The sequence below is a fragment of the Panicum virgatum genome, chromosome 8N, assembly GCF_016808335.1.
Source record: "Panicum virgatum strain AP13 chromosome 8N, P.virgatum_v5, whole genome shotgun sequence".
NCBI classification, from domain to species: domain Eukaryota; kingdom Viridiplantae; phylum Streptophyta; class Magnoliopsida; order Poales; family Poaceae; genus Panicum; species Panicum virgatum.
In genome coordinates this window covers 133,991-196,587 of record NC_053152.1, presented here as the reverse complement: position 1 = coordinate 196,587, position 62,597 = coordinate 133,991, and the positions used below count along the sequence as shown (strand labels likewise).

Here is a 62,597-nt window from a genome sequence, read left to right as displayed (position 1 = left end):
CCTTGCGATTTGGGGAAGCGATGAAGGCCTCGTCGGAGTCCTCCTTTTGCCCCTGACCGCGCTGGTTCTGCGGGGCCTGCTTCTTTCCTTTCTTCCCCCACTTCTGCTTGTTAGCGGGGGGTCTTGGTTTTGCTGCAGCTGGCCTCCGCGGGCGCATCTTCCTTGCGCTTGCTCGTCTTGCCGTCGAAGATGGCACCGACCGCTTCCTCGCCGAAGGCAAAGTTGGTGGCGACATCGAACAGCATGTTGGCACTGGTGGGACGGCTTCGCGCAAGCTCGTGCACCAGATTCCTGCACGTCGTGCCTTGGAGGAAGGCATTGATGACCTCAACATCGGTGACGCTGGGGAGCTCGGTGCACTGCTTGGAGAAGCGTTGGATGTAGTCATGCAGGGATTCGTTGGGCTTCTTTTGGCACCCTCGAAGATCCCAGGAATTCCCAGGGTGCACATAAGTGCCCTGGAAGTTGCCCACGAAGATCTTGACTAGGTCATCCCAGTCGTTGATCTGGTTCGCGGTGAGGTGCTCGAGCCATGTTTGCGTAGAGTCTGTGAGGTGCAGAGGAAGGTTGCGGATGATCACGGCGTCGTCCATCGCATCACCTAGCTGGCATGTCAGGCGGTAGTCATTGAGCCAGAGCGCGGGATCGGTCTCTCCCATGTACTTGACGAGGGTGGTAGGCTGACGAAAGCGCTGGGGAAAGGGAGCAGTGTGGATCTCCCGGCTGAACACACGAGTGCCGGGAGGCTCCAGTGATACGCCCCTGTCGTGCTCGGGGTCGACATGTCCACCACGTTGAGGGTTGTACTTCTTCCCGTTGATGATGTTGCGGGCGTCGCCATCGTCGGCGCGTCCGCGCGTGTCTTGGAGGCGCTCCTTCGCGGAGGGCGTCTTGATGCGTTCATGCACCGAGGGTGCTTTCATGCCATTCTCCGCGGCCGCCTTGCCCCGTCCTCCTGGTGGAGTGTGCACCGAGGCCTCGTGGTTTTGCTGTACAGTACCACCAGCCTTTGCCGAGGCTACCGAACACATACGAGACGCAGAGCTCTCAGCTTGCTGCACTGCAGCCTGCTCGATGAGCACCCGCGCTTCGTCGCGCAGGTTGTGACCCTCGAGCGTAGAGGACTCGGGCATGGCTTGAAGTAAGTAAACCGTGGTGACGAGTTTCTGGCTAGCCCTTTTCAGGTCTGGCCGATTGTCGACGTCGTCGTCGGCCAGGATCCGCTCCTGGGCGACACGCCCTGCCGCCCGAGCTCGCGCACCGCGCGCGGTGTGCTCCTGCTCGAGCGCGGTATGCATCTTCCGTGTCTGCCGACGCTCCTCATCGAGCTTGGTCTCAAGCTCTTTGAGTTGCGCCAGCTGCGCCTGCCGCACTGTCGAACTTGTCGAAGTGGCTTGGTTTGCGGGGGGAACCACCACTTGGTTTGCCGGTGGGTTTTCCTCGCCGTTGTTGCCGTCGCTAGGCATGTCGTCAATCTGCCCATCCGCCAACTCGACCATGAAGCACTCCCGAGTAGGATTGTAATCAACCTCGCTGGAGTCATCGGAGCAGGTGAGGTAGTAGTCCGCTGCGGCTTGGAACGACTGGAAGGCGTCGAGGTTGCGGACCCCAAAGTAGTCCCACTCCGGGGCCTCGACATTCTCCATGAAGAAGTACGCATCGTCCGTAGACTCAGGGTACGAATCGTCGGGAGTTGACGCGACGAGGCTACGAATCAAGATGAGGTGAAGTACGCATCATCCGTAGACTCGGGGTACGAATTGTCGGGAGTTGACGCGATGTGGCTGCGGATCGAGATGAGGTGATGACCCGGTAGGTCCACGTACGCGCTCATGTTGGTGTTAACTGACGAAGCGTAGGTTGCAGCAGCGGAGCACATCCTGAAGGGAAAGGGCGACGGCGTGGTCGCACCCTCCTTGGGAGGCACCGGGGTTGCACTTGGTGGTGTGGCGACGTCCTCCGCCACGGCGCCAGGATGCGACACGCCAGCCTCGACCCACACGGGGGAGCCGAGGCAAGCCGCTCTGCGCCGCTCCATGCGTGCTTGTCGTGCACGGTGGCCCGAGCGCCTCCTGTGCTGGGGCGGCGGAGTCGGAGTCTCGGGGTTGACTCCGGCCGGGAGACGCTCCATGTCGTAACCGTTGCCAGTCGCAACGAAGTGAAGACTCCCGAACCGGAGCACCGTGCCTGCCGGGAGCAGGCGTGGCCCGTCTGCCATCCAGGGAACAAGAGGGAACGAAGACAAAAGTCACGCAGCGCCCCCCTACCTGGTGCGCCAACTATCGGTGTCCAGACCTCACGGCCTGGGGCCAACTAGTAATCGATACTGCGTGTCCCTAACCCTAGATGGTTGATGCAAGAGATAACACAGTAACACAAGGGTTTATCCTGGTTCCGGCCACGGGGCCGTCCGTCCAGCAGGGGTGTGCGAGGGCACTATATTATCTTGCACCGAAGTGCCTGTAGTAGGGGGTTACATGCGAGACGAGAGAGGGAGGGAAGCTCCCAAGTCTCTGCTAAGTGATTGATGCAAGTGCCCATATCGGGAGAGTGAGCAAGTGCTCTGTGAGTGGTGTGCGAGTGAAGCTAGAGGAGTTGGTCGTCTGGGAGGAGAAGCCTGCCTCCTCCTTTTATAGACACAATGAGGGGCGGGGTACATGTACGAGGAGATTTCCAAAGTTGTCGTCTTCTCCCCGAATTGGGGGTGTGCAGTGAATGGTCACTGTTGGAAGTACACTGTTGAGTATTGGGGAGCATGGCGCCGGGCGTGGTGGTCGTCCTGGGGAGCTCTTTAGCCCTGCGGGGATCGCGCCGGCGTCCCAATAACTCCTGTGCGCGCCATAGTGCCTTCTATTGAGGGTATCATCCTTAGGCCCAAGTGGGCAGAGCGCCGAGGGTCCTGCTGGCGGGGGTCTTGCTCTGGTCAAGGTCTGTACCGCGTTCGAGGGTCGCACCCATGCCGGTCGAGGGTCCGGCAGAGGAGAAAGTACGAGGATTAGGCAGTATAGTGGCGGAAACGGTGTCAGGCACCTCCGCACAGGGTCGCAACAGCGCCGGAGATGGCGGCACAGTGACCGGAGTTGGCGGACGGGACTCCGGTCACGCCCGCTGTGCGGCATGGCGGCCTGACATCGTCTAACCCGTGCTCTGCGGAGGAGTGGTTGGCATTTAATGTCTCTGCCAGACGGGCGGGTGAGCAGAGGGGTTGCTAGTTCCATTTGCCAAGGGGTGGCCTCGAGCGAGGCGGAGTTAGCCTGTCCTCCAAGGGTAGGGCTCCTACCCTCGAGCGAGGCGGAGATGTGGTGCGCTGTCGAGGGCCTCGGCTAGGAGGCCTAGAGCGAAGCGGAGATTGCTCTACGGGTTCGATGGGGGCCTCGGATGGGCCATACTGCAGAGCTGGGCCGTATGTTGAGTGAGGGCTGGGCCTCTTTGGGACCTAGAGAGGATCTGAGTGCTGTGGAAGAGTTGGACGGACTCCATGGTATCCGGGTGCAGAGTGACGACGAAGTTGTCATCATTGGTGGCTTCTTCCTCTCCAGGATCGCCGTCGAGTAGTCCTTCTTCCCCTTCGGATCGGAGGAAGACTGTTAGCCTTGGTTCGGTGTGGCTGTAGAGTCCGACAAGGTGGTAGGAACTATGGGCCCGATTGCTTAATTGTGTTTTGCGTTTCTGAGGGCGGTTTAGTCCCTGGATTAGGGTGCCCCAAATTATGGTACCCGACAAATAGTAGCCTTATTATCGAAACTTCTGGTTTATCTAGACGAAACTAATAGCCCAAAGTAAACAACAAATTAGCTCAACTTTACCCTTTATTCTGAGCCTTAGAAATCCTCTCTGTCCCTTAACTCTTCGGTAGTGTGGTGTCCTTAGGAGAATTCGAGCCTTAGATAATATATTCACGTTCCTCGGTGGATAAGATACACCCAGAAATACTGCTGGGTGAAAGCTCCGATGATATTCGTGTGCTCGCAGATTTTATACGTGACGCTCCGAAACGTCAACATTGGTTCCGAGGCGAGGTGGGATGGAATCGTCATGTTCCAGTTTTTTGGGATTGAACAGTTTCGTATAGTTAAGCTTGGATAGACCCGCTCCAATTTTATGTTTGGGAGGGATAGAATCGATGATGATTTCAACACCATTAGAAAACGTGCTCATAAGTTGACCTAGCTTTTATCCAAGACCCCCGTCTATCATCCAATATTTTCCCCCGCAATTCTTTTTATCTCTTTCTTTTTCTCTCCTCTATATCTCCACAGCTGCCAGTCACTCGGTCATGGAGCGGCTTGTGCAGCCGGTTGGGGCCACCCGCCCACGCTCACCCAGCCGCTTAGGACCCCCACCGCGCTCGCCAGGCTCAGCTGCTCGCCAGTTGGAGCTACTGGTCTAGTGCGGCTGATCGGTCGGCCGCTGGTCCGTAGGGGCTTCTACACGGTCGCCCGGCTGGTGGCCAACCGGAGCGGCTCGCCAGTCAAAGCAGCACGCGGCTCGCTGCTTGCCGCAACAGCGGCAATCGTAATCCTTAATTTTAGTGAGAGAGTTGTTTCACGAAACTACTTTTTTTGTTTCTCTTTCTTCTCTCTCTTCCATATCATTAAAAATTCTATATGGATCTGTATGGGACAATCTACAAGACCAGTGACGTGTAGCAATGTACCTACCTTTAAGGGATAGAGAATGTATTCTTAGACTATCCGCACTCGTCATACTCTAAATTCATCATCTAAAAGAATATTTCATCCTAGTCATCAAAATTCTCTCCTCTATACTTCTTTCCTCCGTATTTATCCATCCTCTATATCTTTACTCTATACCATCCATCAAAACGGGATCTATATGTCAGAATTATTTTTTCCTTTTTTACACCCCGCCGCGCCCTCTCTCTCTCTCTTTCTCCCTCCCTCCCTCCCTCCGGCACCACCCCCTTGCTTCCTCCGGCGCTCCCCTCGGGCGGTGGCACACACGCCCCCTCCCGCCTCTCCACCGCTTTGCCACGCGGTGCACCAAACTGCAACGGGGAGCCGCGTGTGGCGACGCGCGGGACTAGAGCCCTCCCTACCTCACGGCGCACGGGCCTTCCCCTCCCGCCTCTTCGCCGCTCTCCGGCGGTGTCCTCCGACGCAGGACCGCATGGGTCGAAGCGCGGAGGCGATGGACCGCACGGGGCAGAGTGTGGAGCGGACGACCCTCTCCACCGCACCCTCCCCTCCCTTCCTCTCCCTCTCCGGCAGTGCGGTCGTCAAGACCGAGCCCTCCCCTCCATTCCTCTCCCTGTCCGGCGGCGCGGCCGTCGACACCGGGCCCACCCCTCCCTTCCTCTCCCTCTTGGTCGGCGGATCCGCCCTCTGCCTCTCCGACGAAGGCTCGTGCGGCCGGATCCGCCCTCTGCCTCTCTGGCGGAGGCTCGAGCGGCCGGATTCGCTCGAGCTGCTGCACCGGCAAAGCGGGCCACGCATGGGTCCATGGCGGCGACCCTCGCCTCGGCACTGCACAGGGGTGTCGGCTGCAGAGGCCCGCACTGAGGCTTGCACCCGACAGCGGAGCTCCGCGTGCGTGGGCAGCACGCGCAGCCGGGCGGAGGTGGCCACCGGCGGCTCCCCTACTCGTGGCCCTGCTCCCTCCACCCCCTGCTCTCCCTGGATCGACGGCAGCGGCTGCGGAGCCTCGGGTCCCTGGCTTAGCTCGAGTGCGCGCGCGCCATGGACTCCGCGGTGGCGGCGGCAATGGTGCCAAGGGGAACCGGCAGCGAGAGTAGGGAGAATTTTTTTTTATTTTTAACCTTTTTTTAATAATATTTTAAGTTTAACCCGTATTGGTTTTTATTTGCAGCGGGTAGCCCTTTTGGTCGCGCCAGGCCGCATGGCGCGACAGATAGCCTCTGTCACGCCAGTGCATGTGGCTCGACAGTGTGGCCACGCTGGCGGCCCGAGCCAGCGCAGCGCCGCGACGGCGATGACGTGGCCCTCCTTGTCGCTCCACATGCACTGGCGCGACAAGCCTGTCGCGCCATGCGGGCTGGCGCGACAAGGCCAATGTCCTGTGCCCGCGCGGGCCTCCTCCCCCCCACCCTCCCTTTCTTTCCCTCACGCCTCCCCGCCCAGAGCTCCTCCAGGGGTCGCCGCCGGCCGCCCCCCCCTCAAGATCCCCCCAAATCCGGCCTTTTGTGGGGGGGGGGGGAGTTGGGGGAAACGTTCCCCACCCTTCCCCGAAGGTATTGCTCCCATTTTTTCCTCCTTTATCCATGCACATTTGTAGATATTAGGGATTCTTGGTGATTAGGGTTGGGTTTTGGATTTGAAAAATCATGTCGTAGTTGATAGTTTTCTCATGATTAGGGCTTTAGATGATGCGTAGATGGTACTCTGCTCTCGATTTGGACGTGAGGTAGTACGTGCATGCATCGATTAATATGATTTCTAGGATTGAGTAGTGGGGATGTTAATATGGCTTTCACTAATGGATACTAGGCACCGTGAAGAATTGTTTGTGTAGTTCATCTAGATTGGTGTTACCATAGCCATCTATTAGCATTGCTACCTGGTCCAAATCCTAGTATGAGGACAAGTAGAGTTTTGAGAGAGAAACAATTACTTGGAGTTGAGCTTATTAAATTTGCGGTAAGGTTCGTAAAAATCGGATCATCTTGTCATGGTTGGTTAAAGATCCATCTAGTTGTTCTTAGGATAAGGTGCAAGCTCATGTGATGTAATACTCGTAATATTGTTTCAAAATCCAAGGGTTGTATAAGTGATGAAGGTACTCTGATTTTTTATTTTTTGTAGATGGACGAATTAGTTCGGGTTTTTCATGGTGGTATGGTTAAGGAAACTGGAGAGTTTGAGAATATGGTAGAGGATATCGAATTGTTCGATAGTCCTCCATTGTTAAAGGATTTGGTAGACCGGGTGGTTTCCAAACATTCATGTGGAATTGATGAAATATCTCTGAGGGGTAGATTTGATTGTGGTAAAGCTAGAGCACATTATGTTTTGATGACATTGGAATCTGAGATGCATTGGAGAAAGTACAAGGATATAGTAGCTCGTGCAAATGTGGTTTGTTTAGAGGTGATTGTTGAAATAACCCGTAGAACAAGATTAGAAGAACCAGTTGGGATAGTAGATGAAGTTCAATTTCGTATTGAGAATATGACTCAAGAGTCAACTCTTGTAGAAGATGTCCCAAATCTCACTTGTGCTAGTGAATTTGTTGCGGACTATGATATGGCCGTTGCTTGCGATCATTTCGACAGTGGTACCTTCGAGGAGGAGGATGAGAGGGGTGCTGGAGAGGATGATGATGTTTCTTTAGGTTCAGAGGACAATGAATACGATAGTAGTGATGATGAGGACGATGATGAAGGCACTGGGGAAGAAGAACCGGAGGGTAATGCTAGGGCGCCCCAAGCAGTGCAGGAAAATGATGATGGCGACGGATCCAGCCCTAGTCATGAGGACATAAGTGGTGATGAAGAGTGTAGGGATGGGGTAATGGGTCGAGCTGTTAATAATGCTGAGGCATGATTTAGTTATACCGCTGAAGAGTTGTGCATGATGAAGCTAGCCCACGTTGAAGTCCCAGCGGTTTCAAATGATAAAGATCTTAGTAGGATCCATAGAGCAATTTGTGACTCATATGTCTTTGAAAGCGAGTCTGTAATTGATAGTGACAGTCCAGAGATTCGCAAGGGCATGAAGTTCAATTCACTTCCAGAGTTGCTGTTTTTCTTAGCTGATTATGCAGTGCGTCATCATCGTCCATTTAATGTGGTTCATTCGGACAAGAGCGTACGGTACGATGTGCTATGCAAGCAGGGGTGCCTATGGGGTGTATGGGAACGAATTGTTAGGGGCACGGGTCAGTGGAAAATCACCAAAGTCAGACAACCTCACACATGTGCATCGTCCAGACCGAAGCAAGTTCACGCACAGTGCACGGCACGTTACCTAGCACATCGCATTCTTGGTATTATTCGGAAGGACAGCGACACATCCGTTCCTTCGCTTATGGAGTCAATTTTCGGCATGTGTTCTTACCGGGTGAAGTACTCGAAAGCTTGGCATGCAAAACAGCATGCTATAGCTCTTTGCTGGGGAGATTGGCTTGAGTCATATGCAAGGGTGCCCAGAGTCTTGACGGGCATGTCCCTATACAATCCAGGGATTACATGGTTCGTACACACGGGAAACATGATGCTTCCTCACAATGGAGTGTACAAACATGTTTTACAAAGGGTGTTCTGGTGCTTTCCCCAATATGCTGAATCATTCAAGCATTGTCGACCTGTGATCCTCGTGGATGCCACATTCTTGACGGGTAAATACAAGGGGACACTAATGATGGCAGTTGCCGTGGATCCAGAGAGGCAACTAGTTCCGTTAGCATTTGCTTTGACCGAAGGAGAAAACAACGACAGCTGGTCCTGGTACATGAAGCTGGTGCGGCAGTATGTCTTGGGTCCCTCCAGACAAGTTTGTATGATTTCTGACCGGCACCATGGCCTCTTAAACTGTGTTAAAGAGCACATGGATGGATTTCCCCCTCTTGTGCATAGGTGGTGCATGCGACATTTTGCAGCAAACATGTGGAGGCGTCAGAAAAATAAGGAACTAATTGGGAAACTAAAGTTATGGTGTTCAGTGCGCACGGAGAAAGCTTTTTAAGAAAAACTTGCTGATTTAGAAAAGGAAATGAATGACACGGCCAAGGAGTGGCTGAAAGGCGAGATGGTGGACAAGGATAAATGGGCTCTTGCTTATGATGAAGGGGGGAAGCGATACGGTATCATGACCACGAACAATGCTGAGTCATTAAATAATATTTTTAGGGGTATTCGGTCAAGACCTGTTGCAGGCATTGTAGAGTACTCCTTCGAGAAGTTGAATGAGTACTTCGTCAATAGATGGGGTAAAGGCAGGAGTTTGTTGGATAAGGGTGGACAATGGGGACTAATAGCGGAGGAACACCTGAAGGATGCTGAGGATAGATCGGTGAACCAGCTTGCAGCGCCTTACGGCCCTGAAAGAATGATTTATAGTGTTAGAGGTGCAGGTGGTACAAATATAGGAGGAGAGAGTCATGGAGGACGCCATTACAAAGTGGACCTCAGATCTGGCGAGTGCACTTGCATGACACCACAGCTGTTGCACCTTCCATGCTCGCACCTAATAACAGCATGTAGAGATCGAGGACTTTGTTTCAAAAGCCCCACCTATTTGAGCTCGTACTATGCTCGGTCGAACACAATCAACATATGGGAGTCCAGTTTTGAGCCTTATCTCGATCCGTCCCAATGGCCCGAGTACAAGGGACTAGAGTACGTGCCGGATGCGTCGCTATTGAAACCTTAAAAAGGAAGGAGGTGGAAGAAAAGGCTCAAAGGTGACATGGATGAGTCGCAAGGTTGGGCTAGTGCGGACTATGGCACCGGTGATTTCGATGAGGACAGGAGCCAGAACCGTTGCTCCAAGTGCCATATATTTTGTTCCCAGTGCAAGTGTAAGAAGAAAAAAATCTAAACAAAAAAGAACGTCCACAACAAGCGTCAGAAAGAGGACTAGGCAAATCACACCGGGAGAGGTACAGTAGTTTGTGCTTAGCACAAATATTAATATATACATACAGTGTTTTGCTAATCATTATTAGTTGGGTTTGTCTTGGCCTTTATTTTTGTCTTATACTCATCGAGTTTTGATTCATCATTGCAGGATGCCGCACCCCACGTTCCCCCTACTGGAGACGTTCTACGACTCCAAGCACCGAGCACACGTCCTAGTTGACCGTGCCGAGGTTAGTGTTACTGTTTCTCAATAGTTCAATTTAACTTTTTAGCTGCCTGTAACGACTCATTTGTTCCCATATTAGGTGTTGGCGCCCCTCCGCGCACGTACCCACTCCCCCCTTCGGTGGGATGAGCGGTATGTGCCGTTCCTTCGCCGGGCTGGGATGCTTCCTCTTGCTCGAGTGGTGTGTGCGGGCCTCCCAGCGATGGATGCGCCTCTGCTAACTACTTTTGTGGACCGTTGGAGGCCAGAGACACATTGTTTTCATTTACCTTGCGGGGAGGTCACCATCACCTTGCAAGATGTGGCGATGATTCTTGGGCTGCCTTTAGAGGGAATAGCAGTGACCGGCATTATACAGAATGATGGCTGGAGAGATATGGTAGAAGCACTGATTGGGATTCGGCCTCCAGAACCACCTGAGGGGGTCAAGGACAGGAAGACCTCAGGGGTTAGCTCGGCTTGGTTGAGGCAGAATTTTAACCATTGTCCTCAAGGAGCACCGCAGGGGGTTGTAGAGCGGTGTGCACGCGTATGGTTGTGGCACTTGTTTGGAGGTTTTCTGTTTCCTGATGGTTCGGGAAACACGATTTCATGGATGATACTTCCAATTGTGGGCCAGCAGTGGGAGAACATTGCTCAGTATAGTTGGGGGTCGGCAACTTTAGCTTGGATGTACCGGCAGCTTTGTGATGCATGTCGGTGGATTACTCATGATTCAAACCTAGGAGGTTGTGCATACCTCCTACAAATCTGGATTTGGGAGAGCTTTCTAGTAGGCCAGCCGTACCGAGGCGAACTTGAGGTATTAATTAGCGTTGCAATCTCACTTTTTGTTTGCGGGACATTAAATGATTTTTGCATAACCATAATTTTCCTCCTTTTGCAGCCGTGGCCACACCATGATGAGGAGTCCAGGCCCACCATTGTTTACTGCTGGAAGAACGTGGGAGCTGTAAGAGGGGATCCTGCACGCCACTACATGCGTTACATGGACGACCTTGACTGCCTCACTCAAAATCAGGTTATAACCTTCATACCGTTCGGAAAATAAATGCTTATGTCTACATGATTTCTAATGCGTTTGTGGTATGTAGATCTTCTGGACACCATACAGTAGAGCCGAGCTGGACGAGTTGGAACTGAGTGATATTTGCACACGCGATGCCGAACTGTGGAGGACTTGCGTGCCTTTGATTTTTTTCTTTGTAGTCGAGATGCACTTGCCGCACCGTGTCAAGAGACAGTTCGGCAGATTGCAAGACTTCCCTCCGGAAGGAATTTCGACCTCTCAAGCTTTGCATAGGTACTTTTTATGCCTTCATATTCATTTCTCTTTACCAATATTATTTCACTAATACACCGCTCTTATGTCAGTATTGACAGGAAGAAACGGTACACTAAGAATGATTGGCGTGTCAAACACGCACAGCCACTGGCACAGTGGGAACAAAGGCAAAGGATGCATCCGGAAAGTGGACCGACACATAGGCACAACCATTTCAAGGAGTACCTTCGGTGGCTTCATTCAGTGGCTAGAGTTTCAGTCAAGCCACCACAATCCACTGAACCTATAGAAGACCACGCGGACACCGACGATGATGATGACATCATCGATGCGTACGATGATATCACTCGTGGAGGAGTTCAGCCCGAACGGGGCCCTTTGCAGAACTACATGGTACATCACGCTCTTTGTTTCACATTTCCTTACATTTGCACATTTTCAATTATTTTTGGACTAACTGAATTGAAATAGGCACAACAACTCGGACGCCTCGCTAACGAGGCTGGCGTGGCAATGGCTCATGCAAACGAAGGAGACAATGCCGGGGGGCACTTTAGGGCATTTGTCGAGGTTACTATCTTTCCTTGAATCCGAATGTAACTGGTTATCTGAAATATAGTTGAACGGGTAATGACTCACATATTGCTCTTTGATACAGAGAGTCCGTAGGAGCTGCAGGCGGATGGCCGCTAGGGTCAATTGCATGGCTCGGCCAGACGAGGCATTTGGTCCACATGCCTCTGGTGCGCAAAGTTCAAGTGCACATGGCCCCACTTCCAGCATACGGACACCGATTCACTACGGTGCCGCAACCGCTACAACTCCTGGGCATTCCGGTTCGAGAAGCCGTTCAAGGACCACTTCCAGGACTGGTTCCCAAGCCTTGTCAAGGGGCAAAGCTATCCAGGCATCCGAAGGCAGTGAAGAGTCCGACCGCCAAGGTGACTCAGAAGATGAGGACCCAAGCTTTCAGGTGCTTAGGATGTCGCAGATGTTTGATGCTCCCCTAGGAACGCAGACTCAGGGTGAATCGAGTCAGGTAAGCATGTGTAATTGAAATGTTCTAACTTAGAGGTGATACTGCATCATTATAAAGAAAACATGATATTGTACACATTTTTGGTCTTCAACATGCCTCCATGTTATATATTTTTGTGCAGGCACCTCAGGATGCACCCGCTTCTCCTCCGCGTCGCCGACAAAGGCGTTCTCGTGACCACACCGACGTTGGTAGCGCGAACGTGCTCGCAACAGTTCCTGGAAGGCAACGGCGGCCCACCGACCCTTTCAGCCCTGCCGAGCGTGGACGGCGCCGTAGATGAAGGAGCAACGACACTTTGTTCCTAGATGTTTGTACAAGCCCCTTTTGCAACAACAAGTTTTATTTTCATGATTGAACCATTAGCAGCTACAACCAGAGCAGCAGCAAGATAGTTGGTTTACTGTATTCTGAATGTTGTTCATCATTCTTTATGTTTGCTATCGGATGGAGAATGAAACCACTTTTTCTGAATTTTTCTACTCGCCACTGCAACCAACAGATAGTTGGTTTACTTATATATTATGATAAGCATGTCTCAACATATAGCTGGTCTGGTGTACTTGAAGCTGAAATGGATGGTTGGAACTATTTTAGAAACATTACTGTTCCAGTTCTGTCCGACAAGCAAGAGCAGCAGCAACCACCAGTAGCAGAAGGCAGAGTAGCAAGGTAGCTATCTGGCGAATTCTGCTTGTCGCGCCACTGGGAGTTGCGCGACCAAAGGGAGCTGCCACGCCACGAAGTGAAAAAAGCAGCCCTTACTGGGCTTGGCCACACAATGGCGCGGCAGAGTAGGCTTGTCGCGCCACTCCGGGTGGCGCGACAAAGCTACCTTGTCGTGCCATTGGGAGTGGCGCGACCAAAGGGAGCTGCCACGCCACCAAGTGAAAAAAGCAGCCCTTTACTGGGCTTCTCTCTGTCGCGCCGCTGCATGTGGCGCGACAAGCTTGTCGCGCCAGGCGGGCTGGCGCGACAAGGCCAATATCCTGGCCACGCGCCGGCCTCTTCTCTCCCACCCTCCCTTTCTTTCCCTCACTCCTCCCCGACCAGAGCAACAGTAGGTCATCGCCGCCGGCCGCCCCACCCCCCAGATCCCGCGAAATCCGGCCTTTTGGTTGGTTTGAAGTTGGGGGAAACGTTCCCCACCCTTCCCCGAAGGTATTGCTCCCATTTTTTCCTCCTTTAACCAAATCCTATGACAATACGGAAGAAATTATCCAAGATGATTAGCTGGTTAGGTGGGTGTCTGCCCTGTAGCAACTGTGCAACCCATGTCAGTTGCTTCTCCAGCACCAACCACGACAACAACTCCGTCGTCACCATCAACTACTATGCCAATACTCCAAGGGAAGGAGAAAGTAGTGGTCACAGTACCCAGCTGGAAGGAGGAAGCCAAGGTCGTGGTAGCAAGCAAGATGCTTTGCCAGATCTTATATCGATGTAATTGCTGGAAAGGTCTTGTGAGATAGATTTCTGTTGCCTTATCTGTATGCATGTACATCTAGAGTATCGGTTTTCATGCTACTGAGTACGTGATTTGTTATGGACTTGTTTGGTGATACTTGTGAGCTTCGTGTTGGACTTGGTTTGATTTGTGTCATATATGTGACATTTGAGCAATTTGTGTGACATGTGAGGTGTTTGATTTGCATGAGCTGAAACTAAAAACAAAAATAAAATTGAATATATGAAAGCTTTGCCGAGTGTTTTGGCTATAACACTCGGCAAAGCGGCCCTTTGCCGAGTGTTTTGGCCAAAACACTCGGCATATATGGGTGCCGAGTGCCATCACTTTGACCTGTTGCCGAGTGCCATCACTTCTACGGTACGGTGTGCCTTCTCCTTAGGCGGTGTTACCACCTCCTCCTCATACGAGGTGCTCTGGTCAGACGACAAACCACCATCATCAATTTTAACCGGACTCGAGTTGCGCCATTCTTCAGTAGGCTTGGCCGCCATTGGAAGCTATGAACAACAGACTATATGAAAAGTACAAAAGAGTATAAGGAAATTGTAGAATCAAAGAGATCAATTATATATTCATGGTATAAAATATTTCTAACTCTAAAAAAATAGAGTATAATATTTCATACTACAAAGTCGACATTATCACTCACTCTTTTCTCTGTCGCGCCATTCGGAGTGGCGCGACAAAAGGGATCTGCCGCGCCAACAAGTCAAAAAAGCAGTCCTTACTGGGCTTGGGCACACAATGGCGCGGCAGAAGGGCTTTGTTGTGCCAACACCACTGGCGCGACAAGCCTACTTTGTCGCGCCATTGTGTGCCCAAGCCCAGTAAGGACTGCGTTTTTTACTTGGTGGCGTGGCAGCTCCATTTGGTCGCGCCACTACTAATGGCGCGACAAGAATAGAATTCGGCCTTGCTGTTGGCTCTCGCTCCTTCTTGCTTCTGGTGCTGCGGCATTCCGAGTGAGTTAGAGGTTTAGAGCCGCCCTTCATTTGAACATGATCTAAATAAGCAAAAGTTGGAACATAACCTGAAAATGAATGTGCTTGGATAAAACCTCCAAAATAACCTTGAAAAGATGACAAGTCAAAAAAGCATAGTTCCAACATATGAGAACTAAGAAGCTAGCGCTTGAAATCAATTATAGCCTTCCAGGATCTTTGACGATAGCATCAATTATAACCTGAAAAGATGACAACCAAACTAGTTTTCAAACTAAAGGCAGATACACGTGTGAAAAAGAAAGGCAAGATATTGCAATGTGTACTAATGGAATCTTGGTCACCAAAGTTCGAACCATAAAGAGATTGTGTAAGATAAAAATATCTGCACCAATGCAAAAATATAGCTTTAAACTTTGGCGTTCGAACATGCATGGAAGGTTTAACTGGCGGCAGGACAGCTGCCAAGATGCATTAGAATAAATTTTTTAGATAATGGAATTTTCCGGCCTCTATGATTTAACATACACATCCTTCAATTATTACAATTTTTCCAGCTTCAAAAGCTACAATAGCAGGAGAACCAAAAAAATTATTGCAATGATACTTAACTCATATATAATACCATCGGTTGAAAACAAAAAAACTTGGGCACGCTTCATGCCATAATTTATGCATCTGTAGTTGCGACTGTAATCTAAAATAGTTGTTCAATAATGGATATGACCCATCATTAAATTGCACACGATACAAACTAAATAAATTCCTAATTTCATAACCATACAATGTTCGAAACTACAAATAAAGTCTCATACACAAACGACAACCACATGAATAGGTAAAGCACATAAATAGTCCAGCAATAAAAAAAGTCCGTCACACACATAGTTCAATCATATATAGAGTCCATACAAGTATAAATAAAACTAGCTAATCAGAGTCGCCTTCAATCAAAAGCTCTCCCCAACCGTCATCATCATCATCTCCATCATCTTTGACTACAGCTTTCCCCTTTCTCACCTCAATTTGGGACACTATGACCTCTACTTCCGCTGCATTCATTGCCCACCACTCGTCATCATCTCCATCATCAAGAACATGGTCATGCTCAGAAACACTCTTCCCTTTGTCCTGGGCAGGTAAGTCTCCTACAATTGACTTCATTGCCTCCATTTCAGTAGCTCTAACAACCAAAACCTCCGTGCTCGCGGATGACACATCCTTCTCAATGTTGGGCACCTTGTGTGGTAGATCGGCAACTAGGGCCTGCATTGCCTCCATCTGAGCCTCCTGAGCTAAATCCTCCATCTGTTCCATTTCTTCAATCCGCTTGTTAGCCTCCAATTTCTGAAAATATTCTTCCCAAGAACCCTTTGGGTATTTAGCTTCCGTATCAACAGTGAAACCTTTCTTTGCTCTTTCCTCCCTTAACCTCTGCCTCTCCATCTCCTCCTCCTCCTTCTTCTTCTCATAATTTGCCAAAAGCTCCCTATCTGTGAGGGGCCGTGGGTACTTGCTTCGGTTCCTCCTCCAATAAACAATGCAATCCTCAAGAGTTGCCTTTTCTGCTGCCTTCTTTCCATACTCACGCCGTAGGTCTTGGAGTACAGTCCCTGACAGAAATGACTCAAGGGGCAAAATAACTTCGTAATCCTTCCTTATCTTCAGTTTTCTATTTATAGTGTCTCTAGATTTCCAAGGCTCTTTTGTTCTGCCCAATTGCAACATTAGCTCATACCGGCCTTGGAACCACTCCCAATCACATGTCCTTCCCTCCTGAAAATTTATTTAGAGCCAAACATTCAGAAATGTTAATATACCAAGTACTAGCACAATGACATAATCATAAGGAGTTTCAACTTTGTCGTAAATATACGAACCCAATACTCTCCGTAGCTATTGCCACAGTAATATCCGTAGCCAAGCTCAGAAGGAATTACGCCTTTTGTGGCCAGAATACCACACTTGCATCGAAGACTAGGAGTAGTTGTACATGGCCATGGCTTCTTCCCACTCTCAAATTCTCGCACTTCCTCTTCTGTCGGCCAATGAGATATAGGACCATAAATATACTCATTGAAGTCACATGCCGGCCATCCGTCCTGCATGACACATAACATTAGCGAGCATCTACTCCTGCAAAATTAAAGAATCAATGCTACGCTACATGACACTTACTCTAGTCTTTAGCGAGCATCTAAAAAAGGGAGTGAACTTTGGAGGGACACCAATATTAGGCCTTTGAAGTTTGGCACGAACACCGCAATCACATTTGGGAGGATTGTTCACACGATATATAGCAACTTCTTGCTTCTCTTTCTCTGTCATAGGTGGTGGATTTGGTGGGGGAGGGCCCACGACTCTGACCGATAATAAGGGAACAGCCGAATTCTAGGATCAAACTTATCCGGACCATCGATCCACTGAAAGAAAAAGCAGTGGCAAGGATTCAATGAATCATTCCACTTGCATATATAGAATGCTCTACCGGCCGTCTTGGGATGCCTCGATTGCTTCACCTCTGCCAGCTGATTGCCCGGTTCACAACGACAGAATGGAACTGGAAGGGCATGAGGGACTGGGGCATCCTCATCACACTCGGATGGGTACTGTCCACCACCAAGCAGTTTGTACCGGGCATCGCTCATTGCCATGTGCACTGCAGATACATAAATTCAATTGCCATGTGAAATTAAAAAAAACTTATGGAAACAAAAACAAAATAATTATGAAAACAAAGTATATACTAATTAAGCACAATATACCAGCGCTCAAAATATAATATGTACATTCCTAAAACTATGGAATAAAATTACATGTAACTCATATTAACATCCCCACTACTCAATCCTAGAAATCATATTAATCGATGCATGCACGTAATACCTCACGTCCAAATCGAGAGCAGAGTACCATCTAAGTATCATCTAAAATCCTAATCATGATAAAACTATCAACAACACCACCATTTCTCATATCAAGGACCTAACCCTAATAAAAAAACCCACAAATAACTACTAATGCACACGGTTAAACGATGAGATATTGGAGGCAATACCTTCGGGGAAGGGTGGGGAACGATTCCCCGTACTTTTTCCCCTAAAATTTTCTGATTTTGGGTGGGATCTGGGGGTGGCGGCGACCCTGGCCGCGCTCTGGTCGGGGTGGAGCGACGGAAGGAAAGGGAGAGTGAGGGAGAAGGGGCCGGCGTGACAGTACATTGGCCTTGTCGCGCCAGCCCGCATGGCGCGACATGCTTGTCGCGCCAGTGCATGTGGCGTGACAGGGAGGGCCACGTTATCGCCGTCGCGGCGCTGCACTGGCTCGGGCCGCCAGCGTGGCCACATTGTCGCGCCACATGCACTGGCGCGACAGTGGCTATCTGTCGCGCCATGCGGCCTGGCGCGACCAAACGGGCTACGCGCTGCAAATAAAAACCAATACGGGTTAAAATTAAAATATTATTAAAAAAAGGTTAAAAATAAAAAAAATCAAGCAGGGAGCGGCGCACAGTGGTTGGGATGGCGCGCGCGGCATCGAGCGGCGAGCGAAGATGGGGCCGGCGCGAGCATAGCAGACTTCCCTTGCTACGCTTGATTTGGCGTAAGCGGCTTCGTCCACTTGGATAGCGGATCTCGTAGAGGAGACCGCTGCAAGGGGGAAAAACGGTATCCGCGTCCATAGCGTTTCCTAGTGCGGATAGCCTTAGCTATTGAAAAGAAAGATGAGTAATCTATTAGAGATGCTCTTATCCCCAATTCTAACACTATAAAAATTAGGATAACCTCTCCCTATATCATTTGATCCCGGAATCAAACACAGGCTACATACCTAGGATAAAAATTAGTAGAGCAGCCATTTTAGTACCGGTCGGTGTTACTGACCGGTACTAAACTGCACCTTTAGTACCGGGCTGCCTGACCAGTACTAAGTGGCGGCCCACTTAGTACCGGCATTGATTGCTGTATCTCACTAATGCTGGAAACCAGTTCTTCTGGCACGTACAGAAAATTTGCATTCCCTTATCAATTTTAAAATTACCAACAAATATACATGTGTGATTATAGTTAACTCAATCCTATCTCCTTGCTAGCAAGTTCAATGTAACAGTGTGATTCCATTTCTTTCAAGATTTTGAAATTTGGCTGGAAATCAAAATACATCCCAACAAAAGTTTCATCAAGAAGACAGAATTGAGGTAACAGCGTGCTTCATTTGGTGTTCATTATAGTCAACTCTATGCTCTACATACGAAGATTCAAGGTGGTGAGTAACAAATATGATCGTTTTTTTCATAAAAAGTTGATATAATAACCTTAGTATTATTTTTTATTTATATAATAATATACCTTTTGTGAATTTAAATGTATTTCTACCGATTATTAGTATTACTTCACGTCTGAACTACTTGTATTGCAAAAAAAGATATTTAAATTGTAGGCAAATGCATATGCAAGTAAATTCATACATTTCAAATGTCCATGCAAATTTGGAACGAAAAATTACCCAAATATTTTTAGAAAATTCTAAAATTTGTTCGAGCACCCAAATACATCCTTTTAACATCTCTAAAAATTTTTGCTAGAGAAATAAATTGACGTAATGGTTTGCTTCATTGGTATTCATTTGTTATACTTTATTTATAATTGAAATGTATTATGCTTATATATTGGAAGTACTTGACTGACATTGGTCCACTATGCAAAAACAGCCCAAACTGCCCACCAGATGTTTAAATAGGAAAATATTTTTGATAACTTCTAGCTAGTTAAATAAAGAAAATAAGTTGGGTTTCATTGAAATTTGAAAAGGCTCAAATTTTAGAGAACTTAAAATATTGATAAAAAGTTGGATGTGACACTGGGCATGAGCGCTAGGACATGGGAGATGGCCAAGAGTATCCCGGAGAGGTAAAAGATCGGGGGAAAATATTAGATAAATACTCTCCCCTAGAGTTACAATGAAAACCTCGAGTAGAAAGTAGAAAATGCAAGTAATGGACCATAAAATGAAACATAAACAGGATAGATGACTCATGAAGTAAATGCAAAGGATCGAGAATGAGCATCAACAAAGATGACACAATAGCAGCACATACATGCATGACCCCGTGTACATACGAATGGGATAAGAAGAAAAGGTACGGTCTAGCAAATGAGAGACACAAGAGGGGTATTATATAGAAGTTGTAGCGTCTTCCAAGTTTACAAACCTCACTACTAGAAAAATGGACTTTTAACTTGCAACTAAAAGTATATATCGAAAGTAATAACAAGATATAAATTGCGGCAATAGGAGACACACGACGTCGCATATGTAGTAGTAGTATCATATACTGCAATGTGATGAAACAACTCATATGGCGCGATGGAGGGCGATCAATTAGTTAACGAAATAAAGCAGCGATGGATTAATTAATGGAAGCGCGCGGTACATCATCAATTAATAACCTTGCAAATATATAAATCGAAACGTACAATAGCTAGATCAATGCAATGCAAGCTAGACATGAGAGATCAACGAAACTAAATAATTAATAATAATTATGTTTATTAGTTGGTGGATGTGGAGCAGGAGGAGGATTTGGAGCTGCTGCACTCGTCCCTGAGGCCAGTGCTCTTGGTGGGGAAGAGGTCCAGGGTTTTGAGAGGGCGACGGCAGCATGCATATGGCGGCAGCTGGAGACCCTCGTCGCCACCGCAGTTGGCGTTGCAGTGCTCCATCATCGATATCGTCTCTGCGTCCCACTCCTCCAGCTGCTGCTGATTGCTCAGCGCAGCTGCTGCTGCTCCACAGGCACCGGCGGCAGTGGCCTTATTGCCTCCTGCAGCTGCTGGGTTATTCAGCACCGCCGGAACTGGAAGGGGCGCCGCCGCCTGCTGCTGCTGCTGCTGCGGCCCCCCAAGGTAGCCCTGATATATAAGATCCACGGATCAACAATAGAAGTAGACTAGTGATCGAGCATGCACATAATTCCTGCAGCATACCAGCTGGTTGGGGTGGGGCATGAAGCTGCTGGTTGCGTATGGGTGGTGGTGGTGATGGCCGTGCAGCTGCATCACCGCCGGATGCACAGCGGCGGCGCTGCTGCCGCCGGCCTGCTGCTGCTGCTGCTGCTGCTGCTGCTGGTGCCGCGCGCAGAGGCGTCGGCGGAGACGCTGGCGCTCGCGGGCCTTGTGGTTCTGGAACCAGTAGAAGACATTCTTGCCCTCAATGCGGCCATAGTAGGCGAGGTGCGCCGTGATCTGCTGGATCTCCGCCGCGTTGGGCGTCCTCACGCCGCTGCGGTACATCTCCTCCAGGATCATCAGCTGCTCTGGCGTCGGGCACCAACGGGTCGACGGCGTCTGAGGCATTATTGTATATTATTCCTAGCTAGTAGCCTAAGCTAGTACTGATCTACTTACTACTCAGATCAAGCTGCTATATACCTATCCTACATGCATGCATCAGCATTCTGCATGAGCTAATTGAATGGTGGATAGCTAGCTAGACAGAGATCAATCAGAGTTATATATATATATATGGCTCACACTACCACACTCATCAGATTCATCAGCTTGATGCATGGATTGTAGTAGTTGGGATAGAGATGCAAGGGTGGTGATGATCCTCCATCACTTATATAGAGCCAGCAGCCAGCTAGGGCTAGCTATGCATGGCCGATCGACCCTTGCATTGGTCATCGCGTCGCATGCAGACATGCAGTGATAGATGGAAATAAAGCATCTCTGCACGCAGTGATGAGCGAGTGATGAGGGCGGCTGGGCCGGCACCCGGCAGGCAGGAGAAAGATGGCCTTTCAAGTCTCTCTCTCGACAGAGGCAGCAGGCCAGCATCTATAGCATGTGTGAGCTAGAGAGACAAATTGGCGCAGATCAACAACAGCCAGAGTTAGTGGATATATAGATCTTCGTTGACCACTGCTACCAACAAACTTCACGTACGCGCCCACAGGCCTCAGGCCTGCTCTGCTTGCTACAGTGTTACTACTACATACTGCCCCATGCATGCGAAGTAAATTGAGCCAAATTTACAAGCTCTGCTACAAGTAAAAGCTGTCTTCATTTGGCCTTCGTCTTTTTTTGGGCACACAAGTGAGAGCTCGATCTCATATGTGTATTGCATACTATATATAACTTGAAATGTGCATATATACATTTTCACCCTTAAAAGTGGATAAGCTCAGTTGTTATGAATAACCATGCATTGCATGCACAAATTAACGATCATGTATGGTATAACGGTCAAAGATTAGTTTTCAAGACAACACCATGTCTTCCAAAAACCTAGTTGCATTGCATAACCACAACGTAAGTGCCCTAACTCTAGTTACCACTTACCCTCCTTCAGGCCAGACCAGTTTCTTCCCTGGGATAATCACAATCCCTTAGATCTCCCACACCCACATCGCGTAGAAATTGATCAGGGTAACCCCAGGGTTGCCACAGTTTTCATAAAAAAAATAACATTGCGTGCAAACCTACTGCAAATTAAAACATGCCACCCGAGAATGCTGCCATGCCAACTCATGCTTGGTGCCTCCAACCTTTGTCCTAGAGCTTGAATCACCATTGCTTGTGAGCTTGAATCGCTCTGAGTGAGATGTATGTAGTATATGAAAACCCTTACTTGCATATAGGTAGGTTTTTTGCATTTTTCCTTACTTTAGAAGAATGGGAGTACATGGCTGACTGGCCAGGCGAGACAGACACTAGCTATCTAGTTACTTGAATGTGTAGAAGGGGAATAGAAGATGAAAGTGAGAATACGTTATTGTGCCCTGCTGTTCAGTGCTACTGGCATTGCATTCATGTGTTACTTGAATGCATTATTCATGGTGGCCGGGCCGGTCTTTGAATTTCCTCCTCTTCAAACCGGCCCCTTTCCTTTTTACTATCGACGACAGAAGCCTTTCAATGTTTGTCTGCTGTCATCTAAGGTGGAGAGAGAGAGAGAGAGAGAGAGAGAGAGAGAGAGAGAGAGAGAGAGAGAGAGAGAGAGAGAGAGAGACTACTTGAAGGGTGAGCGTACATGCCCTAGCCAGCAGCTAGCTAGCCAGCTAGCAACTTGGTGCGTATATATGAAGGAAGACTGCTAATTGGGTATACCCACATCATAAGGTGATGATGAGAGGGAGGAACTATTTCGTTCCTTGTATATTCTCTTGTTGCGCTTTTGCCTCCGTCCTACGTATACGTGCTCACACTACATATTATAATATCTATAGCAGGTAGCTAAAAGGTTTTGATTCAATAGATGGATATATATGACAACAATGAAATACAATGGTTAGCTTCTTGATGCATGATAGATCAGAGCAAGCAAGCTAGCTAGTGACCCATCATGCAGATTCAGTCACTATATCCTTCATTCATATACTAGCATGGAAGTTGGGTTCCCGGCCGGCCTATCGACCGGCCCTATAGCAGCTAGCTGAGCTGAGCTGCCAACAAGCTTCACCTAGGGCTCGATCCATCTCTTCCATTACATTCCTCTGACCCCCTCGCCGTCCTCTCTTTCTTTCTCCATTAATGTATTCTAGTGTCGCGTATGCATGCATCGAAGAAGAAGCAGCAGTGCAGCTCCATCTATTATTCATTGTTGTGCATGCAATGCATGTCTGCCCTGACGTCCACTTAATTTTCTTGGGTTCTGGAGCGACGACTTCATTTGGAACTGCGCCAGGCTTTTGCTTCGCTAGGGAGACAAACTGTTACCCGGTCAGACAGGCGACAGCTCGAGAGGACAGAGTGCGCCTTGGGCAGCTTAGGAGTATAGATGGCCGGATGGACGAACTAGCCCAACACGACATTAATCTGATTGGGCACGCCACGATTTGGGCACGACACGGTTTGGCATGGTCGGCTAACCGTGCCGTGCCGTGCCGTGGCCCAAGCACGATATGAAAGGCGCTCGGTCGTGCTGGCATGATCGGCCCGAGCGAATCGTGCAGCCTCATGCTCATCGCCCACCCCGCGCTTCGTCGCTGCTGGTCGCCGTCGTCATTGCCGGCCGCCCCCACGTCCGCTAGCTGACCCTACGCACGCCGGGCGCGTCTCACTGACCGTCCCTGGCCTGCGGCCACGCGCTCGTCCGGCGCCGACCGTGCCAAGCCGTGCCATGCCCAATCAGGTTAGTGTCGTGTTGGGCTGGTTCGTCCATCCGGCCATCTATACTCTTAACTTGGGGGCCATTTATAGCTAGTCTGCATCTTCTAGGTGACTGTGTGTAGATAGAGTAGGTACGTGCATGCTAATCCAAAATTATAAATTCATATTTAGCAGCGATTTGCAATTAGGATGTTACGTTTTTCTGCAAACCAGATTTTGACTTTAGTGACTAATATTCTTCCGTTGTCATGATTTTTTCATGTTAATTAATGATGAAAATATTAGTTAAGCCTAGTTATCGTGTGTTTAAGTTCGTTCATGAGTTCGAGTCCGGCCCATTAACACACCTTGTAGGCAAATAATTCGGTACGGTTGTCCATCTTTTATTTTGCAAATTTAACTTTTTTTTTAGTTTTTAACTTTGGAAACATTGCTTGCTCAATATTGTCGGTGGCACGGCGCTCGTCCAACTTGTTTTATTTTTACTTAAAATATACTAATTTTCCATCTTACTCTATTATGAAACTAGGGGCAGCTCCAAAGTGTATACTAAGAAAGTGCAAGGATGAGAGAGAAGAAGGCGAGAGGGTGCAATAAGTTGGAAAGCACACTTCCTTGCACCTGTTTCTTGTTTTTGCACCCACTGCACACAATAAACAAACAATATTCCTCTGCTCTCATGGTGAATTTTGTTTGTTTATTATAGGGGCCTACCTTGATATATATGGATCGGACTAGTAAATTTATTTATGGAGCTTTTTTAGCTAGTACAGCACCTTGTGATGTACCTGGCGGGCTTGCATATTGCTAAAGAAATATGCACTAGAGTTGCCCTAAATCACCGAGATGGCAATACAATACTTGATTCATCGAAATAAGCTAAAGATGAGGTTTCCTGAGCCATCTAATTAATGAGATAACTCAATCTTACAGAGATCTAGAGAGTACGCTGCACTCAAATTATTGCATTAACACAAGATACACATTCAACAAAGAAAACTCCTAGAATTGGACTCGGCTACATGTGACCTCTGTATCCTGCAAAGACCGGTTTTTTTATAAGACAAATGTTGGTTGCTGTCTATATCTATCTTTGTGCATCAGACAGAGCAATCAGCAACATAATGGATCGGATAGGCACACGATATCGAGGTGATCGATCGACCGATCAACAATGGCGTACAGCTAGCTTGCAGTATAGTAGTACTAGATACAGATCGAGTTGAAATAATTAAGGAAGAGCCAAATCAAGTCAAAGCGACGAATCTATGTGTTGGTCTAGGGGTGCAGCTAGCTGTAGTGATGGTGATGAGGCAGCCTAGTAGTAGAGGTGGAGGGGGAGTAGAGGCTGATGGAGGAGACGCCAAGGTAGGCGGCCAGCATGTCGTCGTCTAGGTCGATGCCGGCGGCATCGTCCTCCTGCTGCGCTGCCGGCCACCACTCTGACTCGGACTCTGAGAGAGGCGGCAGCGGTGCTGCGGCGGCTTGCTGGACGTGATGGTGGTCTGCATCCGCCTCCCGGCAATCGCCGGCGTTCCGAGCGAAGCGGCCCTTCACCCTCGGCCGGCTGTCAGCAAGCGTCTTCCTGCAAGCATACTGCATTGCAATTTGCATGCATGCGTATTTATATATAGATAGATATATGTATATATATAAATGTCATATAGATGTATGTATATATATAAATGTCAGTTAGAGAAGACAACTGCAAATCAGACCGTGATCTTCTTTTGGAAGTTTCGCTGGTTGCGCTTGCTCCGGTACTTGTCGATGCGCTCCCGCCGCTCCTCCGCGCTGTACCTCCCCGGCGCCGGCGACGCCACCACCCGCTGATCCTCCTCCATGTCCCCCGTGCTCATGGCGCGGCAGAACGGCGACGTTGCGGCGGCCGACGCCGGTGACATGCAGGCCTCCTGGGCGGCAAGGGGAGGGAGCATGTAGGCGGGCGACGCTGGCGATGGCAGGAAGGCTCCTCCGTTGGCAAGCAAGGTGTCTGGTCGAGAGGAGAGGATGGCATCATTGGTGACCTCATGCAGGTGGGCCAGTGATACATGCCTAGCTCACTGGGTATTCTTAGCTTGTTGGTTTGAGCATCTACTAGTTAAGTTGAGCTTCCCTTTCCCTCTTGGGTTTTATTTATATGCAGTATGTAGTAATTATGTAGAGAAGACTTGAAAACAACAATGCAAGCAAACCGTGTGGGACCATGGTCTTGCACTGCTGCCACAACCTAACAAATGTAACGTATGCGCGCGGGCGGCAGCTTTACTGAATTTCCCTCCTGTGGGCACTACACAGAGTCACAATATGCAGCAGCAGCCACCAAAACAAAAGCACAGTCCTGACAAGGATCGGAGGGAGAATCTAAACATATATACAGATAGATTGTATTGGATGGATTATTCAAGGACGGAGACACGAGTATTGGTGATATCTCCTCCTTTTTCGATATCATGCATCATCCTTACACCACATATACCTGCCCTGTGCTGTTGTACACCAGGAGACATGTACATATATGAATGCTCAACTTGCAATCGACCACACCGCAACCAGAGCAAAGGACCTACCACTACCACCAAATGTCTGTCCCCAACCAGTTCTGGCCTTCTGGGGAATTAACATGCCAAATATTTGCCTGATTCCTAACATTCCTCACCGCACCAATGTGAATATGTGGTATGCATGGTCACCAAGGCAATGGTAATAACAGTTTGTTCATTGGCATCCAGATGTGCTAAAACAAAGATTATGCAAATAGATTGAAAGAAGAATGATAGATGATCATGATTATATAAACGTGAAAGCAGACCTTGACAAGACTCTGTCCCTCCAAAGTCCATCAGAACACTACCTCCCATGATAAGCTTCCAAAATCAGAAGTGACATCTCCCATGATTATTGGTGGGGCAGCAAGAAATGATATGATGCCCCCTTTGAACAATGCGGCCTACAAACAAGATTGAATCCCACAAGAATCAGTCTCGTTCTGAGCAACTATTGGACACAAGTATGCAACTACAGACCCAGGCGCTGTTTTCAGTTGCCAATTGGTTGGTAACATCAATGGAGTCCCTTTAAACCAATCACATCACTCCCTGCTCCTATTGTGGCCACACCGTCTCATGAATCCCTACAGTAGCCCACTCAAAAATTTGTGTCCCGTTGACATAGCCTGATGCCCTGATGACTTCAAGTGGCCTTAGCCAACCGACAAGATAAAGTCAAAAGGCACGATAGATCCATTAGCCTTTGACATGGGCCAAATTGCTTGTATTGCGTACACCAGTGCCTACGACTTCCATCTAGACACAACCTGCATCAAAACAGCTACACAAGAGAAAAAAATTGCACTTCTGTTGCATAGAGATGGGAAAAACAGTATCTCACTGAGGCAGTGCCTCTTTGTCAAGCAAAACATCAATACATCATTTATGTAAGATAATGAAACCAAGTGGGACTAATAGGATAGGGCACAGTTCTCCTAGATTTTCCTTTTCTTCTACTAGGTCAACTATAAAAAAATAGTCACACCACTATAGCTTTAGTGGCAATGCAATATTGTTTAGTTGATGTGTATGAACTATGAAGAACTTAATAACAGACTATATAGGCATGCAGCTATGTTTAAATAATTGGCATCCAGGTACAAGGAACTTCACAATCTCCTCAATTAATTCAAATAGGATGCTTATATCAATGTAAATTGTAAATCACTATTCATATGCAATAGGGGTGTAAATTGGTGACCCTTAGGTGCACCTCCAACCCCTCTTTAGTTCAAATATTTGTACTACTTCTTCAAAGTGAGAACCTATTTTGAAAAAGTAGTACAAATATTTGAACTAAACATGGTTGGTGGTGCACCTAAGGGTCACTCATTTGCACCCCTAATATTATGCAATGTGAAGTTCATAATTACTGGTCGACCATCTCAACTGTCATAAGCTTGACCACATAGATGAAGGATTTCCAACTGTTAGCTGGAGACCACATAGATGAAGGCTGATAAGACCTCTCATTCTAGTGGGATGCATGATATGGAGAAAAGATTTTGGTTCTGCCCCACATCTTCCTACGGGTGCAATTGTGGGTTTGCCTTTTTATCGCGACCACGGTCTCTCGAACCTTTTCACATCAAATTGATTAGAAATTTAGAAGCATGTCATTGTATGGTTGATGTGCTGCGCTGTGTAATCTAATTTGTTAAAGAGGAATATTTTACCAACACTAGTAGGATTTTGGTGTTACACCTCCCAACATAATGACCTGAACTAACCACTGCATCTAAAATCAACAAATAAGTGCTTTATACAAGCCACGGCAATGCAAACACATCCTTACTATGCTTTCTCTATACTTCTGTTTCTCTATAAATAGAAAGTTTGAAAGCAGTTCAAGTTATCATGAACTATATCGATACAATAACAATACTAAGTAGAAAGGAGAGAAAACAAGAGATATACATATTCAACTTAATCTTTCCAGAAGGCATGAGAACAGCACAACTGATTAATTTTCTAGTTGATTCGTTACACTCTGGGCAACATGGGAGCATAGATATGATAGAATGTTTGTTTACACCAATTTATAGTTTTGCAGGTTCTAGGTACTATAATGACACTACGATTTGTCCAAATGCAGTTTTCAAAACGTGGTAAAATTAGTTTTAATACCATTGCTTCATATGATTCCAAGACAATCACTATAAATCATATGGCCATGAATATTTTAAGAGGTTCTAGTGCTATGTTTACTGCATCAGTGTTCCTAGTTAAATAGGATAGAAGGACGAATAGTCAATAGAGATGATTTGATGCTACTTCAGAAAGCCAACAAAGCCTAAGAATCTAAACATTGACAAAGCAGCCATGCACCCTCAGATGCAAGTTTATTCTCAGTTAATAGATGAAGAAGCTGCTCCAATTGAGGCACTACGCAGAAGCTGTTTCAAGGTTAGGGGCCTAGACATGGAAATGTTTTCCAGTGCATAAACTAACCTTCACGATTATAGAATTCATTAGTGTAAGCATCTTGTGGCGAACATCTAGCAACATTACCTACTTCAAATTTCAATTTGAATATATGAAAGCCACAATTCACAGGCATTGAAGAATGAAGTGTCAGATAGACCCATCACCCATGGCAGGCTGATAAAAAAAGATTGAGCTAACAGTTAATATCTTCCTAGAATCATAGCATACACTGGATTTTCGGCACTAATGTAAGCTAGCGTTGTCTAGCACACTTCATGCAACAAAAAGGTTTTTCTTACATGTACAGCAAACTCGATCATACTTGAGAGAATGTTAAACCACCTAAAAATTGAATTAATACGGAATTACTAAGCTTGTTATGTACAAAAAAGATGATCAGATTGCTACCATATCTTTGGGCATTGGCAAAACAGTAAACCAACACAACTTTATTTTTTTCTGACCTATTTTTCCTTTCAGACAATGGACAAACATATAGCATATCTACTGCACCATTTATCATATTTCATGAACTTGCGTATTAATCATAGTGGGCCAAGTGAAACTGCCAGCCTCGACAGTCACTGGTCAGATCAATATATACCTTAATTTTGCAAGGTTGGTTTGACCAAACATGAAAGTCAGAACTGAAAGAAGAGTTTCCCTACAAAAAACATGAAAGTTGAGAGCTTTGTAGTATCACTGGGAAGAGTTAAAGATTTAGACCCCGTAAGAAGGAACCAAAAGTTAGTTTTCCCACCTCTCAGGTATGACTATTTTCCATAGATACAACAACAATACAACTGATGGTAAAAGAGTTTCATGTGAGGTTGAAACTTGAAACTGAAATTTTTCAATGGGAAATTCTTCAATTTTCCCTTGTTACATAATGATTCAGGGATGGTAAGTGACACCACATTCCTATCAAAGTGAAATAAAACCTCACGTGTGTTTGATCAGCCCTCTTACTTTGCATATTTTCTTATTGAAATGCACAGACCTAAGGAAGCCCAAGAAAGGAAGATAAGATGGACGGTACGGCCTTAGTTTATGTCTTCGCTTTTCTGCAGAAACAACAGAACTTTAGACTTGTTTGGAAAATAGATAATCAACTTATTATTCATTTTCTACAAAAATAAAACCATTTTCATATAACACATTAAATACCCCCAATAGAAACTTAGCTCATTTTGTAGGAATATGTAAGGAAAGTGAGGAACAAGAAATGTCCTTCTAAGTGCCTTTCCCTTACAAAAAGAAAAAAGAAAAGATAATCCAAAACCCATTGTATCATCTCTCAGAAGTCAGAACTTAACACTAACAGAAGCATAAATGAATTAACATAAAAGAAATATAGTGCATCACAAAAAGGCACTATTCACTGTAACTAGTTTTTTTATAGGTTTTTTGATAGGTACACTGTAACTAAATGAAAGTTTTGTATAGTAAAGAGTAGAAAGATGTAGAAGTTTTGCAAATTCAAAAAACAGAGTACTTAGCACTTGCACATCATATTGTACCTGATCTGATTGTGGGCATCTCAACCTTACCACTTGGATGAGAATATTTTGGTAGTAGCTCATGTGTTTTAGCAACACTTCTCTCCAAAGAAACATTTGTTTCCTCAGACTTTAGTTCTTTCAGCTTGTCACTTTCACAACTTGCATCAGTACTTCTTTGATAACTAGTTAAGCTGATTTCCTGACCATGGACCGCAGGGTTCCATGAAATAGATGTTTTTATTTTATTGTCATTGGACTCTGTCTCATTTTCTGCAGTTCGTTCTATGTTTTCATCCATACTTTGCTTTATTTCCCCCTCCATAACTTTCCGTTGAATTGCAACATCCCTGTGAAATTTATGACACGAGTAAAAGGCAAGATCCAATGGTGCCTCATCATCTACCCCACTTGGGGGGCACTCTACTAGTTCTGATGTACCTCTGTAAGTCTCAGCATCAACTTCCATGCCCCTAGACTGGTCCAAATCCTTGTCCTCTGGGAAAACAACAGAACCAGAAGGAATTTCATGATCCAGTAGGGTTTTCTCCCTCTCACCACTGGCGCAATCAGTGCGATAGTTGGTATAAGATTTACCATTGGCTAGGATTTCACTAGATTGGCAAGGACCATGATCCTCGAGATTAGAGCCAGAAAGATCTACACCATGGGGAAGAGCAGAGCATGCTAACTTGATACTAGTACCGCAAGTTGAAGGAATATTGTCACCCACAACAAGACTGCATGATTCTGTTCCATCTACTTCCATTGCATCCTTCACAAATTTGACATGCTTCACTACGCCTTTTGGACTAGCAGAACAATCTGGACCAGTCTGGACGGAAGGATCCGGAACAACTTCACTATTTCCAGCCTTCGCAAGAACAGCATTTTGATAATTGAAAGATGTTGGCAAGATATACTGGCTGCAATCTGTTAGAACTTCAGTTCTGTCAATTTGTAGTGTTTCTTCTTGGGTTTGAGATGGGATTTGTGCTTGATCATTAGATTCTTCTGACTGTTTGGCTAATACAGACACATCAGAACTGTGAGGTTTTTCATGTGACCCTCCCATTACACCACATATGGGTGAACCAGGACGTTCATCAATGTTAGAAGAAGGTTCCAGGTGATTTACCCCTCCTTCAGATAATACAGAATTCCAAGTAATCCAATCAGCAAGCTTGAATTTTGTTGAACTCAACTGTTCATTTGGTAACAATCTGTCGACTCTAATTGTTTCTTTGTAGAAATGTTTCTTCCTCAGAGCCTTCAAAACAAGTGACCTGGCAATGAGAAGATGGTGCGGTATCACATTGCAATTCAAGCAGCATATGCTGCCTTTGTAAGTAGAAAGTAGGTGGCATACTTTCACAGAATGGCTGGTTGCAGCAGGTTGCAATCAGAAATCTGAAACTAAATAAAACAAATGGATGCTAAATATTTACCAGAACTACAAGATGCTCCTTTGCAAAGGGGTTACACTGAAATACAATGCACATTCAACTAAAATAAGGTGCATGCTTGAAAAACGAACAAGTGACCTGCAGTTTGTGGACATTGCAGCTTTTGCTCGGTTGATGGGAACGCCAAGCAAATAAGCAGATAGATTGATGACATCATAGGGCCCTCTGAGTTGAGAAGGAGTATGAGCAGCGCTTGATATGACGAGATTCTTTCCTTTAGTCCAATCCACCAAGAGCTGAAAATAGAACGCATTATTAGATACAAGTGCTGTATATCGGAGACCAATGTTGGTTTGGGTGGGGATTTGAATGTGTGATTAACCTTGACTTGAGCTAAGAGGTTTCTCTTGGCATTGATGTCAGTAGAAATGAGTGGGGAGTAGGCAATCTCAAAATGCAGCCCCTTTTGCAGCGCAAGCTTGAGCATGGGGAGCTTGATGCGGAAGGGCAGGTTGCTGTGGGAGGAGAAGTCGATGGAGATGAGATCAAGGTGTTGGGCAGAGAGGGGGGCCTGGCAGAGGTGGTCGAAGGCGGCCTGGGTGAGGGGACGGGTTGCGACGAGGTCGTAGGTGCGGAGGAGGCGGGCAGCAGAGGGAGCGAGGGCGGAAGCGGCGGCGGCAGCGGAGTCGAGGGAGAGGGTGATGCGGGTGTACTGGCGGAAGGGCTCAGAGGCAGGGGAGGCGAGGCGGCGGCGATGGAGAGCGGCGGAGGACGGGAGTGGGAGGGAGGAGAGGGCCGGGAAAGGTTGGGTGCGGCAGCGGTTGGAGTCGGCGAGGAGACCGCGGTGGGGGTGGTCGAGAGCGACGGCGGCGTAGCCGAGCTCGAGAGCGCGGGCCGTGGCGGCTAATAGTTGGAGGCGGGAGGAGGAGGAGGGGTTTGAGTTGTCATCGCCGCCACCGCCAATGGAGGTGGGTGCGAGGAGACTGAGGTCGTGGAAGAGGGGCGGCGCCGCCATCTGGGTTCTGGGCTGCGGCGGCGCGGCAAGCAACGGAAGAGGAAGAAGAAGAGAAGGCTAGCTAGTAGTAGGCCTATAGTTTTCCATCAGGCCCGTGAGCCGTGGGCCGGCCTGAAGCACGAGAATTGGGCCCGGTACACGGCCCGGCCCGGCACGGAGGTAAACGGGCCCGGGCCGGCCCGGCACGGGCGTCGTGCCGTGCCTGGGCCGCGCCGCAGGCACGTGGGCCGCGCCGCAGGCACGTGGCCCGGCCCGGCCCGGCACGGTTAGCGTCCGGCCCGACTCGGCACGTGGGCCGGCCCATGAGCACGAAGCCCACGAAGCCCGCCAGCCCGAGCCGGCCGGCCACATAAGGGGGAGGGGCGGCCGCGGGCGCTGGTAACCCTAGCCCCCCTCCATTCCCCGCCCTGGCCCCTGGCTGGCTGGCTCCTCCGTGGCTCCGCCTCGTCTCCTCCGCGCTCCACCTCCCCCGCTCCTCGCCAGATCTGCTCCACGCCTCCACCCCGAGTCCCCGACCTCCACCGTCCACCCCACCGCTCCGGCGTAGATCCGTCGCTCTCCGACCCCCTCCTGTCGCGCGGATTGCCGGTAACCCTAGGCCCCTCCATTCCCCGCCCGCCTGGCCGCCGCCTCGTCTCCTCCTCCTCTCCGCCTCCCCCGCTCCTCGCCAGATCCGCTCCACCCCGACCTGCGCCCCACCTCTCCCGTGTAGATCCGCCGCTCTCCGACCTCCTCCGCCTCTCCTCGGACAGATCCGCCGCTCCAGTGGACCTCCTCCGACTCTGCTCGGTCAGATCCGCCGCTCCCCTCAGGCCCTCACCTCCTCCCCTCTCCTTTCTTCTACTTCTTCCTTACGAATCCTCCTCTCCCCTCTTTGCGAGTCTGTGTGGCCTGCAACTCCGGTGAGGGCGTCGACGGCAACTTCGGTCTTCGGTGCTCCGGCAAAAGGTAAGTCAGAACTCGCCTTTCTTCTCATTCTTCCTCACGAATCCCCCTCACAGTCTCTCCTCCTTGTGCAGGCCGTGAGGGACCGAAGACCGGCGATGGCCGCCGACGACTCCTACAACAATGAGTTGCGGTCAATGGGCTTTCGCGGAGATGATGAGGATGACCTGTCTGCGGATGCCGCTGAGTTGTTTGGGAGCAATGCTGCCATCGACCTGGATCCAGAAGGCCTTCCTCAGGGGACGGCCGCTGGATCTGGCACTGGCAGCGCGAGCACCGCCGCTGCCACTGAGTCTGGCTCGACCAGGAAGAGGAGGGCATCCACCTCCAAGGTCTGGAAAGACTTTGATGAGATCTATGAGGTAATTGATGGTAAGGAACGTCGAACTGGTGCTAGATGCAAGCATTGCAAGAAAAACCTCACTGGTAAATCAACCCATGGTACTGGTCACTTGAAGCGGCACATTCCTATATGCCCTGTTTTGAAATCTCGTAATGCCATGACTCAAACTCAACTTAAGTTTAATCCTGATGGCTCTGTGCACCTTTGGGAGTACAAACCAGAAGTAGCTCGTACTGAGTTGTGTAGGTTAATTGCTCGTCTTGACCTGCCTATTTGCATTGGTGAGTCTGATGCTTTTGAAGAGTACATTACTACTGCTCATAATCCTAAATTTGCTAAGGTGTCTAGGCAAACAACCACTAGAGATTTTGCCAAGTACTTCACTGAACGTCGTGCTCAGCTTGTTGAGTGCTTGAAGTATGTATCCTCTGTTGCTCTTACTTCTGATATCTGGTCTGGCAATGCTAAGGAGGATTACCTTAGTGTGGTCGCTCATTTTGTGAATGCTGATTGGCAAATAGAGAAAAGGATCTTAGGTCTCAGGTTGATTGATGTGTCTCACAATGCTGAGAATATTGCTGAGCGTATTACTTCTGTTATTGCTGATTATGGGTTAACTGATAAAATCTTTGCTGTTACACTGGACAATGCTGCTGCTAACACTAGGGCTATTAATCAACTTAATCCTGTTTTGTCTGGTTATGTTGGTAGCTTGTTCCTGCATCAAAGATGTGCTTGTCATATCATAAATCTTATTGTTAAGGCTGGTCTTAAAGTGTTTAAGCCAATGCTTGGTGCATTTAGATCTGCTATATCATTTCTAAACTCATCTAACCAGCGCATTGCTGCATACAAGTCATATTGCATTGCTGTTGGTGAAAGACCTCGCAAGTTTGGCTTGGATATGGATGTGAGATGGAATTCTACCTATCTTATGTTAAAACATCTCCTGCCCCATAAGGCCACATTCTCTGTTTTCATCACTACTCAGCATCCTTTGGTTGATGGTCAGCCACTCCTGACAGACCAGCACTGGTATGTTGCTGAAAATTTTTTTGAATTCCTTGAACAGTTCTATGATTCCACTGTTGTTATGTCTGGTGTTTATTACCCCACATCTCCATTAATATTGCATCATGTTCTTGAGATAGCTAGCCATCTAAATAATTATGAAAATGATAGAGACTTAAGATCAGTTGTGGTTCCTATGAAAGATAAGTTCTTGCAATACTGGTGTGACATACCCATGCTCTACTCCTTTGCATTTATACTAGACCCTAGGGCTAAGCTGAAAGGTTTCACCAATGTTCTTAGACTTCTATCTCAGCTTAATGGTAATGATTACTCATGCTACTTGACTGAGGTAAGGGCTGAGTTGTCTGTTATTTTTGCTAAGTATGATGAGAAGTTTGGTGGTGTAAGGTTGCAAAGGGCTGCCCAACCAGGCCCTACAGGTAAGAGAAAAACTGCTTGGGGAAGAATCTTTGGTGGTGAGTCTTCTTCTTCTGGTTCTAGTTTGTCTGGTACTACTCTTGGTTCTGTTACTAGTCTTGGCTCTGGTTCTACTTCCTCCTTGCATAGAAGAACCTCTGCTAGTGCTCTGTTGCAAGCTGCAACTTCTGGTGCTTCTCTATCATCTGGTTCTGAATTGTCTGCCTACCTGGACAGTGATACTGTTAACCAGTATGATGATGATTTCAATATCTTGAACTGGTGGCATGAGCATAAGCTATCATATCCTGTTCTTTCAATTCTAGCTAGAGATGTAATGACTGTTCCTGTTTCAACAATATCATCAGAATCTGCATTTAGTATGACTGGCAGGATTATCGAGGAGCGACGACGCCGTCTGTGCCCTGAGGTCGTGGAGATGTTGGCTCTGATCAAGGACTGGGAGCAAGCCGATGCAAGACTTCAGCATCTCATAGAGGATGAAGAACTTGAAGAATCATTTGAAAACTTATATCTAGATGTTGAATCTGTATAACTATGTAGTGTGGACTGTGGACTGTGGACTTGAACTTGTGATGAACATTTGAACATTTAGAGCTGGCTGTACTCTTTTCCTTTGTAGGGTTTTGTCCTCACGAGGTGTGGGGTTTTACCTACAAAGGTTTTTAACGAGGCAGCACCCAAAACAGCTCAATAAATTTGTTATCATGAAATGTGCTTATGTTTTGTGATCTTTTGTGAATTTGAATCTTAGATTTGAAATCTTGAAATCATTCTGAGTTGAGAGAGTGGTAGCCTGGTGCAGATGCCTAGCCGGGCTCGGGCTGGCACGGCCCACGAAGCCCGCCTGGTATATCGGGCCGGCCCGGCACGCCAAACAGGCCCCCGTGCCGTGCTCGTGCACAAAGCTAGGCACGTGGGCCGGCCCGGCCCGGCACGATTAGTTATCCGGGCTAATCGTGCCGGGCCGGATCGTGCCGGGCCAGATCGGGCCCGTGCCGGGTCGGGCCGGGCTCGGCCCGTTGGACAACTATAAGTAGGCCCGTCAACTACAGACAGCCCAGGCCTACAGTAGATAGATGGACGGGGAGGAAGCAGCCCAGGCCCGGCCCAGCCCAATCTTTCCTTGTGGCCGATCGGATGGTCTCAACTCTCAAACAAAAGGTACCCTTGCGTAATAATGCAGTTGCAAACACTTGCACCACATTTGGATGTAGAATTTGGAATTGGCATTGGCAGCTCCAAATGTCGACGGTCTGGATGTCCTGGAATTTGGGATTGGAAATCAGCACCAATACCAACCGGTATTCCTCTCACCCGCTCCCGCTCATCCTCAATGTCGAGCCGACCCCTCCGTATTTGCTGGTGTTAGATTACGTCTCTCTCGCGTCATGCTCCCCTTCCTCCCACATGAGTTGCATCCTCGCCTTCCTCTCTCTCCCTTCCTCCGATGGTGAGCTGGGCCGCTCTCTCCTTCCTCCACTAGCGAGGCCACGCTGTCCTCCCCCTCCGCTGTTAAGGGCGCACTGCCCTCTCCTCCCTCCGCCCTCCTCTTACCTCCACCTATGGGCCACACCGTCCTCCCCCTCCCTCCTCCCCGGCAAGCCACGCCCTCCCCCCGCTCCATGGATGGCGGTTCTAGATGGCTTGGAGGAGCTCTAGGGTGGAGATCTCGAGCACGGCAAAGGCAAGGAGAAGCTAGGGGCCACGCTGCTTCCCTCCACTTCCCTGCGCCACCAAACTAGCGTCTCTTCCTTCAACAGCTGTGCTGCTCCCTCTCTCCATGGCGGCGGTAGAAGCTCAAGGATGAGCCGTGTGCCGAGCTTGGGGTTGACCTAGCAGAGGGTCGGATGGTGGAGAATGTTAGATGAGAAAATTCCATCTTTTGCACATCCAAACGTGAATTGAATTTGACTGCTTCTAAAGATTCCAAAAGGGAATGCAATAGTCATCCAAACAATAGAATTCGAATTGTGGTCATTTTAATATCATGAATGAATTGGTATTGAACTCCATTTAATGCCAAGCCCTCCAATATCAACATCCAAACGCACCCTAATAAGAAAGATGACCATTGTTTGTAAGTGGATTTCTAGGTGACCATATAGGGATAAACTTACCATTTTAGCTAGATTGTCACCAAGATTTAAACGCTTGCTAGATTGTTGTCTTATTTTTCTATAAAATGCAAGATATAGGACGGTGACTCCCTAAGAGCCTGGCATAAGATTGTGTGATTAAAAAGATCTCCTTTAATTAGTAGATGTTGTCGTTCACACTTGGATGAATAATTGTATGAGTTCATATTCCCTCTTTACTCTATAAGTAACTCAGTGTTTTAAGAAGTTGTTGCAGACAGCAGCTGAAGCGCTGGATTAAGTATATACAAGGTTTGGACCTTGTAGTACAGGCTTGTCGTCAGCATTTGTGTTTGTTTTGTGAAACACAGTACAAACGTAGATGCTCACAAATGCACGCACACTCACCCCTATGAATACATGCATGCAACCCTACCCCTATGAGCACCTCCGAGAGACCAAGCCAGTAGATCCTCGAGATTGACGAAGTCACCACTGGCGCCTTGCTATCGATGGGAACGTCACCTACATACAGGTTTATCGTCAACATTTGGTTTACAAGGTTTGTTAAAAACAAGTACCTTTGTCCCAATGCCCCCCCCCCACCAACCTCACAGACACACCTTGTAGCTCTCTCTCTCTCTCTCTCTCTCTCTCTCTCTCTTTTCTAGGAATCTATCCTTCATCCTAAATTGTTAGTTGTTTTGATATTTCTAGATACATAGTCTTTGTTATGTATCAAGATAAATATATTATGTCTAGTGCTTAGCAAAATTTATGTAGAAAACACTAGTACATAACGCTTTAGTTGTCTTGATTGGGAACCTTTAGTTATCTTGGGTTTCCAACCGGGACCATAAATCCGGAAGTAAAAGCTCCGACCTTTAGAGCTGGGTTAATAGAGTCGCCAGCTCGTGGGCGCCTCGCATGCCAGCTCACGCGAGCGGCCTAGCGGGTGGTCCCGGGCCCCACAAGTCTTCAATGCTCTGCGCAGCAGAGCAAACGTGGAAGGGTGGGAGCGGACCAGCGGTGGCCAACTGACAACAGGGCAGCATTGTGCCCGCTTTTCGCCAACGATTGGCGAGACGGCCGCCATTCGCCTGCTGATGCAGGACTATAATACTTGCTCTTAGTCTAGGTTGGATGTACACGTTAAAAAAATGGCAATCACCACCAACCTTGGAGTCTGCCAGACTTGAACTCAAGACCTTCCCCACGCACAACTTTCTTGCCATTCCACCTACGCAACATCCTTGAAATCAAGACCTCCTTTCCCATGTATAACTTCCTTGCCATTCCACCTACGCAACATACGTGACTTTAGTTGGGATGCTATTCTTTTGAACTAACCTGTGGACGATCCTTTAGTCCGGATTAGTTTTAATCTAGGTTGGTACTGCGTTACCAACGGGCACTAAAGGTTTGAACTTTTAATTCCGGTTGAAACTACCAATCGGAGCTAAAGGTAGACTTTGAGTCCCGGTTGGACACCAATCGGGACTAAAGAATCTCTCCACCCCTAGTGGTTGGGCCCGGGACTAAAACCTTTCACTAGTCCTAGACCTAACAACAAGCGGGACAAATTTGAAAGATTAAAGACTATTTTTGTACCAGTGAAAGCTAAAACGACTAATAATTTGGGATGAGAGAGTAGCATCCATCTCGCTCATACCATCAACATGGAACAAAGGGACAACTAATGCAGGCATCCAAGAAATGTGTGTTTTAGTTTATGGTAATTTTTAAGGAAAGGACGACATTTGACATGAAACAAACAAATTAAAAGCACAGTTGTTGAAAGGGTACGACTAGGTCAATAAGCTAGGGCAGCTAGCCAGCATTATATATACATATCAGCTCTGGAGTAGTTTTCAAACACAGGTAATTGGGAAATTTATTTGAAAACAAAGTCAGGATGGGACAAGCAAATTTGGTGAGAAGCAGCTGCATGCAGGCTGAAATTCCAACCAGCCACTCCATCTTCTTTCTTCAGTAGTTATATATGATCAGAAGCTGGAGGAGCAGCATCAAATCCAATGCAAAGCTAGCTAGCTAGGCCTAGGCCTCTCCGATCGATATGATCCATATGGGCCCCCCATCTCCAAGCCGCCATGCCCTCCCTCCGCCGCGCCACCGCCGCACGCTCTCCTCCACGATCATCGAAGAGAGCGTTGCCGCTGCCGCCGCGCTCGTCCAAAAGTGGCACCCCGACGACGACGCGCCCGCCAGCGGCTCCCTCTTCCTCCACGCTACGGAGACGGAGCACGAGGAGGCCCAGATCTTCCTGCGCGCGGCCGCCGCCCTCCACCGCGCCATGCTCTTCTTCGCCTCCGACGTCACCCACGGCGGCGACGGCCTCGTCCAAGCGCAGGCGCTGCTCCAGACCGCTATGCGCAGGCTCGACCTCGAGCTCCAACTGCTGCTGGATGACATGACCCAATCGGATGACATCCGCGCCGTTGTGGAGGCCATGATGGCCGCCGGCTACGGCAAGGAGTGCATCTCCACATTCAAGTCCCACCGCCGCGCCGCGCTGACCACCGAGCTGCAGCCCCTGCTCGGCCTGTCGCCTCCTTACCACTTGCATAAGCTCACCTGGGAGCAGCTCGACGGCAGCATCATACCCTCCTGGCTCGCCGCCGCAACCGTCGCGTTTAACTCCCTCTTCGCCGCGGAGAAAGACCTCTGCGACGCGGTGTTCGCCGGCGGCAACGCGGCTGTCGGCGAGGCGGTGTTCGCGGCCGTGGCCAACGACCAGGCCACAAGCCTCCTCGCCGTCGCCGAGGCCGCGGTGGCACGGGCACGGCGCGCCCCGGAGCGCCTGTTCCGGGTGCTGGACGTCCACGACACCCTTACGGAGGTGCTGCCGGGGCTCCTTTTCGTGTTCGGGGACAGCTCCGAGGTCGCCGCCCGCGCCGCCCTTGTGGTCGCCAAGGTCGGCGAGGCTGCGCGCGGGACCCTGGGCAGCTTGGAGGCGGCCATCCAGAAGGAGCCGTCCAAGGCCACGGCGGCCGGCGGCGCGGTGCACCCGCTGACCCGCTACGTGATGAACTACCTCGTCTTCCTCGCCGACTACCAGGAGGGCCTTGCTCTTCTTGTCAACGACGACTACGAGCAGGAACCATCGTCGTCGTCGTCGCCGTCGTCGTCAATAATCCTGCACCGCCTGGTGTCGGTCCTGCTGGGCAAGCTGGAGGCCAAGGCCGGCTGCTACCGGGAGCTGGCGCTGAGCTACCTGTTCCTTGCGAACAACACGCAGTACGTGGCAAACAAGGTGGCCGGCAGCGGCAAGCTGCGGGGGATCCTCGGGGACGGGTGGGCGGAGGCGCAGAGCGCCAAGGCGCGGGCGCACGTCGGCGTCTACGTGCGCGCGGCGTGGGGCAAGGTCATGGCCGCCATCTCCGGAGCGGAGCCGCCGGAGGCCGTGGAGCAGGCGGTGATGGAGGCGGTGGCCATGCAGGAGCAGTGGGTCGCGGCCGACGAGGAGACGGCCGAGGCGTTGAAGGCGGCAGCGACGGCGGTAGTGGTACCCAAGTACAGGATGTTCTACCGGCGGCACGGCGCGGCGGTGAGCCTAACGCCGGGGGACGTAACCACCATGGTCGCCGCCCTCTTTGCCGGGCCGGTGGGACAAGTTTAATCTGGAGTTGCTCTCTCTCTCACTCACACCCACAGCCAAAGCCAAAGGTGGAGCGAGGATGAAATCAAAGAATATTACTGGCCGGCTGGCCGGCCGGCACTCTATAATTTTAATGATTCTGCCTCTCGCTGTTGCTGGATCATATTCATATTCAACCCTGTTTGCTTTTCTAGAATTCTAGGAACAGTGCATCTTCTAGACTCCAAATCTATTTTTAAAACCTCTTCAGGGATGGCTGTAACTTTTCGGGACAAATCTAATGACGGTAATTAATCGATGATTCACTACAGTGATGTTACAGTAACTATCCTCTAATCACACGGTCAAATGTCTCATTAGATTCGTCTCATGCTACAATAACCTAGTTCTGGAGTTGGTTTTGTAAATTAACTTTGTTTGACACCATAATTAGCGATTAAATTGTTACTATTCCTGAAATTCCAGGAAACCAAACATGGCCATTCATACGTAGCTCAGACACACATACCAGACACACCACAAGTTAGATAGCAGGCTAAGGGATCAACTAGGTCTATAATCTACTCTATTGGAGAATTATATTACTTGCCCCCTTTGCTCTGCTCTATTAATCTAATATATATGCTCCATCACAATATAATCCCATCTTGCGATGCAACTAAGCGCATGTTTTGTATACATCACATATGTCCACATGCATCTATTTGTTATTGAATGCATGATATTATAAACTCAATCTTGCGCACACCACCACCTCTTGAATTGGTGCTCTCTTGCAAGTTCATGGAATTGAACTTGATGGCACCCTCTGCAGTTAAGGACACGCTTATACATTCTACAAGTCCATAGATCAAGATAGCACCGCACGACAAGTTTAGGGATGTGTTTCTGCAATCTACAAATTCATCATGGATCTAGAAGACACCACATGACACGTATAGGGACCAGGACTGGATTTACTAAAAAATAGCTTAGGATGCTCTAGCTATAAAACATAAAACAATTTTGTAAAGCCATGCTCTAAAACAATTTTATGAATCCATGCTAATTAATAGAAAGAAGTTTGGGGTGAGAGCTTAACTAGTATCTAGTTTGTGTTTGCTAAACTTAGTCCACTTAAATATAGCTAATCCTTGACCACACAATCTGTGTTTCCATGCATGGATACAAAAAAACACCACAAAAAATGTGTATATTCAAATTAAGATATCCACACAATGGGGAACCAACTTCTCTTTGACCATTCCTAAGTATAAATTACATATGTACAAATTGTTTAATGCCTTAGCGTTATTATCACTCCATTTTCAAAGCAAATGGCCGATGATGATATCAAGTATGAAGAGGTAAATTTATATTGTTTATTCTCTTAATTAGAACTTATGTTGACAAATTTTCTCATACTTTATCAAGCCGATATGAAGAGCCATTCAATAAGTCTCATACCGAGTTTCTTCTCAATATCATCTATTTGGATCCCAGGAATTTGTTTTGAACGCACGAGGAATGAATCTATTTACATGTCAATGGAGACCTTCAACCATTGAACCAAAGGCCCTCATCTTTCTATGCCATGGTAACTTGGTTGCTGATATGATGTTGCTTTTCAATTTCCAATACAACTTTATTGAAGTGATAGATGTTGTCCTTTTTAACATTATTTGATTTAGTTATCTCTTTTACTCTACACATTTTAGGATACGCCATGGAATGCAGCATTTCAATGAGAGGTAAATACCATAATGATGAAACTCTTATGCAAACCTTATCTTGAAAAAATTTAATAGTATGATTGCCTTGGTAAAAAAATATGATAATAGGTTTATACCATCCACCATACATGCCAATTAGAAATCACATCAACTACTCTTCATGTATTCTTATTACGGTAATAGGATTATAATTTCCAACAGTTTTTTGCATAAATTTATAATAAAAATTCAGCTTATACATATTGATATTATTGCTTTTAGGCACAGGTACTAGGTTGGCGCAAGCTGGATTTGCAGTGCATGGAATGGATTATGAAGGCCATGGGAAGTCTTCTGGACTTCAAGGCTATATTACGAGTTTCAATGACATCGTAGTTGATTGCTCTAAGTACTTTTCAAGTGTTTGTGGTATGTATAATATAATTGATGTAATCACTATTCTAAGCTCCATTTGTACTTTCCATATGCTTCATCATATATGCAAACTTTTTGTTATGATTCCACATGATAACCATATTTTGTAAGAAGCCATCAATTTTTTTTTCTTAAATGGTCATTTCCAATTCTTTTAAGAAAACATATCTCATATAGAAATGTAAATTGAAATGTCTAGCATGTCTAAATTGTCAAACATAATTTTTGAACCTCTGAAACATTTTTCACACATTTGTATTATGATTCCCTTGTATAGAGAAACTAGAGTATAAGAACCAAAGGAGATTCTTGCTTGGAGAATCCATGGGGGGAGCTATTGTGCTTATGCTTCATAGGAAATATCCTACTTATTGGGATGGAGCCATTTTAGTTGCTCCAATGTGCAAGGTTATTTTAGATAATTTTTGTACTCATTGCCATTTGATTTTTTTTGTCAATAATAGCGTGTATATATATACGTGCGCACTTAAGTCTCATCATGATGAAATTGATCTTCCAATGGGATAATATTCACATAGATTGTAGAAGATATGAAGCCCCATCCCATCGTGATTTCAATTTTAAGTAAGCTCACCAATGTGATCCCTACATGGAGGATCATCCCCAATGAAGATATCATTGACAGGGCAATTAAAAGTGAAGAATGGCGTGAAGAGGTATGAGGAAAAGATAGGAAGGCTTAAACCTAAAAGATTCTTGATTTTTTTAGAACTTCTAGTTAATATCGTCACTTATTGGCAGGTAAGAAATAATCATTATTGCTATAAGGGAAAGCCAAGGCTAAAGACCGGCTATGAACTTTTCATGGCAAGCTTGGATATTGAAAGCAATCTTGACAAGGTACTAGAGCAGCAAGACTTGGAATTGAACTTTGTGTCAAAATGTTACTTTTGTTGGTTCTTTATTGAATTATATTTTAGGCGTATGAAATTGTGGCATTAATTTTGTCATGACTACTCCTGTGATTAAGAAAATGACATTTGAGGTATTGAGTGAAGCGAGCCTAACATTTTTTTAGCACTAGCCATTTTGTTTATATTGGCATTGAACAGTTGAAGAAGTGACATGATATATTTGTTTCATAATCATAGATATTAGTTGTCTCATATTTTACCAACTAATTAAGGTAGTTAACACTTATGTGAGCTGCACAAAGGTATTTTAAGTTTGTTTGACTAAGTAATCATCTTGTGTACCCATTTTATTTTTACGTGGAAATGTAATACAAAAGTATGCATTATCAGAAAGTAATTAACAAGTTGTTTGGAAATATGAAAATCATATGTCAGCACAACTGTTTTGGCACCATAAAAAAAATTAAAGAATCTATCGGCCTTTGAATTAGATACTGTTCCTGTGTTTATTCCAAGTAGGTTACTCTACCATTCATCATAGTCCATGGTGGTGATGATGCTGTAACGGACCCGTCCGTAAGTGAGGCACTATATACATTAGCTGAGAGCAAGGATAAGACATTAAAGCTGTACCCAGGGATGTGCCATGCTTTGACTTCTGGTGAACCCAAGGAGAACATTGATATTGTGTTTTCAGACATCATCAAATGGCTGAATGAGAGGGCGGCATCAACTTCATAACTTAGTTAAGTCATTATCGATTGTGTATGAACAGTTAACATTAATTAGATATATAGTGCTGTTAATCAGCAGTGAGTAGTTGCCATGCAATACGGTCATGTAAAGCTTCTCAGTACAAAACTAAATGTGTACTTATAATTAGCATGTAGCTGCAGTTGCAGATATGTTATTAGTTTGATATCATGCAAATTAAGTAGTTGATGTTAGTAAAGTATGTAGTTGTTGCACATATATATAGTTGGGTGTGCGAAACGTGTAGGAAGATGACATCCATCCATCCATCCATGTGTGGACGGATGGAGTAGTTGATGGTGTTGACATATGTGAGACGCTCCTCATCTCACAAGTCATTGTCAGGGACGTTACTAATAATTCTTATTCTCAATTTATATATAAAAATAAATATGTACAGTACATGCTTTGATTCTTTTTTATCTCTATTAAAAGAAAAAAAGATCTGCTAGCTGGTGTATTTTGAATCCTAAATAAGAGATCAGATAAATGGGTATCGAGATACTCCTGCTTAATTGGCCTCCATCTTATCTCCTCTCAAGTGTATGCAGTCAACTCTTCTCGATGTCCTCTCTGGCCTGTTCTCTGCCTGCTGCTGCTTAAATTTAGTATTTGATTTCCAATCAATATATAATCATCCCTGCCGGCCGGCCCTGCTAGCACGCAGTTGTTGAATATACAATCGTCTTGGTGGTCTTGTTCCTCCATTATTCCGGCGCCATTGAGTACTGCAGGGCCCCAGCAAGCACAGAGTACTGCAGCGATGAGCAGCGGCAACGGCGGCGGCCGAGATGATGGCGGCGGCGAGGACGACCATGTCCTGGACCACGAGTACCAAGAGGTATGTGTAGGATCGCCTATTTGATAGCGGAACCTATCGATTTGATGCCTATTCCTATCCGATCCTCTACTCTAGGAGTATGTGAGGAACTCGCGGGGGATGAGCCTCTTCGCATGCAGATGGCTGCCTGGAAAGAGGTGGAGGACCAAGCAGGGTCCTCGTCCTCCCAAGGCGCTCGTCTTCCTCTGCCATGGTTGGTTGCTTGCTTATTCATTTGTTGCCTGCGATTAATTATCGATCGATTTATTAACCGCAATCAATCAATCAACAATTAAATAGGTTACGCCGTGGAGTGCGGCGTTACTATGCGCGGCACCGGCGAGCGCCTTGCCCGTGCCGGCTACGCCGTCTACGGCCTCGACTACGAGGGCCACGGCCGCTCCGACGGTCTGCAGGGCTACGTGCCGGACTTCCAGGCCCTCGTCCAGGACTGCGACGACTACTTCACCTCCGTCGCCCGCTCCCACCCTCACCGGCGCCGCTTCCTTCTAGGCGAGTCCATGGGCGGCGCCGTCGCCCTTCTCCTCCACCGCGCTCGCCCCGACTTCTGGGCCGGCGCCGTGCTCGTAGCGCCCATGTGCAAGATCGCCGACGACATGCGGCCTCACCCGGTGGTGGTCAACATCCTCAGGGCCATGACCTCCATCATCCCCACCTGGAAGATCGTGCCCACCGCCGATGTCATCGACGCCGCCTACCGGATGCAGGACAAGAGGGACGAGATCCGGGGCAACCCCTACTGCTACAAGGACAAGCCGCGACTCAAGACCGCCTTCGAGCTGCTCAAGGTCAGCTTGGACGTGGAGGCAAACCTCCTGCACAAGGTATATACTTTAATTAACTACTTACTTCTCTCAATTAATCGCAATTATATTAATTTGATATACACACACACATACATATTCACCATGTGTGCACATGATCAAGGGTCTATTTGAAGGAGCAAAAGTTGAGTGTTAAACTTTAGCACCAATTAGCACTCATACATTTGCCAAAATGTTTGAGTCTTGACTAAATTTTAGCCCACCTTAATAGCACTTCTATTTGGATATATATATACTAGTGCTAAAGTTTAGCACTTGCAACCAAACAAGGTCTCGATCGATCCCCTCCGATACTCCCAATTAATTAACAATGCAATACATAACACGTAGTAGAAATTAACAGATCACATGGTTCCAGACTAGTACTTTATTAGTTAAGTGGTTCGGTCAACAATTAGCCACTGTACGTACGTCCAATTAGCTAGGGGTCAGTACTAGCTCAGGAACGTCACTGTCCAATTACTCGCTAGCTTGTCTGACCAGGCCAACACAATTCAGGAAATTGAGCCACATTGTTTTGATTGTAGTCTAGCTTATATATTTGCAAACTCTAACACGACTATATACAGGGTGTTTCAGACTGAATATACCACTTTCATATGCTCATCTAAGCACTGTGCAAAGAATATCATATATGATATATTGCCAGTTTAAGCAAGGTTTGAACATGGAAAAGGTAGATTATTGATATGGAGAACAATATAGAGCAAGCATATATATATATATATATATATATATATATATATATATATATATATATATATATATATATATATATATATATATATATATATCCGATCCCGCGCGCCATTGTTTGGTTTATATAAATATATATATAATTGCTTGCTTAATATATAATCAACCTAGCTAATGCATGATGCATGCATTTTCTGTTTATATATTTGATTGATTTGAAGTAGGTGTCCTTGCCGTTCCTGATCGTGCACGGCGGTGCGGACAAGGTGACGGACCCTTCAGTGAGCGAGCTGTTATACCAATCGGCGGCGAGCCAGGACAAGACGCTCAAGCTCTACCCAGGCATGTGGCACGCCCTCACCTCCGGTGAGTCGCCCAACAACATCCGGACTGTTTTCCAAGATATCATCGCTTGGCTGGACCACAGATCGACGGAGGAGCTGCTGCCAGAGCTGGAGCAGAAGGCCAGGCATGACCACCAACATCACCACCAGCATGCAGGCAAATAGCTAGCTGCTATAGCTATATATATGTATACTACGTGAGCATGGAGTTAAATTAAACAGAGTTTGGGTTGTTAGATTGACTATATATATTATTGATGCTAGCTGCAAGGCGGCCTGGCATGTCATGGTTATTATTGGACTAAAAAACACATAATAACAAAACACCTCATATGTTCTACTAGCTATTTAGCAAATTAAAGATTTTTTTTTTGAGAGGTCACCGGGAGTGACGAAAACTCCCCACCTGAATTTCATTAACCACAGATGCCGGACTGGCCGGTGATGGTTTTGATATAAGCACCTTACAAGTAGAGACTGCCACACAGTCAGATGAGCAAAGAACTAGAGAAGAACATGAACAACTGGATACAACACCAAGAACAACATGTAGGAGAGACACAACTCGCAAACTGTTCAAGGACAAGGCACGACACGGCCGAGAGATAACCACCGATCGCCGATTAGCGCCCCCACCGAACAACATACTCACCGGTTTTGTCATGGCCGATGCACCCAGCACCACCCCTCGTAGCTCCGCTGTTACCCTCCATCTAAGGAATCACCCAATGGAATGGGGACTAAAGGCGGGGAAGGGCGCACAAGCCACAGCTCACCGGATACGATGACCTCCCTTGAAGCTGATGGTGACACTGACAGCTCCTCCAAGCTCCACATACCACCATCCAACGCCGTCGAAGGGGAGGAATCCTTGAAGGGGAATGGCGGAAGCGGTAGAAACACTACCCGACATGTGATTTACTGGCACCACCAACATGGAGAGCATCGACGGAGCAGAGGTGCCGGAAGAGAGCACTCGTCGAACCACAACACCACCTGACAAAACCAATGCCAGCCTCGCCCTGAAGAGTAGGGAGGAAGAGGGCACAAACATGCACATACCAGCAAGAAAGCACAGATCATGCACACAGCTAGCAAAGACCTCCATAGGCGACGCTTGCAGGTAGGGTATGACGTCATTACCGCCGCCGCCATTCGGGAAGAACCAGAACTGGGTTTTCACCTGGAGAGACTCGATGGTTGCAGGGTAAAGAGAGCCAAGAACGACGACGCCTCCAAGAAGGTGAGCGACTCCCAAGGGCGCCACCATCGTCAATGCCAACAAGTCGCTGGGCATGGAACCGGTCTGACCGGTGCTGTGTGCACGGTCGACGGTGGCGGGGTTTGCCCTGAGAACGAGTTCGGCGGCATACTATAGAGTGGTTCAGATGTGAATTCAGGGGTAGTCGAACTCGGATATAATGAGTTAGGATCTGACATTGGTTGTTTACATTTAAGCGCATCAACATCACTACTCAATTTAATCAAAATGTCACCCGCAGCAGCTTGTGCAGCAATAATCTTTTGATCCATTATGGATGACATTCTATCAAACATATCAGAGGGAGAGAGGCTTACATTGGGGATCTCTTCAATCTTATCCTTGCTAGCTTGAGAGACGGCAGTACGAACTCCTCCACCCTCTTGACGAGGCCACCACAATCCTTCTTGAAGCCTTTCAAGAATTGTGCCTTGATGTGCTCCTCCACAAGAAGGTAGGCCTTGCACTCCTCTTCGGTGAGCTCCTCTATTGTAGCCGTGATGATGTTTTCCTTGTCGATCTCTGAAGAACCCATCTTCTTCAAGGAGTAGATTAGATCGGTTTTAAAACCAGATTAATCTGTCCCCAGTGGAGTCGCCAAAAAGTGTGTTGACACAGAATCGCGCCAACACACTCGAATGCGCTAGAACGCGCAGGAGATCGTCAAAACGATCTGAACCAGCGATGCCCTGGCAGACCGGTCTGACCGGTTCCGTAGACCGGTCTGACCGGTGTGGAGCAGAGAACCGCGAAGACCTAGAAACGCAAGCTCGGGAGGGACCCCGTCGAAGCTTGCGCGGCTAGGGTTGCTCTGAGGTCGGCAGGCCACTCAGAACGTCTTCAAACGTCGTCGAGACGAAAGAAGAAAGCAATCTAGGGTTGGAAAAGGCTAGGGTTTGAGAGATAAAAAGTAATGCGATGTTTTGATTGATTCGATTGGGAATCCCTCAATCGGCCCTAGCCTTTATATTTATAGGTCGGGGAAGTCGTACCCCTCTCCAAGTCGGTTTATACAAGAATTTCCAAAATAAAACGAAGCCTACTCAGATTACAACTGGACAGACTGGTCTGACCGGTCGGCCGGTCAGACCAGTCGGCCTCTAAACTGCCAGAATTGGCTGTCAACATATGCCCCCCCGACCGGTCAGACCGGTCGGCCTCTAAACTGCCAGAATTGGCTATCAACATATGCCCCCTGCTTTTTGGTGAGCTTCACAAGCCAAAAAGCAAGAACTATCCTGATGTACATGTTTTACACAGAGCATACAAGTCTAAAAATAAAACTATGGGCGATATCCAATACCGGCCATCTTCGTCCTCATGCACTTTGCTATACGCAAGGATAGAACTTCTTCAAGTACCTCCCATTGATAGCCCTTGGTAGACGCTCACCTTGCACCGTCTCTACCATATACGAATTACCGGAGATAACTTTAATAATCTTGTATGGACCCTCCCAACTTGGCGACCATTTGCCAAACTTGTTGCTTTTCATCCCAAGAGGCAAAATTGTCTTCCAAACCAGATCCCCAACCTGAAAAGATTTAAGTTTTACCTTTTTGTTGTAAGCTCTGGCCACCCGAAGCTTGTCTTTCTCAATCTCCTTCAAAGCCTTCAAACGCTTGTCGGTCACCTCATCAATATTATCCATCATCAAATCATGGTAATCAACAACGAAGATGTCATTTTGCTTTGCCAATCTATATGCATCCAGATTTACCTCAACGGGTAAAACAGCATCTTGACCATACACAAGCTCAAAAGGAGTAACCTTAGTAGCACCATGTCTAGATATACGATGAGCCAACAATGCTTCGGATAACACTTCATGCCACCTCTTAGGATTTTCTTCTATCTTCTTCTTGACAAGTTTGATCAAAATCTTATTACTAGACTCGGCTTGCCCATTGGCCTGAGCATAGTATGGAGATGAATTGAGTAACTTAATCTTGTAAGATTCGGCAAAGTCACGTACCTCCTTTGATATAAATGAAGAACCTTGATCCGTTGTCAAAGTTTGTGGAATGCCGAATCTATGAATAATATGCTTAGTAATAAACTCAATTACCTCCTTATGTGTCATATTCTTCAAAGAAACCGCTTCGGTCCATTTAGTGAAATAATCCGTAGCAACCAACACGAAGCGATGCCCCTTTGAAGATGGAGGATTAATTTGTTCAATGAAATCCAACCCCCAACCTCGGAACGGCCACGGTTTAATAATAGGATGCATCAACGCAACAGGCACCAATTGCAAATCACCAAACCGCTGACATTCTTCACATCCTTTATAGTACTTGAAACAATCGGATAGCATGGTGGGCAAATAGAAACCGGCTCTTCTAAGTAACCACTTAATCTTGGGAGCTGATTGATGAGTACCACAAATAGCTTCATGAACCCCACCCATAGCAACCCGGGCCTGATCCAAGTCTAAACACTTGAGAAGCAAATCTTCGGCAGTTCGACGATAAAGTTCATCGTCAATTAAAACGTACTTGAAAGCCAAATGCCGAATATTTCTCTCTGCACCACGACTAGGATCTGTTAAATACGATATAAGAGGAACCCTCCAATCCTGGGCTTCGGCCGAGACAATTGAATCATCTTTTTTGGCCGAATCAGAACCAACAGCTGCATCACCGGTCAGACCGGTCTCTGGACCGGTCAGACCGGTCTCGCTGACCGGTCTGACCGGTCTCGCTGACCGGTCTGACCGGTGCATCCAGAACTAGACACTCGCTCTCGTTTGCATCGGCTTGCGAATGTTGAAATATTTTTTCATAACATTATAGCCAGATGCTTGCTGGGCCAGAGTATTTGCCTTTCCATTCTCTTCCCTCGGAATATGTTTATAATAAATTCATCGAAAGAAGAAATAATATCGAGACATTTATCAAGATATGCATTTAGAGAACCATTATAGCACTGGCATACCTTAGATACTTGCTGCACCACCAGAAGAGAATCTCCAAAGGCTTCAACATGCTTCACGCCCATGGATTGCAAGAATTCCAAGCTAAATAGAAGAGCCTCATATTCAACTTGGTTATTTGTGCACTCTTCTTCCAATATATTTGAAAATTCAAAAACAACACCATTCGGAGAAATAAGAACAACACCAATCCCTTGACCATCATCACAAACCGATACATCAAAGTACAACTTCCATGGTGTGCAAGTAATATAGCCGATTTCTAGATCATACTTGTCATTAATCCGATGTTCAACAATAAAATCCGCTATAATTTGGCCTCTCAGATTTTAAAGGTTCACAAGCCAAATCATATTCAACCAAAGCATAAGCCCACTTGCCGATTCTACCGCTCAAAATCGATTTTTGTAACATATGTTTGATCACATCGGTTTGACATACTACTATGCAAGTACTAGATAGTAGATAATGCCTTAATTTGGTACAAGCATAATAAAGAGACAAACACAATTTCTCAGTAAATGTATACCTCGTCTCTGCATCAATAAGTCGTCGGCTTAAATATGTAATGATATACTCCTTCCCTTCGGTTTCTTGAGTCAAAATAGCCCCAATAACCTTGTCTTCAGCAACCACATAAAGTCTGAAAGGTACTCCTTTCCTAGGTGCTTTGAGTACGGGTGGCGAAGACAAATAAATCTTGATCTTCTCAAATGCTTCTTGCTGTTCTGCCCCCAAGTAAATTCGGTTTCATCTTTTAACCGAAGAATAGGAGTAAAAGCATCGATGTTCCCGGACAAGTTAGATATAAACCTTCTCAAGAAATTTACCTTGCCCAAGAACTTCTGTAAATCCTTCTTGCATGTAGGGGCTTCAACCTTCCTCATGGCTTCAATTCTTTTAGGATCAACCTCTATTCCCTTCTCATGAACAATGAAGCCAAGAAACTTTTCAGCCGATACACCAAAAGCATATTTGAGTGGATTCATCTTCAAACCATATGTAGCAAAAATGGCCTCTCATGCCATATTTCAATATAATGTTTTGGCGATTGATGACACACACAACACTTGGACTAATATATGTGTTAAGATGATCATTATCAGGCTTTTAGGTTCAAGTGATGACAAAGAGAAGATAGGCGTAGCTAGGCCCGAAGGTCGAGGGGGAGCCGCCCCTCGCGGGTCTCAGGGCAGCGCCCTGAAACCTCTTCGGTCCAAAGGACAAGAATTGAAGAGACCGTGAAGAAATCCAAGTCGAAAAGATCAAAACAGAGACAACTTACTATCACCAGTTGAACCGACGATAGGGAAATTGTACTCACCGGTGCAACAGAATCAGAGAAGGTAAAATCAGCAGAGTACACCGGTTGAACCGACGTTGGTTTCTGAAGCGTCGGTGCAGTTGTCCAGAGACTCCATTTTTGGGGGTTTCTGAGATTACATGCACCGGTTGAACCGACGTTAGTTTTGAGAGCGTCGGTCGATTGAAGATTACATGCACCAGTTGAACCGATGTTAGTTTTGACAGTGTCGGTCGATTGATCAAAGTAGCCATTAGAGCAGTAACGGCTAAATTGCTGGGAAAATACACTCACCGGTTAAACCGGTGATGACAAAAACTGAACGTCGGTTTAACCGGCGTTAAGGGATTTCGTCAGCCTTTTCCCAACGGATAGTTTGGAGGGTTGGGCTATATATATGCCACCCCACGGGTCATTTGAGGGTGCTGGAGACTAAGGAAGCATACTACACTTGAAAAACCTCTCTAACCACCATAGAGCTTCATTGTACATCATATAGGCTTAAGCACACTTGTGAGAGTGCTTAGTGCTTGTAATAAGGATTAGTTCTTGCGAGACCTCCCTTGAGAGAAGTCTTGCTGCGGCAAGCATCTTGTGTACTCGTCGTGTGACCCTCTGACTTGGTGTGGAGAGGCAACGACACTTTGTGCGGGGAAGGAGAGCCCTCTTGGTGAGAAGCTCCGATAGTGAAGACGGTGCCCGTGGTGACGCTTCGAGAGAGACGGTGGCGGTGGCCTTGTTTTGGTGACTTGGGGTCACTTAGCCTTTGCTTGCCGGGAGCCTTGGTGGCGAACGCAAGACGGTGATCAAGCGAAGAGACTCGGCATCACACTTGTTCGTGTTGGACAAGTGGCTGTGGACGTAGGGAGGGACTTGGTGTCCTAACCGAACCACGTTAAATCATGTGTCTTGGTGTCTTCACGGGAGTTTGCATATTCTCTCCCTTACCTCTTTACTTACGTATTACGTTTCCGCATTTACTCTACCTTGCGTGCATTTACTTTCCTAGTTAGTTTGATTAGGATTGGCTATAGGTTGCAAGTCTTTTAGGGGTAAGTAGAGAGTAGCATAGATAAACTTTAGTCATAACTAGCATGTATAGGATGTGTTAGGTTTATCTTATGCAATTAGATTGAGCCCTAGGATAGAAAGCGATTAACGACCCTATTCACCCCCTCCCCCTCTAGGGTCGGACACCCCGGTGATCCTTACACCATACCGGCGCATCCTCTCAAGAGCAAGTCTCAAATCGGCTAAATGATGACCCAAACTAGCCGATTTAATGACAATATCATCAATGTACACCTCCAAGATGACACCAAGCAAATCATGGAAGATTAAATTCATAGCTCTTTGATAAGTAGCACCCGTATTTTTCAAACCAAAAGTCATAACAACCCACTCAAACAAGCCGACAAATCTGACTGAGAAGAAGCAAAGGTGAATCTGAGGTTGATGGCGGCCAGGAGTTCAAGGGGTAAAACCCTCGGAAGTTTTCAACCGGCTTTATATAGTCTCTAGGGGCAATTTCGTGAATATTTGGGATGCCAACAGATTCTTTCCTTTTCAGGGAAGTTTTCATTTTACTACGAGTTCACATTGATTCTTAAACCTAAATGAAGAGATTTAAATTCAAGACTCGGGGGCTGCGGGATATATGTATCAGAGATTTATTTTTCAAATTTTTTGGAAAATAAAGAAGAAAAGATTGAAGTGACCCTCAGCCTGATTCTGTGATTCAACCTAAGGCTCGAGGGCTACTCCATATGGAGCGCGAGTACTTCGCGCACCGTATATAATCAACATTTCGGGGCTTGAGCACCTCACAGCCTCGGAGCAACCAGAAGTACTTGGAATACTACTCGATGTATCTAAAAGAAGGCCCAGAAGCAACCAGAAGGATGTTCTGACTGCATGAAGTACTCGAAGATGTCCAGCCAAGTACTCGACGCCTGTAGGACTCAGCTATGAAGAGATCGGGGGCTTGTCAGACCGGGATAGCGGGACTGCTTATAGGCATAGAATGTTCTAGAGTCAGGGATAGCTCATGGATGTACCTTACCTCTCTTGTAAACTACCCGAATAGGCGTAGAACTAGCTGCAGTACAAAGAAAACTACCCGATCGTGCTGTAGTAGGACTCCAACTGTACTCGGCTAGGACTTTCCATGTAACCCTGTCCCCCCGGATATATAAGGTCGGACAGGGTCCCCCTCAAAAGACATCAACACCTAAGGCAATACAAACCACCACACAAGACGTAGGGTATTACGCAATTCGCAGCCCGAACCTGTCTAAATCTTTGTGTTCCTTGCACCATCGAGTTCTAGAGCCGTCGATCCCTACCTACAAACCTTACTGCTAAGGGTATCCCTGAGCAGGCTTGGCGGTAAACACCGACAGGTGCCCCAACGGAGGAGGCACTCCTGCGGCCACCCTCGAGCAGATCCATGCGCAAGACATGCAGATCCACCAATGAAGCTTCGATATGGTGCCCAAGTGGGGGGGTGGAGGAGGAGGAGCATGGTGGAGGGGGGGGGGAGCATCGGTGGCAGTGGATAGGGGAGAAGGAAACTGCAGAGGCCGCCACCGCCGCCGCAATTGCCGGCCAGGGCGGCGACAGCAGCCGCTCGGGGATGCCGAGGGAGGGGGTGGCCCGACTGTGCGCCTGGGCTCCCTCGCGTAGCCTCACGGAGGAGACAACCAAAACCGTGTTCTTTCTTGAGGTGATAGATATCACGGACTTCAGATGGAGTTTCGCCAAAATGAACCCTGCTAATAAGATCAGAAAACTGGAGGTATGCCTCAGCAAATTAAAGCTTAAACCTCAACTCTCTTTCTATGATGGGAATATATCAGGTGCAAACCAACCTCTATAATTTGGGTGAGAATCCTGATTTGGTGGATCAGTGGGCGACTTTTCCGTGAATGCTGCTCCATTCACAGACCAAATAACCACCATACATATACCTTGCAAATCTAATAAAAGAAGACCCGTTTCGTTGAATCATCTCCTTCCCTTCTCCAACCCCAGCCCACCTGAACGATCGACATTGCCTTTGTCTTGCTTGCATTGTTATGTGTACTGACCAACTCTGGTGCATGTCCCTTTCTCACCATGACCTCGTCATGTCGTTTGGTTACTATATATACCCAGCCTGTCCGCGCTAGACCTAAGCAAAATGGCCAGGCGCGGCTAATCCCAGCTCGATGCTCATTTAGGGCAGCTCGTTTTGTTCGTCTAAAAAATTTGGACCAATGTGAACCCATTTTGAACATTAAAATTTATTATTTTCACAAAAGGGAAAATTAGTTCCATAGCATCGAGAGGTTGCGACTTGCATAAAATACCAGAAAAAACTTGGCCTTGTAGAATACCACTGAAAGGTGGCACCGTGAACTGAAACTAACACTTCATCAGTTTTTACATAAAGAACTGTTAATATTCCGTTCAGCAGCCCCTCCCTAGGGAGGTTCGTTGACATCGTCAGCACCGCCCTCCAACTCCATCTCAGGTGGCTCCCGCCGCCGGATTCGCCTTAGCCCTAATCCGGCTCTCGCCGCCACTAGATGCGCCTCCACTACCCACCTCTGCCGGACCTCATGACGCCCTCGCCACCTCCATTGTCCACTGAGGATCCTCCACAACCCGCAGCCGGCGGTGTCCCGCTGCCTCGCCCACAATCCATCACCACCGCCGGTCCGCCGCCGCCCTGGGGCCCTCCGTCTACAATGGGGGAACATCATCATCGACGAACCCTGACCCTAAAACCCAAACCCTCAAACCCCGGCAACCCGAACCCTAACCCCCGAAGCCCTGGCGAGAGGAGGAAGACGACCGGAGGAGGAAGATGAGCAGCGACGGCATCACGAGCAGCAACATTGTTGTGGGCCGTGGAAGTTGAATTGGGCTGAATGCAAGTTCGGGTGAGCCTTCTTGCAATAAACTTGAGATTGAGATGCATGTGTATTTTTGAACATTGTTTTTTGGGAGTACAACTTGAGTCTGAGAGTAACAAGGAGAGTAATAACACAAATTGGCAGGATGCATGATGATCAACTCGGCAGTATCCACCAAAAAGCCAAAAGAAAAGCAAAGGAAGAGGAATATATATGTGTGGGTGGTGCGTGCAGTGTGTGCGTGTCTTTAACCAACTTTATTCTTGGTATGCCGGCCATGATCGAGGAGCTGCCGATTGGTCGATCTTGAGGAAGAATTTAGGTAGAGACGTCATCGGCCCTCCTTGCATGCACCCCAAAGGACATGATGTTCATTGGCTGCTGCCTAGGGACACGCCTGGCCGTGACGACCCGTACGCGCGCGCGTACGGCATAGCAGCCACACATCGTGTTAGAAATCTAGGCAATTTTCGGTATATTTTAATTCCAAAATTAAATGTATAAACTAGCAATATTTCTATGACTTTAAGGAGTAAAATAAAACATGTGAACATGTTTATACTTATCACACATATAAGCATAAACAATATAAATAACCAAAGTTTCAGGGAGTACCCTAAAGCGGGGCCGTTGCCGGAGGCATTGGCTGCGCTGTTACCAACTGGAGTAGACATCTACTCGGTTGGCCTCAGTCGAAGTAGTCGAACTAAATCGGTGCAGGAAGAAGTTCGCAGTGCAGTCCCACGAACGGTCACCAAGATGTAGTCGACGTAGTCGTTCGGCCACCAGAATGTAGTCGACGTAGTCGTTCGGCTCGTCCACTAGGAAGTAGTCGTACAATCGGGCAAAGCCTTATTATTTTTGAGCAGTCACGCTAAAGCGTTACCCAAAAACCTGATTGCCCGCCTATCCCGTGCAGGATCTCAAGGCGAGAAGGTTTCGGAGGCCTGCTCACGCTAATTCTGTGCGCGCAGAAATTAGCGTTGGGGAACTCAGTTGTTGCAACTGGAGAGGGAGAAGAGAGGAGCCGAGTTGCCTCAGTGCTCTGGTGCAGGATGGATGAGGGGAATGGCACTCCTTATATAGTGACTCAGGTGCTCAGGATCGTTGAACCTGGACACCATCAGAGTCATTTAGTTGATGCGGTTATGACCATTAATTACAGATTTAATTGCACGTTTAATCGCACGATTAATTGCTGTCAACGGCAAAATAGCCATCACACCGCGCCACGCCGCACCGCCCCGCCCCGCCCGTCCGGCCGGCCGCGCCGCGCCGCGCCGCGCCGCGCCTCGGCCTCGGCCACGGCCACGGCCACGGCCACGACCACGGCCCGGCCCGGCCCGGCCCGGCCCGGCCCGGCCCGGCCCGGCCCGGCTCGGCGAGGCGAGCGAGCGCGCGCGCGCGTGTGGTTCACCGTCCTCCTCTTACCGGCTTCACTAGTGGTGTACAAGAAGTCCACCTTTTAAGTCGGTTGAGATCCTCCTCAATTCCCGGTACGGAATTAAACATTGATTCCCTAGCATTAATAGTGGGCTTTAAATTCTTTTAATGCTTTAGAATAAATGGGCCAAGCCCATTACTCCAACAATCCCCACCAAGAAATTCAAGCCACACTAGAAATACCCTCATTCTCTCATTGATATACCAGTATTCGACAGAGACTGTTAAGTTGAACTTCCATCTAGGACAAAGGCTACACTTATTCACAACTGTGCAATGGACTATGCCTTGAATTGCCAGTTTTGTGCAAACAAGTTTGACCAGAGCCCTACACTGGTACTAGGCTGCAAAAGCATCCCCGCGGTTTGGAGCTTATAAGTCATACTCCAGGCCCTTCATGAGTTTCTAGAGAATACCCAATTCTCATAGACCATGACCAGTGGTCAAACTCATATAGGTGTGTTCCTTTCAGATGTTCTATAGGACAACATCTTTGTTTCAAGAAAACAACTCATTTGTTTAAAAGAAACCACCTGGCACACATTAAGGTATAGACCAACCTGCCATACAGATTAGAAGAGAAATGCACCTTATACACGGAATGAGCCCTTTTCACAAAGGTTCTCTTCTCACAGTCAGACTTTAGTTTGTTTCACCATCCTAATTCACGGGATCTCCGATCACATAGGACAGGTTTCCACTATAGAATGACTCACGTGGGTCTCAAGCCCAATTCCATAGATGCATTGTCTATCACATTTCGTGAAAGACCCTTTGTAAACTGATCTGCCAGATTTTTAGCCGTCTGAACATAGTCCAGGGCTATAACTCCGGAGTTTCTCAATTTTCTGACAGATTTCAACCGCCTTTTCACATGTCTAGATGACTTCATGTTATCCTTTGAACTATTCACCTTGACAATTACTGTTTGATTGTCACAGTTCATTAGGATTGCCGGTAACGGTTTTTCAACTATCGGCAAGTCCATAAGGAGCTCACGAAGCCACTCAGCCTCAACAGTGGCGGTATCTAATGCTGTGAGTTCTGCTTCCATAGTTGACCTCGTTAAGATGGTCTGCTTGCAAGACTTCCAGGAAACAGCTCCACCACCAAGTGTAAACACATATCCACTTGTGGCCTTTATCTCATCAGCATCAGAAATCCAATTTGAATCACTATACCCTTCTAGTACCCTTGGGTACCCGGTGTAGTGAATTCCATAGTTCATTGTCCCCTTCAGATAGCGCATTACTCTTTCAAGACCCTTCCAATGATCATCTCCCGGGTTTGAAACAAACCGGCTCAGTTTGCTTACAGCAAACGAGATGTCAGGTCTTGTAGCGCTCGCTAAATACATTAATGAACCAATGATCTGAGAATATCTCAGCTGATCTCGCATTATCCTTTTGTTCTTTCTAAGAATTAAACTGGCATCATATGGTGTTGAGACAGGTTTATAGTCGCTATAACCAAAGCGACTTAACACCTTCTCCACATAGTGAGACTGTGTAAGAATCACCCCACCATTGATCTCTTTTACCAGCTTTATATTAAGGATAACATCAGCTTCTCCCAGATCCTTCATCTCAAAATTTTGAGATAAAAACTCTTTGACTTCCTTAATCACATTAAGGCTAGTGCCAAAGATCAGTATGTCATCCACATACAAGCACAAAATCACTCCTTCAGCCCCACCATAGCGATAGTACACACATCTGTCAGCTTCGTTCACAACAAAGCCGGCAGAGGTCAAAGTTCTATCAAACTTTTCATGCCACTGCTTAGGCGCTTGCTTGAGACCATATAAAGATTTTAACAACTTACAAACCATTCCTTCTTGACCCTTTGATACAAACCCATCCGGCTGATCCATATAGATCTCCTCTTCTAACTCTCCATTGAGGAAAGCCGTCTTAACGTCCATCTGATGAACGAGAAGACCATAAGAGGCTGCCAAGGAAAGTAACACTCGAATTGTGGTCAATCGGGCAACTGGTGAATAAGTGTCAAAGAAATCTTCTCCTTCTTTTTGTGTATAACCCTTGGCCACAAGCCTAGCCTTGTACTTTTCAATAGTACCATCTGGCCTAAGCTTTTTCTTGAACACCCACTTGCATCCAACCGGTTTACATCCATAAGGACGTTCAACGACCTCCCAGGTTCCATTAGACATAATAGAATCCATCTCACTCCTTACTGCTTCCTTCCAATAGTTAGCATCAGGAGATGAATATGCCTCTTCAATGGTTCTGAGTGTATCATCTATGAGGTATACAATGAAATCATCACCAAAAGACTTTACAGTCCTTTGTCTCTTGCTCTTTCTCGGAGCATCATTGTTATCCTCCTCAGGATTTTCTACAAGTGTATGTTCATTGTGTTCTATCGGCTCAGCAGAGCCATCATCCTTGATGAACTCTTGCCTAGATGAACTTGTTTCATCTCTCATGGGAAAAATGTTTTCAAAAAATGTAGCATCTCTGGACTCCATTATAGTACCAACATGCATGTCAGGTACTCCAGATTTCACTATTAAAAATCTATATCCAACGCTGTGAATAGCATAACCTAGAAAGATACAATCCACAGTTTTAGGTCCAAGCTTACGTTTCTTGGTTATTGGCACACTCACTTTTGCCAAACAACCCCATGTACGTAAGTATGACAGTGTTGGCCTTTTCTTCTCCCATTCCTCGAAAGGAGTTATCTCTTTATTCTTTGTAGGAACACGGTTTAGGACATGACATGCAGTCAATATAGCCTCACCCCACCATTCCTTGGAAAGTCCCGCTGTATCTAACATGGCGTTAACCAAATCCGTTAGAGTGCGGTTCTTTCTTTCGGCAACCCCATTTGACTGAGGTGAATAGGGAGGCGTCCTCTCATGAATAATACCATGTTCCTCGTAGAATAAAGTAAATAAATTTGAGAAATACTCGCCACCACGATCTGACCTAACTCTTTTGATCTTTCTCTCAAGTTGGTTTTCTACTTCAGCTTTATAGATTTTAAAGTAGTGTAAAGCTTCATCTTTTGACTTCAACAAATAGATGTAACAAAATCTAGTACTATCATCAATCAAAGTCATGAAATATTTTTTACCACCTTTTGTCAACACTCCATTCATTTCGCACAAATCGGAATGAATTAATTCTAAGGGTGCCAAGCTCCTTGCCTCCGCGGTCTTATGAGGCTTACGAGTTTGTTTTGATTCAACACATACATGACACTTAGAATTTTTGACAAAAGTGAACTTTGGAATTAAGCTCAAATTAGCTAAGCGCATCATACAACCAAAATTAACGTGACAAAGTCTCGAATGCCAAACATTTGTTTCATCAACGTTAATAACATTGTATGCAATTTTATTACAAACATCTGACAAAGAAAGACGGAACAAACTTCCGCTTTCATAACCTTTTCCAACAAAAGTACCAAACTTAGACAAGATACATTTATTGGACTCAAAGACTAATTTGAAACCATCTCTACACAGTAGAGAGCCGCTGACTAAATTCTTCTTGATGGTGGGGACATGCTGCACGTTCTTCAGCTGCACGGTCTTCCCCGAAGTAAACTTCAGATTTACCGTACCAACACCAAGAACACGCGCATGTGATCCGTTCCCCATCAGCAAGGAGGAAGTCCCGCCGGTCTGGTAAGAAGAGAACAAAGAAGCATCAGCACAAACATGAATATTAGCACCAGTGTCAACCCACCACTCGGGTGAACCAAAGACTGAAAGAACAGTAGGTAATAAATTACCGTACCCCGAAGTTCCTCCAGGCTCGCTAATAACCATGTTGGCGAAGTCGTTGCCTTTGCGGTTCGGACACTTTGCAGCAAAGTGATCTGTACTAGCACACACATAGCAAGCTCCCGTCTTCTTCTTCTTCTTAAAAGTGGTTGTCTTCTTAGTCTTTGGTTGGTTCTGCGGTGGCTTTTTCTTGTTCTTATGGGAGTTGTTCTTCTGAACAAGATTGGCACTTGAAGCACCAACAACTCCTTTCCCACGTATGTCCTTTGCTCTCGCCTTCTCCTCAACATCAAGAGTCCCTATGAGTCCATCTATTGTGAACTCCTGTCTCTTATGTTTTAGAGAAGTAGCAAAGTCCCTCCAAGAAGGTGGCAGCTTAGAGATTATACCTCCAGCCACAAACTTATTGGGTAACACACATGGGGACTCTTTGCTGCAATTTTTGAGATCTTTTGCCAGAGTATGTATTTCATGAGCCTGTTCCACTACAGAACGGTCTTCGACCATCCTGTACTCAAGGAACTGCTCCATGATATACAACTCACTCCCGGCGTCAGATACTCCATATTGAGC

The 62,597-nt window shown here is 47.1% G+C and overlaps 7 protein-coding genes across 7 annotated transcripts; 4 read left to right on the top strand and 3 right to left on the bottom strand.

Moving 5' to 3' along the window:
- Nucleotides 1-8,726: 8,726 nt before the first annotated feature.
- LOC120686486 lies at nt 8,727-10,836 on the top strand. Its single transcript, XM_039968708.1, has 4 exons — nt 8,727-9,051; nt 9,689-9,789; nt 9,865-10,293; nt 10,672-10,836. The coding sequence occupies exons 1-4, from the start codon at nt 8,727-8,729 to the stop codon at nt 10,834-10,836; spliced, it is 1,020 nt and encodes a 339-aa protein (XP_039824642.1).
- Nucleotides 10,837-15,254: 4,418 nt separating this feature from the next.
- LOC120686146 lies at nt 15,255-16,782 on the bottom strand. The gene is made up of 3 exons (XM_039968314.1): nt 16,700-16,782; nt 16,402-16,623; nt 15,255-16,297 (listed from the first exon to the last, which is right to left on the bottom strand). Exon 3 carries the CDS (start codon nt 16,247-16,249, stop codon nt 15,452-15,454), a length of 798 nt encoding a protein of 265 aa, XP_039824248.1. The 5' UTR covers nt 16,250-16,297; nt 16,402-16,623; nt 16,700-16,782; the 3' UTR covers nt 15,255-15,451.
- A 3,161-nt stretch (nt 16,783-19,943) lies between these two features.
- LOC120686386 (WUSCHEL-related homeobox 3B-like) lies at nt 19,944-21,093 on the bottom strand. The gene is made up of 2 exons (XM_039968585.1): nt 20,538-21,093; nt 19,944-20,309 (listed from the first exon to the last, which is right to left on the bottom strand). The coding sequence occupies exons 1-2, from the start codon at nt 20,875-20,877 to the stop codon at nt 20,074-20,076; spliced, it is 576 nt and encodes a 191-aa protein (XP_039824519.1). The 5' UTR covers nt 20,878-21,093; the 3' UTR covers nt 19,944-20,073.
- A 3,575-nt stretch (nt 21,094-24,668) lies between these two features.
- Nucleotides 24,669-32,575, bottom strand: LOC120686485. Its single transcript, XM_039968707.1, has 6 exons — nt 31,898-32,575; nt 31,654-31,811; nt 30,131-31,395; nt 29,555-29,674; nt 25,353-25,693; nt 24,669-25,230 (listed from the first exon to the last, which is right to left on the bottom strand). Exons 1-6 carry the CDS (start codon nt 32,528-32,530, stop codon nt 24,925-24,927), a joined length of 2,823 nt encoding a protein of 940 aa, XP_039824641.1. The 5' UTR covers nt 32,531-32,575; the 3' UTR covers nt 24,669-24,924.
- Nucleotides 32,576-39,401: 6,826 nt separating this feature from the next.
- Nucleotides 39,402-41,263, top strand: LOC120686286 (exocyst complex component EXO70H1-like). The gene has a single exon (XM_039968487.1). It carries the CDS (start codon nt 39,426-39,428, stop codon nt 40,986-40,988), a length of 1,563 nt encoding a protein of 520 aa, XP_039824421.1. The 5' UTR covers nt 39,402-39,425; the 3' UTR covers nt 40,989-41,263.
- Nucleotides 41,264-42,283: 1,020 nt separating this feature from the next.
- LOC120686655 (caffeoylshikimate esterase-like) lies at nt 42,284-44,709 on the top strand. Its single transcript, XM_039968869.1, has 8 exons — nt 42,284-42,313; nt 42,450-42,543; nt 42,665-42,697; nt 42,941-43,087; nt 43,371-43,501; nt 43,633-43,770; nt 43,856-43,954; nt 44,488-44,709. Exons 1-8 carry the CDS (start codon nt 42,284-42,286, stop codon nt 44,707-44,709), a joined length of 894 nt encoding a protein of 297 aa, XP_039824803.1.
- Nucleotides 44,710-45,200: 491 nt separating this feature from the next.
- LOC120685809 (caffeoylshikimate esterase-like) lies at nt 45,201-47,773 on the top strand. The gene is made up of 4 exons (XM_039967910.1): nt 45,201-45,562; nt 45,638-45,755; nt 45,842-46,386; nt 47,307-47,773. Exons 1-4 carry the CDS (start codon nt 45,485-45,487, stop codon nt 47,589-47,591), a joined length of 1,026 nt encoding a protein of 341 aa, XP_039823844.1. The 5' UTR covers nt 45,201-45,484; the 3' UTR covers nt 47,592-47,773.
- Nucleotides 47,774-62,597: the final 14,824 nt, after the last annotated feature.

Coding starts and splice junctions, on each gene's coding strand:
- LOC120686486 (XM_039968708.1), top strand. CDS start 8,727: ATGGTGGACAAGGATAAATGGGCTCTTGCTTATGATGAAGGGGGGAAG. Junction 9,052..9,688: donor TTATAGTGTTAGAGGTGCAG/GTGGTACAAATA, acceptor ATACTCATCGAG/TTTTGATTCATCATTGCAGG. Junction 10,294..10,671: donor CTCAAGGAGCACCGCAGGGG/GTTGTAGAGCGG, acceptor CTCCTTTTGCAG/CCGTGGCCACACCATGATGA.
- LOC120686146 (XM_039968314.1), bottom strand. CDS start 16,249: ATGTTGCAATTGGGCAGAACAAAAGAGCCTTGGAAATCTAGAGACACT.
- LOC120686386 (XM_039968585.1), bottom strand. CDS start 20,877: ATGCCTCAGACGCCGTCGACCCGTTGGTGCCCGACGCCAGAGCAGCTG. Junction 20,310..20,537: donor CCACCACCCATACGCAACCA/GCAGCTTCATGC, acceptor GTGCCTGTGGAG/CAGCAGCAGCTGCGCTGAGC.
- LOC120686485 (XM_039968707.1), bottom strand. CDS start 32,530: ATGGCGGCGCCGCCCCTCTTCCACGACCTCAGTCTCCTCGCACCCACC. Junction 25,694..29,554: donor AGGGCTGATCAAACACACGT/GAGGTTTTATTT, acceptor ATACCCAGTGAG/CTAGGCATGTATCACTGGCC. Junction 25,231..25,352: donor ACTTCCAAAAGAAGATCACG/GTCTGATTTGCA, acceptor ATTGCAATGCAG/TATGCTTGCAGGAAGACGCT.
- LOC120686286 (XM_039968487.1), top strand. CDS start 39,426: ATGATCCATATGGGCCCCCCATCTCCAAGCCGCCATGCCCTCCCTCCG.
- LOC120686655 (XM_039968869.1), top strand. CDS start 42,284: ATGGCCGATGATGATATCAAGTATGAAGAG. Junction 42,314..42,449: donor ATGATATCAAGTATGAAGAG/GTAAATTTATAT, acceptor TTTGGATCCCAG/GAATTTGTTTTGAACGCACG. Junction 42,544..42,664: donor CCTCATCTTTCTATGCCATG/GTAACTTGGTTG, acceptor TACACATTTTAG/GATACGCCATGGAATGCAGC.
- LOC120685809 (XM_039967910.1), top strand. CDS start 45,485: ATGAGCAGCGGCAACGGCGGCGGCCGAGATGATGGCGGCGGCGAGGAC. Junction 45,563..45,637: donor TGGACCACGAGTACCAAGAG/GTATGTGTAGGA, acceptor CCTCTACTCTAG/GAGTATGTGAGGAACTCGCG. Junction 46,387..47,306: donor AGGCAAACCTCCTGCACAAG/GTATATACTTTA, acceptor GATTTGAAGTAG/GTGTCCTTGCCGTTCCTGAT.